The following is a 60,948-nucleotide window of genomic DNA, read 5'->3' on the forward strand; positions in this document are numbered from 1 at the left end:
ATTTATCGGCGGTCACTCCAAAGGTGACTGACCGGGCACAATGAAAATCTTAAGTTAGAATGTTCGGGGTTTGGGGCATCCTCGAACTGTACGACGTCCCAAAAACAAATCGAGACATATCAAGCCCCAAATATTGTTTCTTATGGAAACAAAGGTTACAAGTAAACGAATAGAATCAATAAGAAGACAATGTGGGTTTACATGTGGTATTGATGTGGCGGCAGTAGGCACGAGTGGAGGGTTATCATTAAGATGGAAGGAGGGAGGGAATGTATCATTGAACAGTTTTTCGAAATCTCATATCGATGTAGAAATCGAAAATGAAGAGGAGATGGGTTCATGGAGACTCACGGGATTTTACGGAGAACCAGTGGAGAATGAAAGGAAAAAGACTTGGGGTCTATTAAAGCTCCTAAAACGTGAAAGTAGCAAACCATGGCTGACTATCGGAGATTTCAACGAAATTTTCTTTTTTTTTGAGAAAAAAGGGGGGAAAATCCGTGATGAAAGGTAGATGAATGCATTTAGGGAAACACTTGAGTATTGCGATTTATATGATTTGGGGTTTTCTGGACAATGGTACACATGGGAAAGAGGCCAGCTGGCTAACAACAACATTAGGGAAAGATTGGACAGAGGTGTTGCAAATATGGAATGGTGGGACCTTTTTCCAAGATTTAAGGTTAGCCACTTACAACACAGTTTTTCAGACCACTGTCCAGTCATGGTTGATACATTTTGGGATGAAGGGATACTAGGGAAGGAAAAACATTTGCATTTTCGTTTTGATGCAAATTGGATTCTAAATTAGGAAATTGAGGAGAGGATAACACGGGAGTGGAATTCAAATAATCTGGATGTGCTTGAGAAGTTGAAAAAAGTGGGTACGAATCTGAGTACTTGGGCGAAGAAGGAGAAACGACGGAAAGAACAACGAATGAAAGATTTAAATGGTAGACTACTGAAACTGGGGGCTAGCGATATCAGTGATGCTGTATTAGAGGAGATTACTGAGATTAAGCTAGATTTGAATCTCGAGGCAGATAAAAAGGAAAATTTTTTGGGAACAAAGGGCAAGAGTTAACTGGCTTCAAATGGGAGACAGAAATACGGCATTTTTTCACAAGAATGCAACACATCACAGAAGGAAAAATAGGATTCAGGGGTTGGAAAATGAAGCAGAAACTTGACCACTGATGAGTCTGAAATCATGGTTCTAGCTACTAAGTTTTTCACAGATTTGTTCACATCTAAACCAGTGGAAAACAATGACAGATTGTTTAATTCATTTTTACCATGCATCACAGAGGAACACAACAGTATTTTAATGGAGGAATTTAAAGAAGAAGAGTGGTGAGGGCGATAAAATCTATGGCACCCCTTAAGGCATCAAGACAAGACGGATTTCCAGCAATTTTTTATCATAAGTACTGGCATGTTGTTGGAGAGGGAGTTTCAAAATATTGTTTGGATGTTCTTAATGGACGAAGAAATGTAGAGGAGATAAACAAAACAAACATAGTACTTATACCAAAAGAGAAATCGCCAAAGTCTATAAACAAGTTTCGACCCATTAGCTTGTGCAATGTTATTTACAAAATTGTCTCAAAAGTCATTGTTTCACGTTTTCGACAGGTACTGGACTTATGTATTGAGGATACTCAAGGAACGTTTGTACCAAGAAGACAAATAACAGAAAACATTCTAATTGCTTATGAGGTATTGCACTCGTTCAAAAAAAGAAGAGGAACATCAAAAAAAAGTTTTGCTTTGAAGCTAGATATGAGCAAAGCATACGACAGAGTTGAATGGAGTTTTTTAGAAAAAAATGATGCACAGTATGGGATTTTGTGAGAATTGGATCTTACTGGTTATGAGGTGTATCACCAGTGTAGTATATACAGTGGTGGTTAACGGGAAAAACGGGGAAGAATTCAGGCCACAACGAGGATTAAGACAATGTGATCCATTAAGTCCATATTTATTTCTTATTTGTGCCGAAGGATTTTCAAGACTGATTGCACTTGCAAAAAGGGAAGGGAGTCTTGTTGGGACAAAGGTGGGGAGAGGTAACGTGTCAGTGTCACATCTGTTCTTTGCAGATGATAGTATTCTATTTGGAGAAGCTTCAGCAGAAGGAGCTAACCGTATGAAAAGTGTAATACAGGAGTATGAAAAGGTTTCTGGACAATTGGTTAATTTTGAAAAATCCCTTATCTATTACAGCGGCAATGTGGATTCGCTTATAAAGGATCAAGTGGGAAGGATATTAGGCATCAGGAATTCCAATAATCCAGAAAAATATCTGGGGCTTCCAACCATGGTGGGTCGCCGAAAAAAGCATGCTTTTGTTGAGTTAAAAGAAAAAGGCATGAAGTTATTGGGCAACTGGAAGATGAAATTTTTGTCGGTTGGAGGGAATGAGGTACTTTTAAAATCTATTTTTCAAGCAATTTCGGTTTACGCAATGCAATGTTTTAAGTTACCAGTTACATTTTGTCATGAATTGGAGATTCTGATGTGTAAATTCTGGTGGAGGAATTCTAAAACAAATAAAGGGATTCACTGGTGTAAATGGAAGGAGTTATGCAGTGCCAAAGCAAAGAGAGGATTAGGATTTAAAGATCTATCAAAATTTAATTTGGCCCTGTTAGCGAAGCAGGGGTGGAAAAATTGGAGATTCTGATGTGTAAATTCTGGTAGAGGAATTCTAAAACAAATAAAGGGATTCACTGGTGTAAATGGAAGGAGTTATGTAGTGCCAAAGCAAAGGGAGGATTAGGATTTAAAGATCTGTCAAAATTTAATTTGGCCCTGTTAGCGAAGCAGGGGTAGAAAATTATTATGCAACCTGATTGTTTGTTGGCACGCGTAATGAAAGCCAAGTATTTTCCAAAAGGTGATTTTATGAGTGCGGGGATAGGAACCTACCCTTCGTATACCTGGCGCAGCATTTTGGGAGCTAGATATCTTCTTGAGGAAGAAATGGGCTGAAGAATCGGTAATGAGGAATCAGTGAACATTTGGAATGATAAATGTCTTCCTGGACCTGGCAATGGCAGAATTGAATGTCAAAATATTGACATAAGGTACACCAGAGTGTCTGATTTAATTAATAAGGAAGAGAATACTTGGAATCAAGGAGTTATTCGCACGTTGTTTGGAGAGAAACACTGGCAGAACATAGCTTCAATTCCATTAGTGAGCAGCAGATTACAGGATACTCTAGTATGGCGTAGTGACAACTCCGGGGTATATACATCAAAAAGTGGCTACAGATGGCTTATTACAGAGGGGGGTACAAAATTAAATAATGAAAATACTACCACTTTCTTTACAAAGCTCTGGGAGCTCAAGATCCCTAGTAAAATATGCATCCTAATTTGGAGAATTGTTAATGGCTATATTCCTACTTTACAGAATCTAAAAGCCCGTAGCTTGGTCCGTAATACTGTTTGCCCGGTGTGTCAAGTTGAAGAGGAATCGGTGGAACATCTCTTTAGAGATTGTATCTTCACGCAACAAGTTTTGAGGGGATTGGGAGTGACAGTCACAACATGCAATCAAGAAACCAGTTGGAAAAATTGGTTAGTAAAAGATTTTGAAAATCAGAGCATAAGAGATTGTAAACTTAGAGCTATCACCTATTGGGCAATTTGGCATAATCGCAATAAAAGTTATCATGAGGGTGTACGGGAGACAGCAACTGAAGTAGTGGGTTTTATTAAGGCCTACGATATTGAGATATCTGCTACAAGGGAAAAGCTAGCGAGTTCATGTGATGGTAGAATATCAACCTGGGAACCACCTGACAATGACACCATAAAAATAAATTTTGATGCCTCATTTAATCAATCAGCAAACTTCTCTACCACAGGAATCATTGCACGAAACAAAGATGGACTGATAATGGCAGCAAGTACCTACCCATGGAAAAATATTGCAGATCCAATTATGGCTGAGGCAAGGGCGTGTCTGCAAGTTGTTATTTTGGCGGAAGAAATGGGATTCCAGGATGTATGCTTTGAAGGGGACGCGCTAACCATAATACGCAAACTGAGAGCCACGGATGAAGATAAATTGTGCATCCGCAGTTTGATTAAAGAGATTAAGGAAAAAGGACGTAGATTTAGAAGACTGAGTTTTAAGCATATACCGAGGGAAACTAATAAAGTGGCTCATGCGATGGTGAAATATGGAGAACGATACGAGCATCTCGATTTTGGATTGAGGAAGCACCGCATGCAGTAGAGTTTCTGGTAAATCAAGAAAGGAGAAATAACAGGCACAGTGGTATGAGAGAAAGGTCGAGTCCGGGTTTGAGGTGATGGTGCGCCTGATGAACTCGTGTTCTGAAGAGAGATTGTGAAATCAAGAAAGTAAGATTTTGGAAGATAAGAGGTCTCTTGAATGGCTGATAAGGGAGTTTTGTTGTTTGATGAAGAAGAGAGGAGATGAAGAGTTCATATGTTCGTTCATTTTTTATTTTAGGTGATTTTGATTTTCTAGGAACAGCTTTAAAGTTTTGTTTTCTCAAGGCACCGTTTAGGTAGCCAATCTTTTTTGTTTCTTTTTGCTACTTTTAAGACTGTATTTATTTTCATCTTCTCTCTTCATAATATAAATATCAGCACAGTTCAAAAAAAATATATGCATACACATATTTTCAAAATTTACTTATATATTCACTTATATATCATCCTTATATATATTTTGTAAATACATATACATGTATAATTTAAATTAAAATATTTGTTTCATATTGTACATTAATTTTTTAACATCCCTTTTGAAAATATATATCTTGGTTTCATCAAAACATTAAAATCATTTTCTTTTGATTCAAAGGCTTTTAAAATAATGCAATATTCGATATTCGAGATTTTCGAGGAAATTGAGCCCTAACATATTGGGTTCCGATTTTCTTTATTAATCCTAAATAACCGAGAATATTCTTTATTCAAAATGCATAAGTATAAAAATAATTTTCGGGAACTTAACTTGTTGTGTCCTAATGTATTGGGCATGACATATTGCTTTCTCGAAATGAAGATTTTCTTATAAAATAAAAGAGGTATTCAAAGTTTGGGGATTTTGAGAAATTGAACCCTAACTTATTGGGTCTCGATTTCTTCGTCTGACTTAAACAATTGATTATCCTTTTCAAATTTCATCATTTGAGTTTTTTAAAAAATCTTTTTAACCCTCGACACTAAGACATTAAATAATCAATTTGGTACCGATTTTGCGGAGTTACAAGGGTGCTAACCCTTCCTCGTGCGTAACTGACTCCCGAACTCATTTTCTTAAATTTCGTAGACTGAAATCATTTTTAAGGTGAGTCAATCGCACCACAATAAAGGATCGGTGGCGACTCTAGTTTTTTTTTTGTTTTTAAAGTCGACAACCAAATTTTTATTTTCAAAAAATGGTTTCGACAAGTAACATTAGACACTTTTGAAATTAGAACAATATGGGTATGATTTATTTCAACTAAAGACGCACCTTCATTGAGAACATCAAGACAGTAAGACCCAACATCTTGTCCAACTATATGCCAGTAAGTTTGGAAAATAATGAAGGAAAATCATTAAGCCCCGAAGCTTTAGTAGGCGCTATTGCTTTTAAAGCTGTGAAGATCTCCTCCCTTTCGTAATAGGCCGTAAGACATTTATTCATATCATCTGAAATGCATAATCGCATCCCTGCTAAAATATTATCAGAGTTACACATTCCTTGTGAGGTGAATAACTCTATTTGTCCGCTTCCTTTATGATACAACCCGATGAAAAAAACTTGTATTTTGGTCAACCTGCTTCAACCCATTCACACACACCCTTTTTTCTTAATACATCTACTCCTTATCCATCTCTAGGCTCAACTCTAGTTTACTCCCCAAAAAGTCCAAGATATTGTCATCACTTCTGTCCTCATTAAGCTCAACTATTCTATTGCACAATTTCCTTATATTCCCACCATTTTCCTTCCTTAATCGAGTAGCCACGCCTTCAAACCCAACCCCAACGATTCAAGGCATTGAGGAACAATCCCCATACTACTTCCCCAAAGCTGATGACCCTCTACCTCACATGATTCCTCCAACGTCCAACAGGCCCCTCAAAACTTGAGTTAGCAACTCCTTTGTCCAACCTCTCCTTGATATTGTTATGTTCAAAATTACCTCGCTCCCAAGTAAACCAAGGCCCCTCAAAACCCAAATCCTCCAATTGACAATCCATTAGCACCCTCTAAAACTCCTTCATTCGCCCCTCCTATTGACTAACCCTCATTTGTTTTCAAACGAATAGACTATCTCATTAAATCTCCGCACACCATCCAAGGCAAACTCTGATCTCTACCCAACCCACGTAATAGATTCCATAAATCAACTTAACTCCTCGAATCAGGTGAGACGTAAAACCCTGTCATCTTCCATTTAACATCACTCTCATACTCTTGAATCTCTACATCAACATGGTTTTTTGAGAAACTCCTTAAGCTAACTATAGCATCAGGAAGCCAACCCAAACTGAGCCTACCCCTAGATCCCTCTGCTGGTACATCAATGCTATGCAAAACCCCCTTTCTACACTCTTTCTCTATAATGATCGAATCCAACTTGGTCTCCATAAAGAATGCGACTTAGGGATGATGAAGTTTTAGCATCTGTTAAAGCCTCCTATTAGCTCATGGACTCCTCAATCCATGAACATTCCAACACATAATCCTCATTGTTGTCCGTCGACCTATCCCTGGCTGTCACCGATAATTCATCCTGGTAAGCCAATGATGACTCACCCACATTCTCCCCAGAATTCGAAGTTTCAGAAACCTTACCAGAGAAAACAATTGTCCTTTGCCTTTTATTACCATCCAAACCATCATTCAGATTCTTCTCTAGATCATGAATCATTGGATCCTACCCAAATCCCGTAGACGAACTCGCAACACTCCTAATTCCTTCCTTTAGTCTACCTTCTAAATTTATTCCCAACACCGTATTAATATTACTCATACCCTTAGATACGAGGAAGCCCCTGGCGATCCTTACCCCTCTTGACTCCAATGAATTTCCAACCGAACCCACCACACTCCCCTCTCGTAACCACACACTCTTAACTATAGCAGCTCATCTTGTCGGTGGAGCCCATAACGAAATATCCTACCCTATTTCAGCTTCATTCACTTCCATCCTTAACTGGATCGCGTAAAAACTATTACTATGCCCCAGGCATCCGCACAGAAAACAAAATAATGTAAGTTTTTCATATTGAAACCTCACATAAGTATGGTTTTGAGGAAACAATTGAATTTTCTTTCTTCTTTTCAATGGGGATCTAATATCAATTCGTTTCTCTCCTAGATTCGAAATCTCAATGCCCCTTAATGGATGCCAAAGATTCACTAAAGTATTGTGCATCACCTGACATTAGACCACACTGGATGTAAGGAAACAACCCACAAGACAAAGATCATACATTCTATTTTGGCCTTCCGAGACTCTCGCAACCTGCAACACCTCCTCATCATCATCATTGATATGCAACCCCGCAATCCCATTTTCCATTGACAGATTCACACACACAACCAACAGCCTCCACAGAGATCATATAAAAGACAAGAAAAAGACAACTCAAAATCCTAAAGAGTCCAAAAACGAAAAAACACTAACAAAATGATAAGAAAAAACCCTATAGACGTGCTACTTTAGAGCAGACAGAGACGTGCTATTAGGTAGAGTTTAATTATTTTATTTATAATTATTTGAAAATTTATGTCCAAGATGTCCAGGTTGCCCATGTTCAAATGAACCTAGACAACCATTTGTTCAAGTTTATCTTAGATGTGGTTTTTTAAATAATTATAAAATACATTTATTTCAAAAAAAATTTAAATATTCCCACATCAACATGGGAAACACATGGCATGCCACATGTCACTATCTGATTGCTCTATCAGCCGCGTCAACACTTACTAGTAGAAATGGATAAACTTTTTAATAAAATGACCAATTCGCTCTTTAATCTAACGTATAAAGACTAATTAGTCCAGTTTTTTAATAGAGGAGACAAATGCAATTCAATTCCTAGTATAGGGGCCTCCATGATACTTTTACTTTTTTGTTCAAATAAAAAATTAATTTTACCTTGAGTATTACTTTCCACGTCATTGTTTAAGGGTGAATTTTGTACAAAAGAATCAATTTGCACCTTTTTTTTCCTTAAAGTATTGGGGTTAATTTGTTTATTTTTTTATAGAGGGACAAAATATAATCTAACTTCTAGTACAAGAGTTTCAATGATACTTTTACCCTTATGTTCAATTCTTGTTTTCTTTAAAGTTGCAATAATTCAATTCTTCAAGATTCAGGTGTTCCTCTTCAAATTTCAATATATTAGGCTTTAATAATCTTAGAGAGTTTAAAGTCGTTAGATTGCTTTTTGAAATCAATTGAACTTGAAATAAAGTCAGTACATAGAAATGGAAAGCTTAACTTTATTCAAAGTTTGTTGCCATGTGAGATAGAACGAAAATTATAAGCCCATAAAAGAAAAAAAAACGGAGAAGAAATAATAAAACCAAATGTTGTGAATGCAGTTTAGACATAATGGTCCTACATTTGTAGAACTTAGTTCAAGATATAATATTATTCAATCAACCAACCGGTCAACACACTTCTATCGGCTAAAACCCTGAAACTCCCTCTACAAGTAAAGCTCATATGGCCTCAATAGAGAGCAACGATACAATTGGCATACACCTAATATTACTCTAATACCAGAGATTTCTTCAAATATGAAAATCTCAATACAAAGAAAACTTAGAGCAAGATTATTTGATTTCCCAGCATTCAAAGTCACACACCCGCATCAAGAAAATAAGTCTCCTTTATATAAAGTCAACCAGCAAGTTAAAAGATCTTGATAAGTCTGTTGAATCAAAGCTTCACATTCAAAGGGCAACCAATAATGATAAATCACCCATCTTTATCTAATAGATTGCTCATGATCACTTATCCATTAGATTAAAGAGATGATGGAAGACACAAAATTTCCCATATCAAGGTAACTGAATGAAAGTTTTACTCTCTTGATTTGTCAAAGATGCCACTCGATCTTTTTAGCTAAAAAATACCGTGTTCGACCAGCCCAAAGAAAACATGTCTTCATTCGAAAATAACATGGAACCAGCAAAACAAAAGTCAAAAAGGGTATAACAACAACTTCATCAACATCAAATCAATTTAAATGTTTTTAATTTCAGTTCTAAATTTGATTCCTATTAATCTTAAATTCTGATGACATCTTGTATATTTTCAGAGTTTCAAGCCGCACATCCTCACTCCAATCCGAGATCCGCACAAAAACACTAGTTTAATGTTTTTTTTTTATTATTTTTCATATTTAAGGTTTGTGATTATCTCTCCTAAAGGTGTTATTTTCAAAGTTTGAACCTGGTCCTCGCCCTTGAGAGTGCAATACGTTTTACCATTTCATCCAACCACTTGTTGATAATGATTTAAGTTTTTAAAATTACAAAAATGAATATATCATATCGTATTTTAAACTAATCTCATATCCTTTAATCAAATCCACCTCATAAAATTAATAATATTTTTTTCAATTATCATAAAAATAATCTTTTTTTTTGCTGATCTACAAGGATCTTAAAATCCAAAATACATTCCACACTACAATAGAACAACTTGTAACGAAGATTCTGTTTACAAATGTAATTATAAAAGGGTTTACTATTTTGATATATATATATATATTTACATAAGCTGATATCATATAATTCTGGAGATACAAAAACAAATAGGTGAAAGACGGTTTTGTAAGCAAGTGATGGATATGGATTCATATGAAATTGAGTTCAAATGACAAGCATTGGCACATCTAATTGGGAATGGGACAAGGATATATGAGCTGGGTTTGTTTAATCATTCATGAAAGGCAACAATAAACTAAGAGACAAATTTCACATGGGTTTATCAAATCAAAATCTAGTTTTGTATCTCCAAACTCAACATCAAAATTCCCAACCATCCCAAACTTCATAATTTTGATATGATGTTGTGAAATATAATTAATTTCCAACTTTAGTTCAAAATGGAATTATATTATATGGGTGTCTACACTTTTACTATCCAAAAGCTTATAATTTATTTTATTATTTTGTAAACCTAACTATAAATATTTATTAAATATAGACTTGAAATTCTATATTTTATTTAAAAAGAAAAAAGAAAGAAAAAGAAAAACAATGAACCTCTCATCGAGAAGTGTCGGAGGACAAGTAGTAGGTGTAGTTTCATCAGATAGGGTCCCCCAAAAGAGGCCAAATAGCATTGATAGTGCGAAAAAGAGGAGTTTCTCTTTTAGCATCCGAAAGAGAAAGGAGACTTTCTTTTCTCAAACTCTTTTTTAATCACTATTTTACTACTATTTATCACCAAAAATCGTTTGGAAGTATTTAGAAATGGAATCAATTGGAGTCCAGCCTTCAATTTCATCCATATCTGTATTTTAAGTATTTAATTTATATTACTATATATGATTGATAATTTTTAAATTTTATTTATTTCATAATTTTATGTTAGAAGATGCTTTATCAAACACTCTAATATGTAAATGCTAATTTTTTTAAATTATGAACTACAAATAGAACATCAAATATGTTTTATCATTCTTTTATGTTTAAATTTGAGATTTAATTTGGACATTCAATTTTATAATATCATTAATTAATCCAAATAATTGATATATTAACATAAATTTTTCTTAAAAATATCTTTCCAAATTCATCATGCTAACATATATTTTTGTAATTTACGTCATTATTTTAAATAAAATGATCATAATTATTTGGGGTAAAAGGATCTTCCTAATCTCTCTCAATTTCAATATGCATATTGGTTCCTTTTTTAAAAAATTGAAGCAATTTAATCTTTATTAATTTTGAAAGTGAGCAACTAAGGACAATTAATTACGGTGTTAATGACTTCCGTCAATTGTACATAATTTTGATTGATATACTAACAAATTTAGCCCTCAATGTTTACATATTTTGTTAATTTAATCCTGATTCTAAAAGATTAAACAAATTTAGTCTCAACATTTACATATTTACACAAATTTTGTGGGCTAAATTTGTTAAATCAAGACCAAATTGACAGGATGTGTAAACTTTGAGAGGTACATTTGTTATTATACCAATCGGAATTATATACAATTGATGGGAAACATTAACACAATGATTACTTTAACTTATCCTTAAATGCTCACTTTCGAAATTTACAAGGACTAAAATGCTCCATTTTTTTAAAAAGAAATTAGTTTGCTTAATATCAATATTGAGAAACACTGAAATTTTCTTTTACCTTATTTGAGGTAACCGAAGAAAAATAATATTTTAGTTTCGATTTGAATTATTATTCTTTGTTTGGTTACTGGTTCAGCAACGTAAAAAAAAAACATATTTGATACATTTACATTAAAATAATTACTCATGAAATAAAAATTTGCTACAATGGGTTGGGGTATTATAGTAGGGGATAAAGTTGTGGCCTGGAATTGTAGGCTGACTTCCTAGGTAGAGGTAAGTGGAACCTAAATGCCAAAGCACGCAAAGATTTGCTACAATGGGTTGGGGGTATTTGGACAAACTTGCTGGTGGGGGACAAATTGAAAGCAAAGCATGCCTTTCTAATATTTGTCCACTCAGTAGCTTTCATTATTGAAATTTCAATAAGCAATTCTCCAGGATTCTACCTTTTCATGCCACATAATTATCGGGGAAAAAAAATCAAAAATAAGCACTACACTTTTTGCTGCCTGTGACCTAAAGAGTAATGGAGGAGGCAAGAGCTTGATGATAGGAGTGAATCTAACATGTAATTATCACATTCGGTAAACTTAATGTTCAAATCATGATATCTACAGTCCTTTAATTTTATTTCCAACTTGCCGTGAAGAGATAATGAAACCATATATATATATATCTGCATTAAGCTTTGAACCTTTGGAGGCCAACTTTATAGCCTAGAGTCCTGGTGTCTTTTTGCACTTGTTCTTGGAAATCTTCGTAAGTAAAAGGTTTATATTTTGAGCTGTGGATCACACTCTCTTCAGCTGGGAATACAAAGTAGCAGATTGATAGCCGCTCCTCCTGCTTCTTCACTCTCACTCTATGTTTCACACTCATGTATTCGTCGTCACTTATAGCCTATACTCAACACAATTTTAATACCAAATAAGTAAGATTTTCAACATTGATAAATAAATAAATAAATAAAACTAAAGCATTACTGTTGAGGTTAAGATCCTCAACAAGCTATAATATTATTTTCGATTGGGACTTTGTCTTTTTAATTACTTAGTCAAGAATTCTTGGCAAGTTCACAAAGTAGAGCTTGCCTCATCACCTATGGCATATAGGTCACTAATGAAGAGCATGCTACTACTTGAGTGTTCCGCGTGTTCAAGCACTAAGCGCTTTCACTTTATAAATCTATACAACTTTTAATAGAGTAAAAAGTCAAAATCTCAATCAGGGAGGATACCTCAACAATTACCATATAATATATAAATGAAATTTGAATGAAGTGGGTTGTATAGACCTGCATCATGTCACCGATATGAACTATAAGAGTGTTGGGAATTGGGTTAACCAAGTGCCATTTATTGTCCTTGAAAATTTCAAGTCCCCCAACATGATCTTGGTTCACTATGGAAAGCACTGAGCTATCGGTGTGTGGAGTCATGCCCCAAGCCTCGCCAGCCAAGGAGCGGCGCGGTGGATACCTGTAAACCCGAATGAATGCAGTGGATTCATCTAACTTAGACTCGGATTGTTTGGGATCCAGATCGAGATTCTTCGCCATTGATTCAAACAAGGTTGTGGCAATCCTTGAAAGGTGCCTTCCATATTCTTCCAACAAAAGCCTAGTGGAAAAGACAGTTAAGGGAAAAAATATCTAGTTAGCAAGTAAGCAAAAATGGGGTGGGGCAAATTAATCGACCATGAGAGTCATTTCGAGAACTGGGAAAGCAGATTCGTTTCATTTTGGGAAAAAGATGAAGACCCATGTTTTTGTTTATATATGTGATGGCAAAGAATAATTTGCAATTGATGGAAAGGCTAAGCACATTGTGGGTGGTGGTGGGGGACTGTGTTGTTTCACTTATGGAACTTATAAATCAAAAGCTGTTCCAAAGTCATTCTTGTTCCTTGCTGCTTTTGCATTTCATGGCCTTACCTCACTATCCATGCTTTATTTTAAGGGGAATTATAAGCTCCATACACAAAACAGCAAGGTGCTTTGTGTTCCTGAGAGGATCCTAAGGCAAACCCAACATGAATTCAAAATTTTACTCCCAAATTTACAACTTTGATTCTCACCCATCACTATTTCTTTTGCAAAATAACTATGCTTTAACTCTAAAATAGTTTACCAAAAAAAAAACCATGATTTCAAACTAAAAAGTAAGGCAGATAATCAGCCTTTCAAATCAAACCATGTTTTTAATATGATAATTTAATCTAAAACTAAAAACTCCAATATATTTTATACTTTACAAAATCATTTTTAAAATAAATATTTTATTTTTTTTCAGAAACACCTTTTTATAACAATGAAAAATATTGTCAATTTTTTTTCAAAGCATTTTCTAAAACCACTTTTTAACCTCAATGATAAACAAACTTTTAATGTTTCTATGTACAAACCGATTAAGCCTTAACTCAGTTGACTTCGTTACAATTACAATAATTAGGAGGACATAATTTCAAATACCTATTAGATAGGATTAGGGAAAGAAAGGAACAAGAGTTTTGACCCTTCTTCATCTTCTTTATATGATCAATGTTATTATAATACTACTACTAATAATAAGGAATTTATAATTTGACTAATTTTAATCTTGAGTCCCATTCTACTTAAAATTCTCGACATTGTCATTGAATCTGATTACAAGATTATATCAAGTCAAAATTTAAGTTCAATTATCTTATAAACAATGAAATGGAACACTTAATTATTAATTTTGTGGATGAAATTTTTAATTGCCAAAGATTAAAGGACATGATCAATCATGTATATATCCATCCATATTATTATTAAACTGGAGTTATAAGTTAATTAAGAACTAATTCAATTAGAAAATAGTTTTAAAATAATTTCTTAAGAAAATAAAAAATATTATTATAATTATGTTTTTGTCTTTTCGTAATTTCCTATAAAATTTTTACCTAAAACAACTAAAAACTAATTACCTAAAAAAATACTAACTAAATGTTTAGGATACAACATAAGATTTGCACATAAAATTTTTACTACTCCACTTATAATTTAATTAAAAGTAATTTTTTATAAATATACTTTTTATATGATAAATTATTTTATGGATATTTCCCACCACATTATCTATGGTCCCTTTTTAATTATTTAATAACATTTTAATAATTTTTTCCATGTCATTACCACATTAATTTGGTAATTTTTTTACTTTGAACCCTGAATATTGAACCTTAAACTCCAAACCTTGAACATTGAATCCTGAATATTGAACCTTAAACTCCAAACCTTAAACATTGAATCTTGAACCTTGACTTTAACCCCTAAACTCTAAACATTGAATCTTAAACTTTGATCCTCCAAACTTAAACTCCAAACTTGAATCCTAAACCTTAAATCCGAATCCTAAACCTTAAACTTGGGGTCATAGTGCAAGGTTCGGGTTAGTATTTGCTACTGAGGATTCACTATCTTAGCTCGACATTGATGAAATAAATTAATCATCATTGGAACTATACATTCATCATCCTATCAATAAACCATACAGGAAATATACTATTTACCGTACTATTATCAATCCATGATTGTTAATCCTACTGGCATAATTGGTCCCACAACCTGGAAGTTCTTGATTAATCTTCGTTACGACTTACAAGAATGAGAAATCAAAAACTGATAGTTTTCATTGAAAATTAAATTCTTCCAATTTTCAGTTGAATCATATATATGGTGATGGTGAGGAATGTGGTATATAACTATGTATGGAAAATTAAAAGTAAAGAAAATATGATGATTGGTCCATTGAAACTATTTGCATATTTTGTTTTTGGGGACGGGGTCTTAAAAAAGTTATTGATGCTGACCTTGCAATCTTCATTTTTTGCAAAAAAAAATCTGGAACAGTTCAATCAGTTGGTCACTTCGTTGTGATTACTGCCCACCCAAAAGCAATACAAAATCCAAAAAGAAAAACGCCAACCAAAGGCAATCAACAAAGAAACAATACCTGAAACAATGAAGCATAGGATGTTCAGAATGGAAGTGTGGGAGTTGAGTGAGTGGAACATTAAACCCTTCGAGCCAGTTCATGGTTGAAGTCGAGGCAGCAGGGTTTAGGGCAGTCCCAGATGGGGTTAAGGCAGGGGTGCCCCAGAAATAAGACATAGGGTTAGTGATTAAGGCTTGCTTGGACTCAAAGGATAAACCAAACAACATCTTGGCATGGTACTGAAGTTTGGTCAAAAGGGTTGAAGGGATCCCATGGTTAACCAAACGAAAAATACCCCAACTTTTACAAGCATCCCCAAGCTTATGCAGGCTAAGGCACTCAAGATCCACCATAGGGATTGGAACTGAATCTTCTTGGGTGGTGGTACTGGTGTCTTCCATGGAGTAGTTGTTCTTCTTCAATTGAGCCATCATCTGCTGCGGAGGATGAACACCCCCACCGTTCAGCTGGCGAAACACAGGAGGGTAAGATCCCACGTTGCTCATTTGAAGCATGTTTCTAATCATATACCTTATATTTTTTCTCCTGTATTTCTGGGTTCAGTACAGACGGTATATATAGAGCGAGGGGATTAGGTTTTGTCCTAAAGTGAAATTGAATTTATATTTAGGTAGGGACCCATTTGATATGTTGTGAAACGTGTCGAGATATCGTCACCCTAGCTCAGCTGATGACTTGTTTTTATTTGTCAGTCACTGCAACTTTAGTGAATGCCTAAAAGAACCTCCCTCAGTCAGCTGATTTGCCGGCTACTGCCTGCTCTGCTCCGGTATCGTCTTAGGATTTCTCACAACACTGCTTTAAAATTCAGGCTCTAATTGAGAATAATTACCTAATTTAGACCCCTAATAGTAATTTAATTCGTACATAAATTATGGTCCTACTTTTTTTTTTTGGAATAAAACAGTATTTAATTTATGAAGTTGGCAATTTTTTAACTTGATTCATGATTTTTTTTGTCTACTTTAGTTTTGGAATTTGGCAACGTTTACCAATTTGGTCTATGAATTAAAGTAATAATGACACTATCACTAAGATTGGGCCATGTTATTACCTATATATTTTTTTAAAAACTATATAAAATCTAAAAAAAGCTAAAAAAAATTTAAATCAAGTAATGATATAACTCAATCTCAAAGTATCACATTGTCGTATTCTTATGGAATTTAAATTTGGGGACCAAATTAAAAAAAATTTAATCAGGTTTTGAGATTAATATGGACCAAAAAATTTTGGGGGCTAAATTAGGAAAAGTTTTCAAATTCAAAAACTAAAAGTTAGTTTATCCCTTTTTTTTTTCTTTTTACCTAAACATTTCTGTCTAGTTTATATATTTCCTCCTTTTTTTTTCTTTAATTCATTGAGGAAATGGCAATAGTAGGCTTAGAGCTCGAAGGTGTTTCATGGTTGATGGGGTTGGTTAGGTCCAGTTTTGGGCCAGGCTTGACTTTGGATCGACTTGATCTAGTCTGTTTATTATTCAAAAAATTTAAAAAAATAAATTAAATTAAATTTAAATTTATATACTTTTATAATTAAATTTAAATAAAAATAATAATTAAACAATAAAACAGATTATTTAGATAGACAAAACCATGTTCGAGCTTGAAAAGTTCTTTAAAATCGAACCACGACCCATGAACACTTATATGTATTTATTTAGTACAATTATGACTCAAACTTGCTTCATTCTATTTATTTTTGAAGGAAGGATATTGAACTTCACATCATGTTTGGTTCGCTGTAATGGAATAAAACTGTAATCAATAATTCAAGTGTTTGGTTGAATGGAATGGAATAGAACTGTAACAATATTCTTGTATTTGGTTAAATAGATTGATGTTGTAATAGTTTAAGAAAAGAACTGAAATGACCATAATACTTTTAGCAGAATTTTTTTATGTAGATATTTATTGCTATTAAATTTTAATAAGATTGGTAGCGAATTCAAAATTATTATAGGCCCAAAATGGCAAGATAAAAAAAGCCCAAAAATCTGAAACAATAGCCCAAATTAAAATCCAAAGAACGAGCCCTATGATTTTTCCAATTTCATTTATTCGTTTTCAAATCCACACGGATCCTCATCTTTCTCTCTGCTTCGAGACTCTCCGGAACATCACCAAAGCCGACTTTCAGGTCACCCTCCTCCTTTTCTTTGCTAACTCATATACCTGCTCCAAGCTTTCTGTTTACTTTCTTTTATTTTCCTTTTGTTCTTTTTTTAGTTTTTTTTATTGGTTGGTCTGCAAATTAAATTCTGTAAGTTATTTTGCTTTTTATATGGTGCAATTATCTTATAATTAGGGTTGTAGCAATATCTAGGAAGCAAAAGAGAATTAAATGAACATGGGAATCAGAATCTTATTAAGTCCTGTCTTTGATTTGTGATGTTGGTTTTTGGATTTTTCTTTATAATACTCTTTTGTAACCTCTGAATATTGAGGAGAACTTGAGTGTTTATCTTATAATTAGGGTTGTGTTATGGCTAATTAACTATCCTTCCATAGCAGTATCTAGGGAATAAAAGGGACTTGCATTAGTATGAGTATTAATCGTAACAAAAGAAGGGAATCAGGGTCTTAGTAATTTCTGTTTTTTGTTTTCTGATGTTGGGTTTTTGAATTTATCTTTATATTACACTTCTTGTATTGTTTTGATTCTTTTGCTTTTCTGTTTCAGACCTTGGAACAACTAGGAACAAGTTTGGGCAGTCATGGCTAAGCACCATCCTGATTTGATCATGTGCCGGAAACAGCCGGGGATTGCAATAGGACGGTTATGTGAGAAGTGTGATGGCAAGTGTGTAATCTGTGACTCTTATGTCCGCCCTTGCACGCTTGTGCGAGTTTGCGATGAATGCAACTATGGGTCGTTTCAAGGTAGGTGTGTTATCTGTGGAGGGGTGGGGATATCTGATGCATATTACTGTAAGGAGTGTACTCAGCAAGAGAAAGATCGCGATGGTTGTCCAAAAATTGTTAATCTCGGGAGTGCTAAAACAGACTTATTCTATGAACGTAAAAAATATGGTTTTAAGAAAAGATGATTGATGTTTACCTATTGTGATTAGGTCTTGCTGTGCTTATGTTGCAGGGAATGCCGGATTTTAGAATATGTTGGTATCACAGAGAGACTTAAGCTCTTTAGAATTATGTTATTTTAAGAACTATAGTTGATTGTACTAGGGGCCTAATTTATTTACACAGAATCTGGTATGGAAATATCTGGTTGCATTGTTTACGGAGTTCTATTGCTGATTTACACTTATTGATACGTAGTTTATCCTATGTATTTGCATGTGTGGTTTGTGGGTGAGCTTTTGCTAGCAAAATTTTCTCAAAGTCGTCGTTTTAGGTTTTGCATATCTCGTGCTTGTGCCTGTCCTCGTTTTAGGTTTTGCAAAGTTTTTAAGTGCTTTATTACTTGCATTATCTACGTCTATATGCGCTACATTTTTCTTGTGTTAATTGTGCATGAAGCAAGTGAAAATTGTTATCGCACTACAAGACAATCCTGGTTCGAAATCGACTATGTTGCAGAGCAACCAAGTGGCCGAATGAATCTCAGCAATATCTCCTATTCTTGCATGTAAATTGATTGACAACTTACTGTTTTTCCGGGGGTTAATTATACCAAAGTCCTCAAACTATAGATCAAAATTAAATTGATCTTTAAACTTAAAAATGTCTTAATTGAATTATCAAACTAAATTATTCTTCTAATCAAATTATTTCGTCAGTCTAATTGCCAGCTTTAACGTTAAATATTGTAGCTTTGTTTTTAAACACACACGGATTGATAATATTTTATGCACGTCAGATTGAAGCTGAAGTCGAAGCTTAAGGCTAAGCTGACTCTTACCATTATCAGGCTTTGCTTTCATGAAGTTTGATTCCTCTAAAACGAGATCTATATTTACCTTAATAATTCCAAACATTTTCTGCAAATCATGTGGACTTGTAGCCAATTGGAGATGGTGAAAACGATATAATATATGCCCCAAGCATTCCCTTTTTTGTCAGAAAACTATACTAGAACCTGCCTCGACATTTTTGGAGTATCGCCAAGGCCTCATTGGATCACAACTCAATTTGGAGGACATGTAAGCTTATTACTAACTTTAATATTCTTTCAAATTTCTCTTTTTTAGAGTTTTGAAATATTCGAATAATTTCAAAAGTCACTCAATTTCACTAAATCCAAATACTGACAAATTCCTTTTAATAGTTTAAGTCTCTAGATACATGCCAAAATACAATAATTACAATCAACATAGAAACATGACAATTTCAAAATATTGAATAGTGATGCGATGCTCCCATGCTAGAACCATAACCTTCTCAACAAGTCCACAACCTATGCGTTTAAACAATTTACGCGTGAGCTCAATAGGTACACAAGGATAAACATACTTATCCTATTACTTATTAGTGTTGAGCCTCTAGGAGTAATGATTCAGAATTCAATTAAGCCACATTTTAGTGTTATTAACGGATTAAACCCTTATTACCGAATTAAAGGGGGATTCAACTAACAAATTGTTGATTCATTAGGTGATCACATGTTCAATTCAAATGTATAACTCCTATTGAGTGTTCACATAATGTTTAGTCAAATATAAAGTCCATCTTTTATTAGAATTCACTAGCTTAGTCATAAATAAATTCATTCCAAGTTTGAGCGTAAGCTATAAAATCGTGTAATGTAGCACAATGTCGCGACATTATGGTAGATGAAGTCTCGACCTTATTAATTGTTGTCGTGGAGTTTAAGTTCATAGAAGAATGTTGTGACATCAAGGAAGTTAACGTCGTGACTTAATTTATTAAATTTCTGAGAAAAAAAAAGGAGAGTAAAGTCACGATATTGCGAGACATGACGTCGTGACATCATTTACTAAAATTGCGACATCGACGTAAAAATGTCATGATGTTGCTAGGAATTTGCGGCGTGATCAAGGCATAGTTTGTAAAGTGTGACATTGCGAGGCATGACATCATTACATTGTTGACTGATTAGGAATTTATGTTATCCAAGTGCAATATCCATAGAGAAGGATTAATTTAACTCTTACTCAAGTAGAAACAAACCATTGAGTATATTATAACATAGTTCATAAAGTTTATAAGGTCATCCTTCCATCTTACAACCAGTTCACAAAATCATTCTTATAATCATTTAGGAGTTACATAAACAGAAATTTTGACCTCATATTTTTGTCTTGTGGCCCTTATGAATTAGTTCAAAAATTTTCCTTCACAGATAGGCCCTCGACCTTTCATCTTAATTACTTATAACACCATTCAATTATGCCACAATGTTCGAAACATGATATCAAAACATATTCATTATTAGTATGTCCATTTATTCAATTCCTTGTCAAATTATTAGTTTAGAGCCTTCGGTAAACTCTAGCAAAATGTAACTCAGATGCTTGAGACCCATCCAAAAACAATCAGAAAGCACATAATTACTAAGCCCAAAGGTATCATATCACGACCCTCCAAACAGAACCATATTGCACATAAGTGCATCCACCCAAACACAATCAAAGAACACATAAGTGCTAAGCTCGAAAGCATCATATCACATCCTTCCAACACAACCATATTATACATGAATGCATCCATCCAAACAAAACCAGAAAGCACATAAGTGCTAAGCTCAAAAGCTACAAAGAAGCTCTAACATGTCATCTCCTAGATCAAATGCATATCTAATCTCTATTGGTATGCCAGTTGTACCCTAAGCATTTCACCTAGTCTACTAAGGCACATTATGATCATAATTAACTTATATCAAGCAAAATCAATAACATTCATACAGAGGTATATTCGGAATTCACAGATTTCAAAGTATTGTTAGACATTGCTTCGTCTAATTTCACATATAGGGACAATAGGTTCTTTCACACAATCATTTACATCCATATTAATTTAAATCTTATAAACATGTTATGGCTCCCATGAACCTTAGGTAATATATTCATCTATTTATAAACATTTTCAATTGAATTGTAACTAATCATAGTTGTTTTGGCAACGAATGTGGCATCCCGTAACTCAAACTCGACAATCAAGTCAAATATGGGGTGTCACAATCATGGCTCCTTAGAAACGCATTCCTTAGATTACGTTTATGGCAGAATCTCAAACGTTTGGATATAATATTTCACTATAGAATAAAGCCACCATTCGAAACAACCTAGAAAAATGGAAGTTATCAAATCAAAGCATCTCGAAGAAAGCCACTTTATAACCCTTCTCTTGACTTAGAAGGAGGATATTGTTATACCCCCATCCAATTTAAGATATGTGGCAAGCCAAGAAGACGCCTAAATAATAAGCCTGCCACTAGTAGGTCGGGAAGTCACCTACGAGCTCACCCTTTTGGTATGACTACCTGGGAAACAAATGGCCTAATCTTCATTGGGAACATGAAGTCGTTGGTTACCAAATACCACGTGGGCTCAACTACTTTATCCCATCATAGCCAACATGAATGACAAAATATGTCCTTTCATAAACATCATCGTCCCATCGAAAATGTAACAGCCCGATTTTTTGTGGTGACAGAACAGTGGTTTCGGGACCATAAATTTCCGTTGTATCGACTCGTAAATATTATTTTTAGAATATTTATAGATTCGATATAGTCGTATTAAAATTTGGTTTAAAAATATTAACATTTAAATAGTTAATTAAAGAAAAAGGTACAAAACTTGTTAATTAATACATTTAGGCGATTAAATGGGTTAATTAATAATTAAGGGATAATTAAACCCTAGTTATATTTTGGACGAAAATTAGAAAGGAGAAAAGATAGAAAAATGGCATGTTTAATGACAAAATAGTAAATAAGTTAAAATTAATTAAAACAAATTGAAACATTAAATCATTTCTTTTCATTCTTCTTCAACTCTTGGCTGAAACCACCATTTTTTAACTAGGAAGTTTCAGTTGCTTCTTTGCTTTGCATGGTATGTAAATTTACTCATTTTCTTGTAATTTTTATGTTTTTGATATCGTTGCAACTAGGTCCAGCTAGCATGTACCTTCGTTTTTGATTCTGTTGAAAATTTTGGAAGTTTTCATTGATGAATATTGAATTTTTTTTATGAATACCATGTTTTTGGAACTTTGATTATGTTATTTGATGATTTTGTAAAGTGATTTTTGTTAAATTTTGATTTTAGAATTAAATTGTGAAAATATCAAAATATTAGGATTTGATATTGAATTTGATATTTATTAGGGGCTTTTGAGGGCCTAGTATATTTGGATAAATATTTATTTCAGAAAAAAATGGTTAATTTGATGAATTTAAGGTTAAAGGACTAAATTGAAAAAATTGTAAAAGTTTAGGATAATTGTGAAATTTTAGAAAATAAAAGAGTATTAATTGTAAAATGGATTGTAAATGAAATATATTCTGCTAAATAAATAATTTTACATTTTAAATCAAAATCTCATAGATACTCGGGGCCATAGATACTCGGGGAAAAAGAAAAATTGTAAAATAATTCCTGCAGTTCTGCAACTTCTACAATTTAGTCCAGGTAAGTTCGTAGGGTTTAGAATTTAATATCAAAATAAACTAATGATTAGTCTAACATGTTACGATTTATATAATTAGTCTAGATTGTTGATGATGAATGGTAATTTGAGGTTTAATATTAAACTTGATGCTCGGCTTGATTTGAACGCGAGATAGAGTACATTTTGGATTTGGTGCGTTATGGTGGTTCGGAGTGGAGATGGTATTGGAGGGATATATTTGTATATTATCCGAGTAAACTGAGGTTCAATATTTGTTGCGAACTCTCGTGTTATACTCTCTATTTGGTGTGCTGGTTGGATTAGCTCTTATGAGCATTGGTGTGATGGTCGGTTTAGCTCTTATGAGCATTGGTGTGATGGATGGATTGGCTCAAGTGAGCGTCTGGTGTGTTTGGTTGGATGATGATGTACTTCTATCCGTAAGCCGTTTGCCATAACAACTCTATATAATCATGAGTTGCCATAACCACATTCATGTCAACGAAGGGCTAAGATCCAATCCCATAACAGCTCTATATAATCATGAGTTGACATCACATCCAGGATAATAAGAAAAGTCAACTCTCAACCTTCCAAACACCATTTGCCACGTGTCATACAAACATAAAATCTTTTGTTGTCTATAAATGGGGCTCCCGCTAACCATATAGTTCAGTTTCATCCAAGAAAAATGCAAATGGGTATTGGGGTTAAGCTCTGCATCTTCATTTTGTTTAACTTGATCATCATTTCCTCATCTCGTAACACCATTTCTCTTTCAGGTATGTTTCTCTTCTTCATTTCTATACACACACATATAGATATATAGCATCACAAAACATACCAAAACTACATACACATATATCTTTTGCATGCATGAAAACCATTTTTATCCTATTTTTCATTCAATAAAAATAAAATAAACATGGAAAAAGACTTATATTTAAATATTCATTTCACATCTTTCTCAGGTTCAATGCTTCATAATCCTTTTTCCTTAAAGATTCAAAAGATGTGAGAAGAAGATTCATACTGATAATGTGTTCATCTATATTCATCATTAGTGAATAAAAACCTATGTGAACATGTATTTTACAAAAATGGGCTGTTTGGGATATTCGACTTTACAAAAAAACAAAAAAGAAAGAAAAAAGAGGTCAAAATCGTTGTAGTGCGTGCAACAATCCAGTTGTTTTCTGCATACTTTGCTTCTATCTATACAAATAAATATATTTATAATTTTTGGATAGGGACAACCTGGTTGTTAGCCAATATATATGCAGGTTTTCATTTATTTTAATGATTTAGAGTTTAAAATATTGGGCCAATTTGTGATATTAACACTTCATGTTTGATAATTAAAGACAAACTAATTGCCGACACATTTTTTTAAAGCTGAATTTGGGTTTTCAATACGATTTTATACTTTTCATGATCATTTTGGCTTGGTTGACCCGTAGTTGTATTAATTTATAAAAGTTTTTCTTTGGATGTATTTGTTAAAGACTGGTTTAAGGATGGTTTTTTTAATATGCTTTGAAAATAATGAACAAATATGTCAGGTTTTATATTTAATGTAACTCTATTATTAGGCCAACTGATTGTATTTTGATGTTATTGATAGATTATTGAAGATTGTGGAGTTTAGACATATAAGCTCTCATGTGGGTATAGGGAAGATTAAAAATCTAAAAAAATAAGAGTGTTTGTACTATAGATGCCCTAATTATATACATGAGAAAGTATTATATGAAATAGGGGTGCACGTTATCTTGTATCTATTTCTAATTATTTAACAACATTTCAGTAATTTGTTTTCATACTAATACATAAATTTGGTAATTTTTTAACTTAAACCATGAACTCAAATCTTAAAGCTTGAACTCTAAATCTTAAACTTGACATTTTGGTTTAGGGTTAAAGTTCAAGGTTTTAAGTTTGGGGTTCATGGTTTGGGGTTTGGGATTTGGTGTTCGGGGTTCAAGGTTCAGGGTTTAGCTTACAAAAATTATCAAAATTATATATCAATGACATAGAAAAAATTACTGAAATATCATTAAATAATTAGAAAGTGATACCATCCTTTTTCATGTCTTGTAATGGTATAATAAAATATTTTTAAAAAAAGAAACATATCAAATTTTTAAGGCTGTTTATAGAATAAAAAAATAAGTATACTACCAAATACTCCTCTTTAATTAAACACTAATAATTGTTGCATGGTTTTGTTAATAATGTAGGGGACGAGATTGTATTGGCAATAGAAGGAAGGTCTCTAATGGCAAGCGTGGAGGATTACGAAGAACCAACAGCGAATCGTGGCCATGATCCTCCTTCAAGGGCTAGAGGCAGTGGCAGCAACGGTGGTGGTCGTGGAGGCTGAAAGGCTAAATAAATAAATATATATATTCTTGTGCTATATATGTAAAATAAAGATGGCAATTGTATTTCTCTAAAACTTTAATGTTTATCAAGTGTTTTCATGATTTTTAATTTATTTATCAACTAATCTAAAAAAATCTACCATTTTCTAGCAGAGGAAAAGTGTGAATGAACAATAAACCCGTTAGTTTTTTCGACTATAATTTTCACAAAGTTGATCTTATATTCAAATCCAAATAGCTCAGTCAAAGTTGCATAGATAGAAAAGAAGGTTGTAGGATTTAGAACCATTCTTCGAGAAAGGCATACGACCGAATTTGGTAGGATTTTCTAGGAAAAATTTTAGAGTTGATGGGGTTATAGAGAAGGTGGCATTGGTGGATCTTGGTACATGGCTTCCGTGGCGGGATTTTTCTATATATGGTGACCCATTATTGGTCTTCCATCTCATGTTTGAGAAAGCAGTTCAGAAAGGTGATCCTAGAGGTAGAGGTATTGAGTGTGAGGAAAGTGGGGTCTTTCTTTCCCATTTTCAGTTCTTTTTATGGAAGCAGGGGAGGAGATGGAGAAAATGTGATAAAGTTTTGAATATTGGTCTGAAAATAAATTTTCAGAAATAGGGATTGGAGTTGAGATTTGCTCCTGATTTGTGTGGATACGTAGGGTGGGTTTATTACTAATTCGAGAAGCATTTTTATGTGGGTTTATTGCCCTCTTGAAGTCTATAATCTTTTTTTGGTCTCCTTCTGATCTTGGATATTTTTAATTTAACATTGAAATTACCCAATAGAGGTGGTGCCCTTATTCTTACCTCCTTTCCATTCAAACTTTCCTAAAATTTCACTATTAAATATGGTTTCCAAATTTAAACTCATCATCTAATCTAACTCCGCCACAATATTTGTGTGGGTTTCCTTGCTTCATAACCAACCTTGGATAAGAGGAGCTGAGAGGGTTGGAATTTTTTTTTATTTAGTTCTCTTTATAATTTATAAAATTTTAAATTAGTAATGATAAAATTATACTTTGGCCCTTTAAAAATGATAAAAATTTAATTTAATCTTTTAAAAACTATAAAGATATAGGTCATTGAAATGATAAAATTACATTTATTATCATAAAAATATACAATTTAATTCCGCTCCAAAAAAATTTCTATTTTAGCCCCTACTTGAAAATTTAGGGAGTTGTTCAATAGTATTCATCATCTGATTTTGATGTTTGGGAAGGTGTGGAGAGGCAGACCGTTTAAAGGAACCCTTGGTTCCAAAATTTTTTAACAAATTATGATTTTTTTTTTAATTTTTAGAAATTTTCAAGTTTTAAATTTTTAAAAAATTTTAATTAAACTCACTTAAAATATTTAAAAATTCTCACTAATCTAAAAAAAATTAAAAAATTTTAATTAGACCCCCAATTTTTTTTTTTAAAAAAATTCTAATTGAACTCTTTAATTTTTTTTTATAATTTCACTAGGTCCCAAAAATTAATCTTAGCATGGTGTGTTTTGTTCATGTCATTCGTAAGACTAATTCTTTTGTGTATGCTCTAACAAATGCTGGTATGGGTAGAGATATAATGTTTATGGCCTAGTAGCAATGCATTTATCTTTTTGGAATAAAAAAATTAATAGTCATATAATTTTAAATATATATATACATGCTATAATTAATATGAATTTAACAATAAAAAAATAATTGTATTAACAACTGAATCTAAAATTTAGAATCTAAAAAGTAAAAAAACTATTTTTAAAAATAAGAGTATAAGGACTAAATTCTAAATTTTCAAAATGTACCAGAATCAAAACTTTGGTAAAAAATTAATTTAATAGTTAAAAACAATGAAAAAACATTAGGGTAAAAAAAATTAAATCAGTAAAAATTATATTGAAGACCAGACAATTAAAACAAATAGAATACATATCATGTAGTAACTAATAATGATTTATAATTAAATAATCAGTTAATTAAAGCGGTTATTGTCCAGTTTAACTTTGGTTACAATTTCTGGATCACTAATCTGATTATTGTCCAGTTTTTTATTCATTAAAAACTGTAGTAATATAATTCTGTTACTAATTCGCATGAATGCATTTATGCTTGCTAAATTCAGTAATAAATTTTTGCCTTTTTGTAAGATAAGTTTAGCCAATGGACACGTGGCACAAACCCGTCACATTAGTAAATCCTATTTTTGTGGAACAAAAATCTTACTCAAAAGTCTGAGACTCATAAATTCCGCAGAAAATCTGAAATATATCCACAATCTTTGGACCTTGAAAAACCCATCTTTAATGCCCCAACAAATCTTTTAACATTTTTAAAGAAAATAAAATTATGAAACAGTGGTAATCAATCAGCCATGTTTTGGTGTAGGAATTTCATCAAAATCTCGACAGCTACCAAAGCTAAGAGCCCCATCACCACTAACCTTATACTAACTTCTTTATCCCATTTCAGCACCGCCAACCAACCCCCAGTTGCGGCTCAACCTTCAGGTCTTGGACCCACCAAAGCAGATGAGAAACCAAGGGTGGTGGTGTTAGGCTCAGGTTGGGCTGGTTCCAGGCTAATGAAAGGCTTGGACCCTAAGCTGTATGACATCGTTTGCGTTTCCCCTAGGAATCATATGGTGTTTACTCCCCTCTTGGCTTCCACTTGTGTTGGGACTCTCGAGTTCAGGTCCGTCGCTGAACCCATTTCCAGGATTCAACCCTCCATTTCTTCAGCACCTGGCTCCTATTTTTTTCTTGCTAATTGTACTGCTGTCAATACTGAGAGCCACGAGGTATGTGAAACAAAATGTTGACTTTTATTGGGTTAAAATAGTTTCTATTCCCTTTTACCGGAAGATTGTATTCGAGTCGAGCTGAGCCTTAACAATGAGTAGTTCAAGCTCAAAACTCAAGTTAAGCTTGATTAGATATTATTATAGATGCTTAAGCTTGACTCGAAGTAAAACGTACTATTCAAGTTTGACTTGATTAAGTTCGTCTACATAATTGATAAACTCAACCTCAAGTTTAAACTTTTTCATATATAATTTTTTTGATAGTGAAATAACAAATTTTAAGCTTCAGTTCTAAGTGTATACATGTAAACAATAAAGCAATAGTTTAACATTAAAGATAAATCATAAACATATAAAAAAATCGATTAAGCTTGCAAGTTGCTCAAATCTAATATCAGCTTACTTAAACTCAACATGTTTAATAGCTTAAATGCTTTACAATTGCCGAATCAAATTCAAATGTTTTTTAAGTAAGACTCGATCAACTTATGAATATAAACATCTCATTTATACCCTAATTGGGAGATTGAAATGGGTTGACTTTGGATTGAAGAATTGAGTTTGATGACTTGAAATTTAAGGTACCGTTATGAGTTGAACCAAATATAATTCAATTAATTTTTACACAATTATTTGAGAATAGTGTTATGACAACATATTTTATATATGAGAGGATCTTATTTCAAGATATTGATGGCAGCATTGGAATACCAAGTTGAACGATAAAATATGTTCTTTTTTATTGTTCTTCGTTGGAAAAGAAAAATAGTACAAATTATACGAAACGTTGTAAAATGTTGGGTATTTCAATGGCTTAATCATGGAACATTTGGCTCGGGCATTGAAGGTGCATTGTGAGACAGTGACTGAAGGAGATCAAACATCGGAGGCATGGAAGTTTAAGATTTCATATGATAAATTGGTTATTGCATCAGGAGCACAAGCATCTACTTTTGGAATCCATGGCGTAAAAGAGCATGCGGTTTTTTTACGCGAAGTTCACCATGCTCAGGCAATTCGCAGGAAGCTACTTCTGAACTTGATGCTATCCGATGTGCCTGGTAACTAGTTGTTTTAACTTTCTATGGTGAAAACAAATATAACTCAAAGCTGTGATTATAGATGTTTTGGCTTACTAGTTGGGTGTTGAGGCAGGGATTTCGGAAGAAGAGAAACGTCGATTGCTGCATTGTGTGGTTGTGGGAGGTGGTCCTACAGGGGTTGAGTTTAGTGGTGAACTTAGCGATTTTATTAGGAGCGATGTTCACCAAAGATACACACATGTAAAAGACTATATCCATGTAACACTGATAGAGGTTAGTCACCATCCAAGTTATTCAAGTCTTGTCTGAAGTTGGTGATTTTTCCATTGTAATATAGAATTACTCTTTTTTTTTGCCAGGCAAATGATATTCTCTCTTCCTTCGATGATCGCCTTCGTCACTACGCAATTAAGCAGTTAACAAAGGTTAAAAGAGAGTTGATTGATGCAAAGATGATCCTTTTCCCCTTACCTGTTCAAGGGAATTTTCTCATTTTAATCTTTCCTCGGTTTAATTCAGTAGTTTTTCTCAGTCAGGAGTACGTCTAGTTCGTGGGACTGTAAAGGATGTTAGACCTGAAAATGTAACCCTTAGTGATGGTTCGGAGGTTCCTTACGGATTGCTAGTATGGTCAACTGGTGTTGGTCCTTCTCCTTTTGTAAACTCTCTAAGACTTCCAAAATCTCCTGGTGGAAGGTAAGACTAAATCTATTGTATGGTTCCTGAGTCGGATACCAGGTGAAAAAGTGAACATAGATTTGGTTTTCATGGTTTGCATCAATGCTTTGTGAAGCTTTAGTTTACTATGGGTTGATCTTAATTGTATAACTAACAGGATCGGTATTGATGAGTGGCTTCGAGTTCCTACTGCCCAAGATGTGTTTTCAATTGGCGACTGCAGTGGGTTTCTGGAGAGTACGGGTAAACCAGTTCTTCCTGCTTTAGCACAGGTACTTTTCTAAGCTATGATTCAATTATTTTTCTGCTTTACGTAAAATATCAACCGGTTCTAATAAAAACTAGACTTGGGTGTTCAACATGAACCACCTGCCTCTCTGTTGCTACATGGATTCATAACAATGGCTAGCTATAATATAAGTCGACCTACCTTTAATTGTTCATGTCCTGAAAAGGAGCAGATTCAGATTTCATTCTTCTCAACAGTGTTTAATTTAAGCTACTCTGTCCAGTTTCCATCCAAAATTCGGGTACAACAGAATACAAGATAATACCAAGTTATGTATTTCGCCTATCGGAGTCAAAAGCACTATGGTGAACCTTCTTGCTAGGTTTTCAGACCAGACGATGTATGTATTTGTGGCTTCCAAAACTGGGGTGCTAATGTTTCTTTCATGAACAGGTTGCTGAAAGACAGGGAAAATATCTGGCAGACCTACTGAACAAAATTGGTAAAGAAGGTGGAGGACATGCTAACCGTGCTAAGGCATTAGACTTTGGGGATCCATTCGAGTACAAGCATCTAGGAAGCATGGCAACCGTTGGCAGATTCAAGGCTCTTGTTGACCTAAGACAGAGCAAGGTGATTTATTTATTGATTTTTCACATTTGAGAACTATTAGTTCGGATGATTTGTGAGGCACCTTTGATTGTTTTTATAGGAGGCAAAAGGGGTATCCCTAGCAGGATTTTTCAGCTGGTTTATATGGCGCTCAGCATATCTAACACGGGTCGTTAGCTGGAGGAACAGATTCTATGTGGTTATTAACTGGCTTACAACTTCTGTATTTGGTCGTGACATTAGCAGATTATAGATTCAACCAGCGTCAACTTCTATTGGGTTTTAGATCCAAATACTTTCATCCTATTCCATAAGTAATACTATTTAACTTCTATGTTTAACAAAATACTAAAATAAAACTTGACCAATTTGGAAAACTATCAAGTACTAAGAATAACAATGTTTGTTAGAATAAAGTGGCTTATATAAGTGCAACGAAAAGTTCAGATACACGAGGTAAAACCTGAACCCGTGTTTTTACATGCTTTCACGACAGAAATCTAAGTAATAACGAAAGAGAAACCTGAACCTTGTCCTGTTATGATCAAGTGCTTTCAATCCAACAGAGCTAAGACAACACTACTCCAAGGTTGCCAGTCACTCTTGAATTAGCCAATGTTTTGGCGATAATATCTTTCAACTCAATCTCTCCAGGAAACCTTCCCTCCTTAAGCTTAGAGAAAACCTATAAATTCAGAAAGTAAACAAGGTAAGCAACTAGAAACACCAATTCCTGCATTTTTAAATGTAACCAAAAAGAAAATAAGTGGAGCTTCAACACCACTTTGGTCTTTATATTATAGGGCATTCAAACAAAACATTTAGATCAGGACAGAACTCATACTAATATCAGAATCGAATCAAAGGTTTACTAAGCAGCTAAAACAACTCCATCAATCAATAAACAATATGAAATTGAGTTTTGGTTTCTCAACTGCTCAGGACACACACATATATAGCAGAAGGGTCACTAACCAATTCATCATTGCAGTAAACCTCGAAAGCACCGGAGCTTTGCAGAAAAGACTGCATTACATTCCCAAGAAGCCAAGCAGTTGCAATGGACCCGAACCTGTTTGCACGCAAGGAATAATACCACGGAGGTGGTGTCGTAATCCCAATCATAGGAAAAATCTGTTCACCTGCCATCATAATCCCTATAACTCCAAATTGGAAAACTGGAACCACTTTCGAAAGCAAACGTTTCGGCAATGATGGTGGATAGTTATCAAGGATTACATCAATTCCAGGAAACTGGGCTTCTAACATCTTCTTCATTGTCACAGCAGTTCCCCTGCAAATTTTCATCAATTACATGTTCAATTGTCACTTGAGGAAAAATATCAACTATAATATCCAAAGAAAAGGAAGCATCAAAAGAAAAAAAATCAAATAGAACCTGTAAGAGCATGAAGCGCAGAAATTGATATTAACCGTGCTGCCATAGCCGATTCCTCCAATAGCGCTGGGTTTCTTCGAAGGAAAAAAAGAAGAGGATATAAATTGAATAAGAAATTCAATTAAAATAATGGATGAATGATTAAAGTTACCTGTAAAGAAATATCTAGGGTTTCAGGATTGAGTGGAGGTTTGGGTAGGTGGGGATGATGGTGGTGATGGTGATGGGACGGCGGCTTTGGGGGCGGAGGAGTGAAGAGGCTGAAGAGATCGGTGGCGAAGAGGAAGAGAGGTAATCCTACGAGGAGGAGCTGGGCCCGATCCATGGAGCTGATGCGAAAGCCAAACAAAGATGGGAACTTGAGGAAATCCTCGAGAGTGGATGAAAATAAAAGATCTAAAAAGAGAAAACAATGCTTGGGGAAGTAAATAAACAACGAATTTAATAGCATTTTCTCGGGAGAAAAATCTGTAACTACACGTGTATCCCAAGTAATTTTTGTTTTAAAAATTACAAAATAATTATTTATCGTTATTTTTTGTCACTGACAGTTGAAGTTAAATTAAAATTGAAATTATTTTAATTTTAATTTTCAAGATTTATATATTGTGTTAATTTAGTCTTAATTCTAAAAAAATTTAACCATCAATGTTACACGGGTAATTTGATCTTTTTTACAGTTTTGTTTTTCTTTAAGACCATTTTATTCAAATAGCTAAAAGAAACAAATTTATCAATTAAATTTGATCAAAAATATTTTTTTTAAATTGACTCTTAATGTCACCAACAAATAAATAATACAAAAAAATAAGCAAATTACGTTGTGTAAATGTTGAGGGTTGAATGTTTTAAAATCAAGACTAAATTGGTATGATGTATTAATGTTGAGGGTTAAAATTGTTATTATGTCAATTTCAAAAGTTGTCATATCATCTTCTCGTTAACCATTTAACATTTGGTGACAAAAAACAAAATAAAACCGAAGAGTTAGGTAATTATTTTATAATTTTTCACCATTGAGTGATAAAAATGATACTTACTAATAATTGGATGGTAACACCTGTAGTTTACTCAAATAGGGAGAGAGAATATAGTAGCATTTTTATTAAGAATTAAATATATTTTTTTATTTGATACAAAAAAAAGGTTACAAATTCGAGAACAAACTACTTATTAATTGAGTTTGAATTTTCACCGCTGCTCTCTTATGTTGTTAACATTAATTTCTATTTAGTCATTTATATTATATTTATATTGTTATTTAAAAGTTTAACTCTTTAAATAAGTTGATATCACCCATTAATCGGGTTCAATTCAATTATAAAATGATTAAAAATACATGTTTTTTATAAAGTAAGTTGTTTTATTACGAGGATATTTTACCTTTTTGTATTTTTTTATATAAAATTAGTTTTTAATGTCTCATGTGTTGCACGTGATTTTAGGTTTTTATTTTTTTAATTAATTTTTAAAATAATGTGTTTTTTAAAGGATAAAATAAAGCATTTTTAATTATTTTAATTAGTGTAAACTATTTTTTTCTTCAAATTGTTGAACAATTAAAATATATTAACTTATTTAACAATTCAAATATAATAATAAGAGTAAACTATACAATTAGCCACTCAATCATTAGCGTATTTTTGTATTGGTCACTCAACTATGAAAATTTTCAATTTAATCACTAACATTATCATATGATTTTGTTTTGATAATATTAGTTAAAAATTAAATAATCAATAAGTTAATATTTGCTTTCATTTTGTTTTGCGTGCAAAAATAGTTAAAGACATTATACGAAATATATTAATGAAAATGATGCAAATTTATTAAACCAATTTGTTTGAAGAATTACGAGTACATTTGACAATACCACTATGCTAAGGGCATTAGATCCCAACAGAATTTGGTTTAATTAAAAACAGACCAAAAAAAAAAAGAAATCCAGGGATTTTTTTGATAAAACTTAAAACAAACTAGCACTTTAGGAAGCAAAATGCTTGGCAAAAGGAGGAATGCTAACATCAATCAAATCGACTCTAGCGTTTATAACGGTTTATATGTTATCTTGTTTCAAGGCTCCACAATATTTCTGCAATAAAATTTATTATAGACTACTAGAGCCTTTTGGTGGAGGCATAAGACAAGAGAAAGGAATTCACGTCTCTGCAATTAGAGACTCCTTTGCACACAGAAAAATGAAGGGGCTGGGAATTAAATGGTGAGTTTTATGAATGGACCTTTGCTAGCTAAGCAAGCATGACACATGACAAAACAAGACTTCATCCTAACTAGGTCATTTCAAGCAAAGTACTATAGTAACAAGTATTTCCTAAGGGTTGAAATAAGACTAGCAGATTCTTGGATATGAAAAGGCATTCTAAAAGGAAGAGATGTGTGTCTCATGAGAAAAGAAATTCAAATATGGGGAGGTGGCATTAATTCTGTGACAGTCTACACCCAATCCTATCAATAGATTTGAATGTGTGATGTCACATTACGTTGTCGGAGTAATGCAAACTAATTTGATTTTATTTTACTAAGTAATTGTTAGTTTTGATATCCCAAACTTTTAATATAACAACATTTAAGTTAAATTTTATAGGTATTATATGTCCTAAATCATTTGGCAAAAATATGATTAAAAATTTTGTCAAATATTTTCAAACATTTTCAAAGACTTGCAAAATACTAAAAGATATGTTTTAAATTTGTTTTAATTTATTTAAATGTTTTTGGATTAATACCAAAGTGTTCTAAAGTGTTTAAAATATTTTTTAGGAAATTTGGTATGCAAGTCTCGAGACATACATCTATATGTCTCGAGACATAAAAACTTCAAAGCAAAAATTTGCTTTAGGAGCTGCCTATCTTGAGACATTTTATAGTATGTCTAGAGACAATTGGCAGATTGTCTTGAGACACTATTCTTGGTTATCGTAAATCTTTGAAAAGCCAAAGCTCTCCCAACTTTGAAAATGTATAAACCTAACCCTTGTCATCAAGGCTGATGGTGTTGGCCTCTAGCCTGTGGCTCCTTGTCATTCACCATCTTTTCTATCTATCTTCTTCCTTTTCCACTTTCTCCTCTCATTTTATACTTATCCAGTTTTTCTTTTCTTTCTTTCCCTCCTCTTTTTCCTTCCTCCCTTACTGTTGTCCTCCTCCTTTTTTCTATTTTCTTTTCTCGTTTCTCGATTCTAACTATAAATGGATGGAAGTGCTTTCTTTGTAGGAGAGAGTCTTGGAAATTTTAGTCAATTTCAATTAATTATGTTGTGGTGCATGCTTGACATTCAACAACGTAAGCGAACGACTAAGATTCGTTGAGAATCTTTACGGAAGGGTCTCTTGTTAAAGATGGAAGATTATGTTGAAGGTATTTCAATGTTACCTTACTAATATGTTCGCTAAGATGCAAATAGTGTGGGATTGATACTTTCCAAAGTTTTGAAATATTTATTGATGTAAGTGATGGAAGAGATAACTAATTGTCATGTATGACCTTAATTACAATAGTTGTAAATGATGTTTTTTTTCCTTTTAGTGTAACTCCCAACGTTTTGATTAATTAACTTGAACCTCAGCATTTGGCTCATTCGTCTTGAGTGTTAATCTTTGAACCTCATCCTAAGTTCGAGTCATAAGGATCACTTGCATGTGATGTGTGCAAGTGTGGCAGTTGAGGATCCTGCCAAAGGCATGTGAGTTGTATATATAAAAAATAATTGTTATCAAAACAATGGTTATACGTGGAGCAAACCCCCAACTCTAATATGATTAAGAGAGGAACAAATGACTTTAAAAATTGAGTTGATAAATAATTTTTTTAATTATATATTTTTTCAAGTTTTTTTAGAATAATACAAAAATTAATTATTTACTTAAATAATATGGAATTTTTTTATCAAAATAATGAGAGAGAAAATTTGAATACAAAAAAATCAACATTACAACTGTCGATTTGGGGTTGAAATCGATGCACTTAGTTCATTGGGACCCTAAATTGACAACCACCATACTGATTTGGTGTTTCTCATGCCTTGTCATGTTAGTACAAGGGGCAAAGATTCTCTGCTGCATAGGAAGCCCAAATCGGCAGTCGTTATGTCGATTTGGGTTCCCTATGCAGTAGAGAATCTCTACCCCCTACATCGACATGACCAAAGTTCTGGGATTCCTGGACCTACCATTCACAGGGTTCTTTAAAAACCCTAAATTTTTAGGGACCATTTGTATCAATTTGAAAAAGAAAATAGAGAGTTGTTAAAAAAGAATTGAGAGTTAAGTGAAGTGAAGGAAAGAAAAAAATAAGAAGTTAATAGAGTTTTTAAATTTGTTAGAAGTTAATTTTAGTTAGAGGAGGGTTAAGTGAAGTGAAGGAAAGAAAAGACTAGGAGTTATTAGAGTTCATGGATTCGATTATCTATCGACCTTAAATCAATCTGAGTTTAGCCCCGCTTATGGGGGATGCGATCTACATCCTGTTAATTTATTTCGTCAATCAATCCATGTAACGACCCAAAATCCGTGGGCACCGGAAAAGTGTGTTTTATCGGGCCTCCGTCTTAGTAAACTGAGTCATAAATAATTATTAGAAATATTTACGAGACTACTTGTGTGTCTAATTAGGTATTAATTAGGTGAATTTAGTCTAATTAAGAATAATTAGCAAAAAGGATTAAATTGAATAAGGAGTGAAAGCCTAATTATAGATTAAAAGAAAATAATAGGGACTAAATAGGCAATTATGCCAATTGCCAAATTTGAGGCGGCATAAGCATAAAAATCTGAGATTTTTATGTGTTAAAATATGTATATTTTATATATATTCTTAATAAATAAGTATATAATAAATTAATTATATATAAATATCATTATTTCAATTTATACTTTTCACATATACTATATTATTCGAGATTGATTTTGTCAGTAAATTTATTTCATTTGTCCCTATTAACTTGACTCGGACTCGGCGGATACACGGATTCCAACCAAACACACCAGTGAACAGTAATCAGTAACGGTAGCAGTAACGGTAACAGTAACAGTATTCAACACACAAAGTGCTGAACCTATAACAGTAACGGTAACAGTATTCGACATACAAAGTGCCGAGTCGGTAACAGTAACAGTAACAGTATTTGACACACAAAGTGCCGAATCAGTAACAGTAACAGTAGTCGGCACATAAGTGCCTGATCAGTAAGCCGGCAAATACCCCGTACACTTCCATATCCTATGGCATGCCAACTATATCCGACTAGCCCGACTAGTTAATAGGGTATTTAATTTACTTTTCAGTACAATTTCCATTTTAGTTCAGTATCGATTATAAATTCCTTATTTCAATCAGTTTCACAGTATTGCAGTAATCACTACTACAGTAATTTCACAATTCAATACATTATACGTAACAAATTTTCAGTATTTTCACAATTCATTCAGTACTCATTTGCGTTCATGTGGCTTCAATTGTCGAGATGCATAAGCTATTACTTTTCCTTCTTGCATCAATACACAACCCAGACCATTCAGAGAAGCATCACTATACACAACAAAATCTTTTCCCGATTCCGGTAATGTTAGAACTGGTGCCTCTGTCAACATCTGTTTCAATGTCTCAAAACTACTCTGGCACTGGTTATTCCAAATAAAAGGAACATTTTTCTGTAGTAACTTGGTCATCGGCAAAGCTATCTTCGAAAACCCATTTACAAATCTTCTGTAATACCCAGTCAGACCAAGAAAACTGCGTACCTCAGATACATTCTTTGGTGCCTTCCATTGAACAATTGCTTCAATCTTCTTCGGATCAACTCGAATTCCATCTGCAGATACAACATGCCCCAAAAATACTACCTCTGACAACCAGAATTCACATTTACTCAGTTTCCCGTACAACTGTTTTTCCCACAGAATCTGTAACACGGTTCGGAGATGCTGCGGTAATCTTTGCGTTGAAAATTTGGAGGCATTACTTGTATGGTGAGAAATGTTATATTTACACTGATCATAAAAGTCTCAAATATCTTCTATCACAAAAGGAGTTGAATCTGAGACAGAGACGATGGATAGAGCTTTTGAAATATTATGATTGTGTTATAGATTATCATCCAGGGAAAGCAAATGTGGCAGCAGATGCATTAAACAGAAAAGCAGCGGTTGAATTACGAGCAATGTTCGCTCAACTTAGTATTAATGATGATGGAAGTTTGTTAACTGAGTTAAGAATTAAGCCGGTAATGTTTGATCAGATTAGAGCAGCACAGATGGAAGATGAAAGGTTAATGAAGAAAAGAGAAATGGTACGGCATGGTACGGCAAAAAACTTTAGTATTGACGAGCATGATTGTTTGAGATTTCAGAATTGGATTTGTATTCCATCTACTTCTGAGATTAAAGAGTTGATTCTCCGAAAAGCACATGATAGTACTTTTGCTTTGCACCCAGGTGGAACGAAGATGTATCGTGATTTACGAGAACTGTATTGGTGGCCAGGAATGAAGAAGGATATAGTTGAATATGTCAGTAAATACTTGACTTGTCAGCGGGTAAAAGTAGAACATCAAGTACCAATAGGTCTGTTACAGCCTATTACTATTCTTGAGTGGAAATTGGATTGCATTACCATGGATTTTGTTACGGGGTTGCCATTGTCAGTGAGTAAAAAGAATGCCATTTGGGTGGTAGTTGATAGGCTTACTAAGTCTGCTCATTTTATAGCAGTCAGAACTGACTGGTCATTACAGAAGCTAGCTGAGGTTTATATTCGGGAAATTGTTAGATTACATGGAATTCCAGTATCGATAATTTCAGATCGAGATCCTCGGTTTACATCGAGATTTTAGAGGCAGCTACATGAATCATTGGGTACTCGACTTAATTTTAGTACAGCTTTCCATCCTCAAACTGACGAACAATCTGAACGGGTAATTCAGGTATTAGAAGATATGCTTCGAGCTTGTGTCATTGATTTTGAATCAGGTTGGGAACGATATCTGCCACTAGCAGAATTTGTTTATAATAATAGTTTTCAATCTAGTATTCAAATGGCTCCGTATGAAGCACTTTATGGTCGAAGGTGTCGATCACCAGTGTGTTGGACAGAATTAAAAGAAAGAAAAGTGATTGGGCTGGAATTGATTCAAGAAAAAGAAGAAACAGTTAAAAAGATTAAAGATAGACTAAAAGCCGCTTTCGACAGACAGAAATCTTACGCAGACTTGAAACGACGAGACATTGAATATTCTGTTGGTGATAAAGTATTCCTCAAAGTATCGCCGTGGAAGAAAATTTTGAGATTTGGTCGAAAGGGAAAATTGAGTCCACGTTTTATTGGGCCGTATGAGATTGTGGAAAGAATTGGGCCTGTTGCTTATCGATTAGCCTTACCTCCAGAATTACAGAAAATTCATGATGTTTTTCATGTTTCCATGTTACGAAGGTATCGAACGGATCCATCTCATATTATTTCTACTGAAAATATTGAGATTAGACCGGATTTGTCATATGAAGAAGAACCAGTTCAAATACTAGCTCGAGAAGTGAAAGAATTAAGAAACAAACGGGTCCCTCTGGTAAAAGTACAGTGGAGAAGCCATAGTGTGGAAGAAGCAACATGGGAACCGGAGGAAATTATGAGATCACAATATCCTCACTTATTTTCAGGTAAAATTTCGAGGACGAAATTTTTTTAGGGGGGAAGAAATGTAACGACCCAAAATCCGTGGGCACCGGAAAAGTGTGTTTTATCAGGCCTCCGTCTTAGTAAACTGAGTCATAAATAATTATTAGAAATATTTACGAGACTACTTGTGTGTCTAATTAGGTATTAATTAGGTGAATTTAGTCTAATTAAGAATAATTAGCAAAAAGGATTAAATTGAATAAGGAGTGAAAGCCTAATTATAGATTAAAAGAAAATAATAGGGACTAAATAGGCAATTATGCCAATTGCCAAATTTGAGGCGGCATAAGCATAAAAATCTGAGATTTTTATGTGTTAAAATATGTATATTTTATATATATTCTTAATAAATAAGTATATAATAAATTAATTATACTATATTATATTATTATTATATAATAGAAATAAATCAAATGGTGCCAAATGTATGGTAATAAAGTTGTACAATTGTAATAAAATATGTATATACACTTGTATTATAATTAAAAAAATATTAATTAATTAAATTGTTATTAATAAATTATATTAATATAATATAAAGTAAACGAAATAAAAAGAAAAAGAAAGAAACAAAACAGAAAAGAAACAGAATAGCATTCGAAACAGAACAGAGAAAGAAGAAAAAGAAAGAAAAAGGGGAAATAGGGTTTCTAAAGCTTGGAATTTAATTTGGTAAGTCAATTTAGCCCTTTTCTTTTAATTTTAATGTTTTAGAAGTTTTAAGATAAAGTTTTGTTAAAAATAAGTTGAGGTTTTAGAAGTTTATAGTTTATTAAGCATGGTTCATGTTGAATAAATTGTTAAATTAGGGATGTATTTGATCGAAATTTTGATTGGAATTGAATAAATGATTGAATTATAAACTAAACTATAAGTTTTGAATTTTAGGGATTAAATTGAAATAAATTCGAAATTATGAAAATATGATAAAAATTAGATAGTTAAATATGAGTTTGGCAAGAAATTGAGTAGCAAAAAGGTATAAATTGAGAAAGAAAAATATATAGGTTTACTTAGGATTAAATTGAAATTAAAGAAAAAGTTAGATAAAAATTTCAGCAATAAAATTGTGTTATGTTAATGATTATGAAAATTATCTTAATTTTTTTCGTAGCTAATATCGCACCCGAGGCATCCACGAGGAAAGGAAAAGAAAAAGTGGACGAGGAATAGATACGGGAATTACGGTTTGTATCACTATAATTCAAATTTCATTATTATTAAGTGTTTAATTTGTTAATTATGTGTGGTAAGTATTTTAAGGTAAGTGTTTAATAAACGATAAATTTATAATGTGATATTGGAATTGAAACCGATATTGAATTAAATTATGGAATCCTGGATATTGTATGAGTACTGAATGAATTGTGAAAATACTGAAAATTTGTTACGTATAATGTATTGAATTGTGAAATTACTGTAGTAGTGATTACTGCAATACCGTGAAACTGATTGAAATAAGGAATTTATAATCGATACTGAACTAAAATGGAAATTGTACTGAAAAGTAAATTAAATACCCTATTAACTAGTCGGGCTAGTCGGATATAGTTGGCATCCCATAGGATATGGAAGTGTACGGGGTATTTGCCGGCTTACTGATCAGGCACTTATGTGCCGACTACTGTTACTGTTATTGATTCGGCACTTTGTGTGTCGAATACTATTACTGTTACTGTTACCGACTCGGCACTTTGTGTGTCGAATACTGTTACCGTTACTGTTATAGGTTCAGCACTTTGTGTGTTGAATACTGTTACTGTTACCGTTACCGTTACTGCTACCGTTACTGATTACTGTTCACTGGTGTGTTTGGTTGGAATCCGTGTATCCGCCGAGTCCGAGTCAAGTTAATAGGGACAAATGAAATAAATTTACTGACAAAATCAATCTCGAATAATATAGTATATGTGAAAAGTAAAAATTGAAATAAATAGATAATAATGATATTTATATATAATTAATTGATAACATTAAAAGATTGAATTGTTTATTAGTAGTGATAATTGTAATGAAAAGTATGTGTGTAATTTGATGTATATAATTATAAATTAAATTATAATGATACCACTGAGTATATGCATACTCAACGTACGGTTGTTTCCGTGCGCAGGTTGTAAAAATCAAGTACTGAACCAGCATCCAAAGCCAGACCCGACTTCAGCAAACTTTTGGTGATGTATATTTTCTTTTGGTAATGTGGCATGTACATAGGATGTGTATAAAGGTTATTATGTTTTTAATATAAATGGTTAAAAATGTTAGTATTATAAGTTTATGAATTATAATGAAAGAAGTTTATCTATTTCTATTTAATTAGCATATTGATAAATTATATTGGTATTATATTGATTGAGTTCAATTAGACTGTATTTAGAATAGAAAATGAGAATGTAAAATGAATTGGTTGAATTGGTTGTGATTGGAAAATATATGATTTTTAATTGCAGGGGGTTTTATGTAAAAACAAGCAGAAATGCTGCCGAAATTTTTCTAAAAATGAATGAAGTCAATTACTAAAATATTATATGAATTTATGATTTTATCTTAATGTGTTAATATTTATTTAAGAATTATTGTAAATTATCTGATATGTCCGGTAATGCCTCGTAACTCTATTCTGGCGACAGTTTGGGGTTAGGGGGTGTTACAATCCAATAAAAAAATTAAATATATTTTTAGAATCTCATAATTAGTAAATTAATTTATCTTATTCAGCAATTCATCAGACACGTGATCCAATCTAAGTAATGTCATACCTAGAACCTGTTTTGTACAGGCCCAAAATTTTAATAATACATTTTCCTTACCCTAAACCAACATATATTTCATAATACCAAAATCCATAACATACTACACACAATTTTTACTTAAATATTTACAAATCAATAATACACATTCTTTTATAAAACAATTATTTATTTAACAAAATAACTCTAAACCCTAAACCTTAAACCAAATTTTCTATAAATTTAAAAATTAAATATGAAAATTTATATACCAATAAATTTATTGCAATATTTACTAAATGTGAGTATATAACAATATTTATTTTATTTAAACATATAAGAACATAATTCCTACATTATTCACTAATTACTATATATCTATAATAATCACATTATAAATAACATACAATTTATTCATACTTTTAAATAAAAATGGAAATATTATTTAATAAAAATAGTTTAATTTAAATTAAATTGAGATTGATTATATAGGTACTTACCTTATCGCTTCAAGTATTTCAAACTTGAAAATAAAATTTCAAAACATAATTAAAGAAAATAATTATATTTAAAATAAATTACAACTATATATATTTTTAACAAAATTCAACGGCTTGTAAAAAAAGTCATGTATTTTTTGGGACGGCTTTAAGGTTTTTAAAGGTGATATAGGTTTAGAGTTTTGGTTGACTTTATGGATTTTTTAAAAGGGTTAATATACGTGGGTATTAATATAATCAAGAGTTTTAGGACTAATGAGATTTCGAATCATTAAATCGATAATCGTTACGTGGATTCGGAAAAAACCTGCATGAGTTAGATCAATTTCAACCCCAAATTAATAACCTATCGTATCGATTTTGAGTTAAATCCACAAGTTGAATCTAAAGAGAGGTTGCCGGCAGATTGTGTTTGATATCTTCTACATAAAATATTTTTGTTTGAATAATAAAATGTCAAATCAGATATTGAAAGGTACAAATAAAGATGTTAAATCTAAAAATTAGCATTCAAATAATTATAACAAAACTAAGCAAGACACGGGATAATGGGATAATAACTAAAATATCTTTTGATTTCATTAACTAGAATATTAATTTTTTCAGCGCAATTAAAATATGATTTAAAGACATTTTACTTATAAATAATTTTCTTTTTATTTAAAAAAACCTCTCTTTAAAAAATATAATTAAATGATTGAATCTATATCAATAATGAAGAACTATAACCCGAGTTTGAACCATAATTCCACGGTGGGAATGGAAAGTTTGCGTTCGCCAACGTCGAACGTTGACTAATCTCCCCCCAAAATAAAATTCCTTTGGAAAAACGCTTTACTTCCATAACAGAAAAGATAGCGTCAGCCTCTTAGCTAATCAAATTTTGTTTTCGTAACATTTAAATTCCTTTTTTCTTCTTCTTTTGTAAATGCAAATTTCCCCAGCTAATATCAACCTCTTGACTTCTTCAATGTCAATCTCGGCGTGAAATGGCGTCACCTCCAACGTCCACGATATCCGCAGCTGTGGAGTCCATCCACCGTTCCCTCTCGGAACTGACTTCCTCTTCCTCCGATTCCTTCGACAATCCCAGCCGCTTCACAGCATTCGCTTCCAGACTCCAGTTCATCCTCAACCATCACCACTTCCTCAACTCCAACTCTCTCCCGCCGGCTCTTCAAACTGCAATCAAAGGAATCGCCTCGGATCTTTCCAAAGCCGTCCAAACGGTGTCGGCTTACCGTAAACGAAGCAAGATCTTCGTCCTCATCAACTGCAAATCTCTCTCTTCTTCTCTCCAGCAACACTCATCCGCCATCGCTTCCTGGCTCGCCTTGATCGAATCTTCCCTCTCCGATAACTTCCCCGATCTCCGCAAAAAAATCTCCGATCTCTCCCTTGACTTGAGACAGTCTCATTTCACCGTATAAATATCTCACCAAGAAAACTTCATTCTTTCTTCAATTATACATTTTTTCCCATTAAATTTGACTAATTTGTTTCTTTTTCATGTCAGGTTACTGAAAATGAAGATAGAGTTCACCGTACGCTACAAAAAGAAGGAGAAGGAACGCAAACAAGTAAAGCAGTTCAAGCTGCGATTATAATGGATTTAGCGAGATGTTTAGGTATTGATTCTGATAATTGCAGCGAGTTACTAAACCAAGTTAAATTGTTAAAGGAGGATTTAGCAAACTCTACTTCCGTTTTCGCAAGGCGGATTTTAGTTTCCTTAGAAACGATCTTAGATAACTGGTCAGTGGATCCTGGATTGTCAACGTTAAGCGTTGACCGTGAGTTTGAAGAAGAAGCTCACATTTTACCGTTTAAGAACTTTTTGTGCCCGTTAACTAAGGAAGTTATGAAGGAACCTGTTGTGCTAGAGTCATCACAGACTTATGAGAGAACCGCAATTGAGTATTGGTTTGAGAGGTGTTTGGATGATGGAAGAGATCCGACTTGTCCGGTAACAGGTCAGGTTTTGAAGTCTTTGGAGTTGAAACTGAATATCGGTTTGGCGGGTGCTATTGAGGAATGGGTTAATAGGAACATTGAGATTCTGGTGAAGGGTGCAGTGGAGCAGCTAAGCAAGGAGAATGTGGAGGTCGAAGGTGTTGAGAGGGTGTTGGATGTGGTTTATAAGATATCAGAGGAGTATCCTTCGAATAGGTTTCGAGCTAGGAATGGTGGGGTTGTTGTGATGATTGTTAAGTTGCTAAAGAATCGTTCAAATGATATTGGGACTGTTTTGAGAGGTAAAGCTCTTATGACTTTGCTTTCCATGGCAAAGGATGATGAAAGCAAGGTTAGTGCTTCATAACATGCTCTTGCATACTTTTTTGTTACCTTTGTTGAGAGTAGAAACTAGAATGTGATAGCCAAAAAGTTGGAATTTGGCTGTGTCAAGCTTTCCTTATTTACATTTAAGATAAGGCTTTATATGCTTGGTTGACTTATGTGTTTTGCAAATGATATGGGTTTGTTACTCTTATAAATGAAGATGATGCATGTAGCATTTCAGATAGTTGAGGAAATACTGAAGTATCTTATTGACTTGAATTTCCAAATGTTTTCCTTTATCTCTTTTTTGGGATTTGCAAGCTAAAGTTTAGTTTCTGTTTCTTTCAAAACAAAAAGAAAAAGAAAATTTTCTTGCCTTTTTATTATAAAGGTTTTATGCTTATTCATCGCAATGTAGGGTATGTTACTTCAAAAAGAATAAGTTCTTTAATGCTTATGGAGTTCAGTCTCCGACTGACTGATATTGTGTCAAAATATTTGTAGAAAATAATGCTTGATGAAGGCATGACTAGGCTGGCCATACATAGTCTTACTGGAAGCTCAGAGAAAGAGAGGGAGTATGCTGTGAAGTTATTACTAGAGTTTTCTAGTGATGAAGCTTATTGTACGAGAATTGCATCAGAGAAAGGGGCCTTAGTACTTCTCTCAAGCATGGCAGGAAATTTGGAGCATCCTGCTGTAGCCAACTTGGCTGAGGAGCTGTTGACACAAATGGAGAGAACCGATAATAGTGTTCAGCATTTAGCAGCGGCAGGAAGATTTGAACCCTTACTTAGTCGGCTGTGTGAAGGTATTTCTTATGCTAAATCATTTCATGTTTTTCATCCAATAGATATAGAAATGGGGATGTAAAATTGGGAAGTAACTGCAGTTTTGGAGAAAACAGAGAAACTTTCTTTCTATCATTTACTTCTAGAGAACTTATGATGGTATACAATTTTGAAAGTGTTCTTTTACTTTGAACAGGACCTGATGATATTAAAATACAGATGGCATCAATTATTGGGAGAATGACCTTGACAAATAACAATAAAGAACAAATTGCCAGGCAATGTGCTCAAACATTAGTTGAATTGTTATCTAAACCAGAAGGAAGAACATCGAGCTTGCAAGCCTTAAATAACCTGTCAGGGTTGGATGACAATGCAACCATTCTGGTTGATTGTGCTGTTCTTCCTGCATTAGTGGCTATTCTCTTACAAGATGAAGGTTCTTCGCCAGATTGGAAGGAACTTGCAGCATCAATAATTGCAAACATAGTATCAAATCCTGGGCACTGGGAACTGGCTTCAATTGACAGGAAAGGGAATTCAATGCAGTCAGAATCAGTGGTCTTTAGTCTTGTTAGACTTCTTTTTGTTGCATCTTCCCAATGTCAAGCTTCTATTCTCCGCATCCTATATGGAATGGCTAGCTCACCGCAAGCTGCAGGTGATCTTTTTGACAACATGAAACCATTATCTCTTTGCTTATGAAGAAATTTCTGAAGGAATTTGGACTTATTGTGCATAGACTTGCTTAAAGTATCCTTCTATTTATATATATAAATTTTTGTTTATTTATTCAAATATGTTGGAACTTGCAGAGTCAGTAGCTATGCATATACAAAATTCTGGGGATGGCATCAAAACAATCATTCTGTTTCTTGAATACCCAGAGGTTGAACACCGAACTTATGCTTTTAAGCTTACAAGAGTACTTGCGGAAAGGTTTGGTCATGATTTAGCTCAAGAGCTAAAACTTTCTGACAAGCTTTCCTTATTTAAGGAGAAATTACTCGATGACAAATCAACAGAAAGTGAGAAATCCGATGCTGCATGCATACTTGCTAATCTTCCACTCTCCGAAGATGAGGTAAAAACAATCATGGAGGCAGGCTTTGTTAAATGGACAATAATGACTCTTAAAAAGCAGAAGGGTATCTCGAATGGAAGAACATCCCGGCCTATATCAAGCATGGCAGAAGGACTATTAGGTCTATTACTCCACTTTACAAGGAGCCTTGATCAAGAGACCATTAGTGTGGTCAAGGAGCATCAAATCATGACCATTTTCTGTGAGCAGCTGAGTTTTCTTGCAAAACCTAGAGTGAGGCAGCTTGCTGCTGTTGGATTGAAGAACTTGTCTGAAGCTGGAAGGTCGCTTGCAGCTGCAGACTCGGAACCACCACCTCCCCAAGGTTTCTGTGCTCCCTTAGTATTCGTGTGTGGAAGGGCACCTCCAAAACCTTCGACTTGTCCTATACACAATGCTCCATGTGAAAACAATAATCAACTGTGCTTACTAAAATCCAATTGCATCAGACCCTTGGTTGACCACCTTCGCGATGAAGATACCTTTGTTCAAATAGCTGCCATTGAGGCACTTTCAACTCTTATGTTAGATATGGGTAATGGTTACAAAAGATCCGTGGATGAGCTAGAAAAGCAGGATGTAATCATGGCTGTCATCGAACTTTTCACTGAAATTCGTCCTGGAGTGCTTCAAGAGAAGGCACTTTGGATGATAGAGAAGGCTTTGAGAGTGGATGGCCCTGCCCATAAGTACTCCCTCAATCAGTCACTGGTTAGGGCTTTGGTGGAAGCTTTTAAGCATGGAAATGCTAATGCAAAGAGACATGCTCAGGATGCTCTTACCAACCTAAAACAGATATCAGGTGTAAGCGGAAAAGCCTCTAGTCACTCTCGGGCGCGGAGGTAAGTAGCAACACAAAATACTCATTATCCCTCGTTTTTCTATGTAGACACAGTATAATGCTTCAAATTTGTACAGCATTCACATCACAGCCACCAAATTTTGTATTCATTCCTGTATATTATTCATCTTTAATGAATAATCCATCATCCTCGTTTCTGGCTCGGCAGTATGATTTCCTAGTTCACTCTTGTTTGCTGCTTTATTTTCTTGCGATGTGATTTGTCGACAACATGCTGCCTCAATCTTTGAAAAGCAAAGTAACATGTTGGGAAAAGCAAGTATGGTTTGCTTTAGATAAATTGAATTTATGGGGGACATATAACAGTGGTATCGAGATTATTAAAACCAAGTAATTTTGTACAGCCTGGTTCTTGGCTTCCTCCACATTCCTAAATGTCTTGAGCTCCGAAATCTCGTCATCGTCCTTATTTTCTATACATCATCGAGTAGAGCAAAATGAAGCGCCTCTTATCTATTTTCAAACGTGAAGAGCAAAGTTGATGCATATTCCAAAAACAAGGAAAAAAAAACTGAACGAAAACTGCAAAGAACATGTCATACATAATACATGACGTAATGGAGTCCTTGTTTTTGGATTCAAATTGCATTTTAAAATTTTTTATTTATTTCTACAGTTAAAATTTGATCTTTATACATCAGCATGAGGTAAAAGTGGTATGTCATATGTTAATCTCTGGTTATTCTATTAATTATGTCAGTTTTAACCGAATAAATGGATGATTTTTTTTTAAAAAAAAGACTAAATTACTCTTTGATCTAACATATAAGGACTATTTTCTTGTTTTTAACAATAGCAACACAAAATACTCATTATCCCATTTTTAAGAAGACCAAATTTGTAAAATTCACAATTTTTTAATAGAAATGAATGAAATTTTTAAGAAAAGAATCGATTTACTAATTCATCTAATGTACATGGATTAATTTGCCCATTTTAAATAGAGAGGTAAAATATAATTAGACTCCTAATACAGGGGCCTCCAAGATACTTTTTCCATTTTCTTATTCATATATGATTATTATATTTTTCACTTTTTTGTCCATTAGAAAAAATATATAGAGGTACAGTTTATATTTATAGTAATAAATTAAAATATAGAAAATTTTAATCAAAATGACTTAATGTGAGATTAATTAGTCTTCAAAACAATAGTAGAAGAAGCCATTCAATAATTTAAGCCGTGACAAATTGTTTTGCAAAAAAGAGGAAAAAGAAAAGTTCAGACACAAAAGAGAGTGTAGGGAGAGAAGAAATTTGAGGACAATGGGTGATTTTGAAAAAGAAAATAGATTAGGCATTTAAGGCTAAAATAATGGTAGACCAAGGAAATAGGTCTTAAAACAAGTAAGGTGTTCAAAGCTTTTCCATTTCTTTTTTTTTCCCCTTCTTTAAAACTTTAAGGTAACGACGATACCATAAGGTAAGTCGTTCCCTTTGATGATTTTGAAAGAAATTTTGCTTAAGAGTTCTGGTTTGCATTAAATCTCAACATCGTGGCTTCAAATTTCTTCTCCTTTTTCGGGTACCTTTCCTTTCCTTTTTTTTTTTGGTTTTCCATGTGGGAATCTGTCTCTGTTTCATTTCCAAATCATTTTTCTTTATTCCTGTTTGTTTTTTGCTTTGTTTTTAGGAGCACTAATCAAGAATTTGAGGGTTAAATTTCTTTTATCTAAATTCAATCATTTGTTTTTGAAACAGAACAATTTGTTATTTTGACAAAAAAATGTTTAAAAAATTAAACTGAATTTTTAATTTATATGAGGGACTAAATATTAAATTCCCCCGGCACCACTCCAACCTCCACAATTTGTTGAGCATTAATGTTTTATTTAAAATTGTTTGGACCCCAATATCTTAAATTGTTTCTATTCAGTTTCCGATATTTTAGTTCTTCACGTACGTGAATCTACGGGTTGGTAGTTCGTCTGACCCTAAAATAGGAACTTGTTATTTAGGTCATTTATAAAAGTAGGTAAAATTATATTTTGGTTCTTTTTAAAATTATAAAAATTTAATTTAATTCTTTAAAAATTATAAATATATAAACTATTAAAGATTAAAATTTCATTTCGACCCTCCTAAAAGAATTTTCTAACTTCGCCCTTGGTTCTTCATTTAACTTTTGATCTCTTTTAGTCAATAAACTTGTATTGTTTATCAAATCACTCTAAAATTAATGAAAAAATTAAAAGTCTATTAACTTTGCGATCCATGTTAGCAATTAATTAATTTTTAAAAATTTAAAACCATTAAAAAACATGTTTTTATAATTTTTTATACTTTTCAAATAATTTTAAAATTTAAAATAGTTTTAATAATTATTTATGAATTTTTAAAATAAAAAAAGTAATTAATTACTGATGTGACAATCCACACATATGTCACGTTAATGAAGTTAACAGACGTTAGCTTATCTATTTATTTTAAAGTGATTTGATAAACAATACAAATTTAAAAATTAAAATAATTTTTTTTTATAAAATTAAAGGGTTTGATTTTAAAAACTAGCAAAGCAATGGGAAGGATTAAGTGGGTTTGGCTTTGAGTTGGTCAGCACATGACATGTGAAAATGAGAGGTGGATGGCAGATAGCTAAACCCTACCTTTATTCTTGAGTCCCTCAATGTTTATTTTATTTTATTTTGCATGCATTTCTTAATATCTTTAAACCTAATTATAATATTAAATGAAAATAAAGTCAATCTGAAAACATATTCCAGAGGACTAATTTCACTAGAAACACACAGTACAGGGACCTAGTAGAAAAATAGAGGTTAATATTAAGAATGGTATAAAATTAGAGTACGTGAGGCTGACTGACGCTTCCTTTTTCTATAGTTTTATAAATTCATCCACCAGCCTCGCCCAACGGTCCCTGACTGCCTGCATTTTCACTATATATATATATATATTCACCAACCGCATCTTTACCCCAAATCTAATAATTCAATTATAAACTAAATTATTATGAACAGAGAAGATATTTATATGCATAGTGGAATTTTACTTTATTGTCTGCCTTTTTCTTATCATTGAATTTTCTATTAAATCCATGCTCTTTTTAACATTTTAATGGTTACATGTATCTCCATTCCAAATGGAATGGTGTGAATCCCTAGATGGCAATTCCCAAACCCTTGCTCTATCAAAACTCTTTTGATTTTTTCTTATATTTCAAATTAATTGATTCACAATCCTATGTAAACAATATCCCTTTAAACTATTACCCATCATTCAAAAAGAAATGAACACATTGTAGAAGAGGTGCAATAATTGGAAGGTGAAAGTTTTTAAACCCACTTGTTTGCAACTATTAATGAGGTTTATAGGGAGATGGGTTTTTGATCCGTACACAAATATTCATTATACCACACTAGCTGGAAACTTGATCTGTCGGGACCATACATACATACAGTTGTTGAATAAGAGAATTTAATAGTGGTGCGTCGAAAAAAGAGACCAGCAACGTTGAACAGTACGTGTTTGAATGTTTGGAATCTATAAATTGTTTGTTTTTAAGAGAGAAAACACCCTTTTCCTTTTATTTATTTATTTTAAAATTGGCGGACTGTTATGTTGCTGCCCTATTAAAACTGGAGTGTGGGTTGGTGCAGAGAGAGACGGGGTACTGAAAGAATGAGCCCTTCAATGAAGGAAACATCATTAGAAACAATGGAGAAAAAGGGAGAGGATGTTAATGGGATAATGAAGAAGGAGCAAGATAAGTTGTTCGATCCAAGTGAAGCCCCTCCTTTCCGTATTAATGATATCCGAGCTGCTATTCCAAAGCACTGCTGGGTCAAGAACCCTTGGAGGTCTATGAGTTATGTTTTCAGGGACGCCATTGTCATCTCTGCACTCTTAGCAGCTGCACTTTATTTCCGTAGCTGGTTCTTTTGGCCTTTCTACTGGGTTGCCCAAGGGACCATGTTTTGGGCTCTCTTTGTCCTTGGACATGATTGGTACCACGACTCATTTTATCAATCTCTTTTTCACTTCCATTTTCCATTTCGGTTAATTAACTCCTGGGATTTTTGTTTTTGTTTTTGCAGTGGACATGGAAGCTTCTCTGATAATCCCATACTTAATAACGTGATGGGACATATCTTACATTCTACCATCCTTGTTCCTTACCATGGATGGTAAGTTCATGACTTGATTAGCTCAACATTTGTTCTTCATATACTATGGAACTTCATTTGAACAATTTCTTATATAGGAGAATAAGCCATAGAACTCACCATCAAAACCATGGAAATGTGGAGAAGGATGAGTCTTGGGTTCCGGTATGTATGTCGAATTGAATTCAGTTAGTTCATGCAGTCGAAACTCAAATATACATTCACTTTATATATATATACACTTTAAATTTCAGATGTCCGAAGATCTTTATAATAGTTTGAGCAGCAGGACCAAGTTTCTGAGATTCAAAATCCCATTCCCCCTATTTGCATACCCTGTCTATTTGGTGAGAGACATTGATTGAAATGCAAAAGACGATTTTAACAATTAGTCATGATTTAACAAGATTGAAGTAAATAAACATTGGGTAAATTTTGGATATGCAGTGGCACAGAAGTCCAGGAAAGACAGGATCTCACTTCAACCCATACAGCAACTTGTTTGCTCCCCAAGAACGGAAACATATAATGACATCAACAACCTGTTGGATAGCAATGGTGGTTTTCCTTGTGTATTTATCCTTTGTAATCGGTCCATCCATGACATTCAAGCTCTACGGTGTTCCCTACTTGGTATGCCACTTCCACCAAATTCACAATATATATATCTATCTCTGAGTAATGAATATATGATTGTTATCATTTCCATTAGATTTTCGTGGCATGGCTGGATGTGGTGACTTACCTTCACCACCACGGATACGAGCAGAAGCTTCCTTGGTATCGTGGCAAGGTAGTAATTACAACCCCCCTCCATTGCATTTGACACTATCAATGATTTTGTTTGTGTGACGACTATCAGGAATGGAGTTACCTGAGAGGAGGGCTTACAACAATAGACCGTGATTATGGTATATTCAATGGTATCCACCATGACATTGGCACCCATGTCATTCATCATCTCTTTCCTCAGATCCCCCATTATCACTTAGTCGAAGCTGTAAGTATTCTCAATTTTTGGGTTAATTTTAGATTACTCCTCAAAATGTTTCCATCACCTAGCAGTAAGCTTGAAAACGGGGTGTGGTGCAGACAAAAGCAGCGAAACCGGTGATAGGAAAATACTACCGGGAGCCGAAGAAATCAGGGCCGATTCCGTTTCACTTAATAGAGAATCTAGTGTCGAGCATGAAACAAGATCATTACGTGAGCAACAGCGGAGAGATAGTATTTTATCAGACGGATCCCAACCTGTTTTCGCCTCCCAAATCCGCATGAGCCATTTTATTTAGAGATCATAGAGCTGAAACAAACAAGGGCCTTCATTCTTTTCGCTTTTAGAAGGGACTTTGTATTTGTTTTGTTTTTTTTTCTTATTGTGTCTTCAAAATAATTAAGGTTGAAGTTCCTGTAGTCTCATCAAAAACATGATTATTGTTACCAAACATACACACGGTACTGTAGGAGAATGAAATACAAATTTTATTATTATATAATAAAAATATAAAAACTTTTGGATTCTTTCATTCTTTTATTTATATTTTCCATTGAACAAATATACTTTCATAGATTGATTATCAGCACATGATCTCACATGTTATGAACATCCTTTACATACATAGCAATCGACACTTACATGTGGATCTTACAGCCTTTCACAAAAGTAGCCAGGGCATGGGGCTAGAGTACTTATCCCTGTCTTCTGAGATTTCGAGAAAATCAACACTGCACCTATTTTTAATTTAGGTTAAATTTTATAAAACATCAATCCACCCCCCATATATATATAACTCATAAAAATTCAAAATTCATAATAATAAATATTTTAAAAATTCAATAAATTTCAAAAAAGAAAATTATAAAAAATTTTAGAAAGTTTATCCATTATAGTAGTAAATTAAAATTTTAACAGTTCAGCTAATTTTTTCCGTCCAAAAGCAAACAATTTAACTAAAATTTGAAGGTTGATGGTGAAAATGACCTAAAAAGAATAAGAGCTAAAATAAAATAAAAATGAGTAAATTAAAAGCTAAATTTAATACTATGCTTTAGAAAAATATTATATTTGATTCAGGTATATTTTTTTAAAGTGTACATGCCACATTTACACATCAAATTGAAAAATAGAGACATCTGAAATAATATAGAGAATAAGTCTGTCAAGAAGACATAGTATAAGGACTGTTTATGGAATTTAGCTTTTATTTTATTTATTGTCAGTCAAAACAAGAAAATGAGAAGTTGGATTACCATAAACTTGATTTTGTCCTAATGTTTTAGTTATACGAATATTTAGAAGCAGCAAACTTGGAACATTATGGTTTTACTAAATTAAGAGAACCATTGAGATTAAGAAATCCAACACCAACTTAAAATAATCTCACTTCTGCTCAACAATCACATCCGAAGATCCATTTCCATTTCCATTTCCATTTCCATTTCCAATTAAATATGGAATGTTGGGATTGATTTGCAGGAAAAGATATAAAAGGGAGAAAAAGCTATCTGATCTTCCACTTTACCAATATAGAAAAAGCATCAAGAACATATAAGCAAGTTGCCACTTAAAATATGTATATATTCATTGAATGATGCAGTTGTTCCTGGTACATTAAATATGTACAGCCTCACCATGTGAAAAATATATGCTCAAGAAAGTAGAAAAATCAATGCACCATGCTTCCATTTGCATATTGAAATAAATGCAACTCTGAAATTAGACTAATTGCAACTTGGCCTAACTACCCTCTTCTGCAAATCATTCATCACTTCTAATCGAAACCTTTTGTTTTCATCACTTTATATTAACCCCAATTAAAAAAAATCTAGTAAGGTTTAACTTAGGATACAATGGTGGGGCTAGCTTTGCGTCTAGGCCATCATCTGCTCTTGCTCCATATACGATTGCTCCACCCAAGCAGGGAACATTGCTGAATCCCTGGTGTTAACTTGATATTGTTGTTGCTGCTCGTCCTCGAAACTTAGCTGCTCTGAAGAGGTGTCCTTCACTAAAGACTGGACCCAAGACACATCTGGCTCATTCGAAGTTGGTGACATTGATTGTGATGGATTTCCAAAATTGGTGTCACTACTTTGAAACGCCAAAGAAGGTTTCTTTAGTTTATTTAGCTCATCCCCCTGTACACCCCACTCTAATTTTCCATCAAGCAAACTCCAATTTGAAAATTTACTAGGCATTGCACTTGCGGAAGAAGCTGGTGAAGAAAACCCTAAATGATGATTTACCGTAGTATGCTCCATAAAGCCCTGGCTCCAGTTTGCAAAGGCAATTGGCCTTGGACTCAAAACTGTAGTTGCAGTTGGCCTAGATGGGTCAACCCTAAAGGATTGAGATGCACTCACAGGAGGGGATGCTAGGCTGGTTGGGTAGCTAGCATGGAGTTGCTCGTTGAAATTCTGAGGCATTTGAACTCCGGTGGGAGACTGCAGTTGATGAGGCGAAGCATCAAGTGAGATTCCTTGTAATTGTGACAAACTAGTAAGATCCAGAGGCTTCATCCCTCTAAACCTATTTAATTCACTAGTTTGGTCTGCAGAAGTAGAAAAGGCTGAAGTAGTGGACAAGGTGTTGTTCCAGTTGGTTGGGGAAGAAAGACCAGGTATCTCATCCATTAGTTGTTGTTTTTGGCGGCGCAGATGACTTTCCCGCCCAAGTTGTTCTATGTTTAATTCCAAATTTCGAGCACATCGTGCAGCTTTTAGCTTACTACCATGAAGCTGCAAGGTTAGAATGATGTTAGACTGGTTTGGCCATGTCGTTTCAGTCGTAGAAGAAGATGTTCCGGTAGGGGTCAAGGGCGGTGTTGATGTTGGAGGAACCATAACAGATGGAGAGCCAAGGGCATGTGTGCTCATTGAGCCCATGTCTAAAACAGAACCAGCTGCTGAATAAGATCGTGGGGAAGGCACTGCTGACCCTGTTGAAGCATACACAGGACGAAGCTCTTCAGCCTTGTGAGCAAAGAAACAAACCCTTCTATTGCAATTAGTCTCGTCTTTGCATAAACGAGTTCGATATTGGGCAGGATGAAGCCAACACTCGAAAATACCGTGTGCATACTCACAAATATCTCCCTGCTTGCAAGATCCCTTACGAAATTCAGGGCAAGGAACACAACTGTACTGATATTTTCTAGGATCACGTCTCCTTGCATTTTCTCCAGGATGAACGAAAGGGCACTCAGTCCAGTCATGAGAGTAAGCCCTGGAGCAAGGTGTTACCTTAAAATTATACATCCTAAACTCATCTGTCCCGTACATCCCATTCTTAATGTCTGGAAGAGTAACATCAATGAGATACTCTTTCTTCTCAACTCCATCTTTCAAAACCCGACGCATTGAATTACAAGCTTCTATTTCAACAGGCAAACCATATATTTCACTAACATTGCCACTTCCTTCCAACAAAGACTCCAATATCTTCTTCCTCGAGCTAAAACTTGAATTATAAGCTGGAGCAATCAAATCACTAGGTCGATTTCCATTCGCATCGAGAGCATTGGTATCAACTGACGCATTGAGCAAGGTTCTTACAACCTCAGTTGAATTGTAGGATCCACCAACAACAGCACAGTGGAGAGAAGTGGCACCATCGGAACCACTAGCCCTATTAACATTAACACTACCACTTCCAATAATATAATTGACCACATCTTTGCTCCCAAACAAGGAAGCAATCAAAAGGGGTGTTCTTTCTTCAAACCCCATCTTTCTTGAACCCATTCTCCTTCCATACCAGAAGCTTCGCTCATCGATATCACGACCTTCTCTCTCGATAGCATTTCTGAAGCCAATTAGATCATTCGAAGCCGACAACTCTAATAAATAAGAAAAATTTTGAGGAACCCTATCTACTTTATGAGAGCTATCATTCATCATAAAGCGAGTTTGAAATGGTTCCTTATTTGAGCTACTGAACGTGGAAATTTTGCTTATGTCCAAAAGGAATAAAATTAAAAACACAAGAAAAAGAAATATTCACTTGTTGAAGAAATTCAGATGCTGAAATTGATATAAAAAAGGACAAATAGAGAGAAACTACTCTAAACCCCCTCCCCACAACTTCATGAAATTAACAGAAAAACACCATAAGTTATTCATAAAGCATTCAATTTAACTAATAAAATACCAATCCCTAGAAACTATAACCATTAAATATGTAACAAATAAACACATCCAAATATTAAAAGCCAAGACATAAAGTTTTAACCATATAAAAAACAAAAAAACGGTTGGAAAAATGAAAAAAAAAAACTATAATAAAGCTCCAACCATAACGTAGTAGTAATATAGAAAAGTTAACTATCCCAAGGTGGCAACAACAAAATTACTTCAGAATCTTTCTTTTATTTTTTTCACACATTTTCTCGCCAACCAAACAAAAAAACAAACAAGCCACCAACATAAAAAAGAACATACCTTTGAACATGTCTCGAGAACAAGTGAATGGTAAAAAAGGAACACGGTTCTTAACAAAATAAAGAGATTTCAATGGGAGACAACTGAAAACACTATGCTATGCTAGTAAGAGAGTGAAGTAAATGTGAAAAATGCTCTTCACTATATTCTAGAGTCCTCAAGAGGGATTAAACCTTTCATTTCATTTCTTCACCAACTTACTTGTTTTCATCATGCATGTTGTGCTTATGTTGCGAGATGGCCAACCATGCAGTGGCAAGTACATATGGCGGACAGTCCAAGCATAAGTCATTTGGCGGACAGTCTGAAAGTGCGAGAATGTTGGCGGACTCTCCATATGCGACAAGTAAGAACAAGCTCGTTGATGCTCAAGCTACACATTGTCAGACGAACTATGAAACTGCTGACTATTTGGCAGATTGAAGAAATGCAGATTGTATCCGCCAATTGCATGGAAATGTTCTGGTGCATGTTGCACAAGTTATGTTACGCGTGTTTGATAAAATCAATCTTAGTTGGTAGGATTTTTTGATGTGTTTAGGTGCTGATTGACACAAATCAGCTTGTGTACAAGTTTTTTCAACTTTCAAGATTGTATTAGTGGGATTAGTTGAGTTTTGACATGAATCAACTAATATATATTGTATTAGTGGGATTAGTTGAGTTCTGACATGAAAATGATGATGACATGTATCAAGTCAAACTAGATTGCTAATTTTCTCTGTTTTACTTTCTTTATTTGTTCATAAAACCAACAATTGGTATCGAGAGTCATTGATCTTTAAGGGCCTTTTTTGTGTATTTGCAAAAATGTCTTTAGCAAGTTATTTCGCTCTTCCACCACTTGAGTTCAATGGTGAAAACTACCATATTTGGTAGTAAAGATGAAGACCTACCTTCAAGCTTTTGACTTGTGGGAGGTAGTGAATGTCGATGTTGAGTCACCACCGTTGAGGGCTAATTTTACCATAGCAAAAATCAAGCATCATAGTAATGATTGTGCTAAGAAGTATAAGGTATATTGTGCATACAAAGTGGTATTTCAGATGTGCTTTTCACCAGGATTATGGCATTTAAGCCTTTCAAAGAAGCTTGGAATAAGCTAAAGAAAGAGTTTCAAGGTTTGGATAAGACTAGGCAACAACTTCTTATTAATCTCAAGAGGGATTTTAAGAATTTAAAGATGAAAGAAGCCGAGACAGTGAAGTAATACTCATCTAGGATAATGGTAGTGGTCAACAGTATCCAGCTGCTTAGAGATCAGTTCACAGACAGCAAGGTAGTTGAAAATGTTATATAACAACACTTCCTGAAAGGTATGAGTAAAAAATTTCCTCTCTTGAAGACTCGAGAGACCTGTCAACAATTTCATTATTGGAGTTGATCAATACGCTATATGCTCAAAAACAAAGGAGATCATCAAGACAAGAGGAGCGTGTTGAGGGAGCCTTTCAAGCAAGAGGTAAAGACGGCTCAAGCTCCAACAATTGCAAAGGAAAGAAGGCCTTGACGGATGAGAGAGAAAAGCCAAAGAGAGATGCGGGAAGGAATAAACATCTGCCATGTTCTCACTGTAAAAGGATGGGTCATTCAAAAAGGTTTTATTGGTTTAGACTTGATGTTCAGTGTAGAGCCTGTAAGCAACTTGGCCATATAGAGAATATGTGCAAGAATAAGGGGAAACCACAATAATATCAACAATCATAGCAGCAAAATGCTCAGGCACAAGCAGCTGATGGAAACCAAGCTCAAGAGAAGCTCATGTTTACTTCCTCGTGCTGTGCTATAAATAACAACATTGAAAAGCATTAGCTCATTGACAGTGGTTGTACAAATCAGATGACCCAAAACAGAAACATCTTTAAAAATATCGACACAAATTTAAACTCTATGATTAAAGTTGGAAATGGTTAGTATATTAAGGTATAAGGAAAATGAGATGTTTTAATCAACACTCCATTAGGTACAAAACTTGTTTCAGATGTTCTTTTTGTACTAGAAATCAATCAGAATTCGCTAAGTGTAGGTCAGTTGCTTGAAAGAGGCTATTCTGTTGTGTTTAAGAATAGAGAATGCTTGATTGTTGATCCATATGGATGTGAGCTTATATTAGTTGCTATGTTTGGCAGAAGCTTTGTTGTGGACTGGAACTTACCAACATCTAAAGCGTATATAACTTCAGTAGATAAATCTAAGTTATGCATAAGAAAATGAGTCATGTTAATTACAGGGTGTTATCTCAGTTTTCTAAGGATAAGTTGGTTGAGAAGTTATAAAAAATGGTTGAGCATGAAGATGTCTGTAAAGTATGTCAGTTGGAAAATCAGAGTAGGCTATCGTTTCCTATGAACAAAGCTTGGAGAGCCTCTAAAAAGTTTTACTTAGTTCACACCAATGTGTGTGGACCCATAAGAACTCAATCATTAAGTGGCAGTAGGTATTTTATCTTGTTTATTGATGATTATTCAAGATTTTGCTGGGTTTACTTCCTGAAAAAGAATTTTGAAGTTCCATAAGTGTTTTGGAAGTTTAAGTTGGCTATAGAGACTCAGTCTAAGTTCAAGATCAAAATTGTGAGGTCTGATAATGGAATTGAATAGACCTCAGGACTATTTGAAAAGTTTTGTAAAGGTTAAGGGATTGAACACCAACTCGCTACCACTTATACACCTCAGCAAAATAGTGTAAGTGAAAGGAAAAATAGAACCATGATAGATATGGTCATGTGCCTCATGTTTAAGAAAAACTTACCTAAGAGTTTCTGGGCTGAAGCAATAAATACAAGTATGTATCTCTTGAACAGGTTGCCAACTAAGGTTGTAAAGGAGAAGCCTTCTTTTGAAGTATGGTTTCGCTTTAAACCTTGAGTTGCTCATTTAAAAATTTTTTGCTGCATCTATTATGTTCATATTTCAACAGTTAAAAGTGACAAGTTGGAGAAAATGCACAACCTGGTATTTTTGTGGGCTATAGCAGCAATAAGAAGAGCTATAAAGTTTTTGATCCATCATCCAACAAAGTGTTTGCAAGCATGGTTGTCCTGTTTGATGAAGATGCAGCATGAAATTGGGAAAAGTCAGAACCAGAACAAGTCAGTGAAAGACATATTTTTATGACTAATAAAGCTGAAGTATATGAGCAAGAAGAAGCTAATGATGATTTTTCAGCAAGGGGGACTCGACCTATCAGTGAAATTTATGAAAGGGTTGATATGATAGTTCTTGAACCCGCCAGTTCTTAAGAAGATGCATCAACGGAAGACTAGAAGAAAGCAATGGAAGCTGATTTGAAAATAATCTACAAGAACCAGACTTGGGAGCTTGTTGATAAGCCATCACACAAAAGAGTTATTGGTGTTAAGTGGGTGTACAAAACCAAGTTCAATGTTAATGGTTCACTCATCAAGTTGAAGGCAATGTTGGTTATGAAGGGGTTCAGTCAGCAATATGGGGTTGATTACATGA

The 60,948-nt window shown here is 33.8% G+C and overlaps 8 protein-coding genes and 1 long non-coding RNA gene across 15 annotated transcripts in view; 5 read left to right on the top strand and 4 right to left on the bottom strand.

Moving 5' to 3' along the window:
- The window catches only part of LOC107891608 (uncharacterized), a 5,962-nt gene extending 1,395 nt beyond the window's left edge, over positions 1-4,567 (bottom strand). Inside the window, exons 1-4 of one of the 4 annotated variants that reach the window (XR_005918075.1) lie at positions 4,157-4,565; positions 3,928-4,056; positions 3,156-3,808; positions 1-3,049 (exon numbers count right to left, since the gene is read on the bottom strand). The exon at positions 1-3,049 is cut by the window's left edge and continues 1,395 nt beyond it. This is a non-coding gene — a long non-coding RNA (uncharacterized lncRNA). Of the gene's footprint in view, positions 3,050-3,131; positions 3,809-3,927 lie in introns of all 4 variants that reach the window. The other 3 variants (XR_001682263.2, XR_001682265.2, XR_001682262.2) reach the window with 3 other exon arrangements.
- Positions 4,568-11,808: 7,241 nt separating this feature from the next.
- On the bottom strand, positions 11,809-15,847 carry LOC107891609 (gibberellin 2-beta-dioxygenase 6). 2 transcript variants are annotated; one of them, XM_016816449.2, is made up of 3 exons: positions 15,306-15,847; positions 12,578-12,947; positions 11,809-12,228 (listed from the first exon to the last, which is right to left on the bottom strand). In XM_016816449.2, exons 1-3 carry the CDS (start codon positions 15,812-15,814, stop codon positions 12,010-12,012), a joined length of 1,098 nt encoding a protein of 365 aa, XP_016671938.1. In that variant the 5' UTR covers positions 15,815-15,847; the 3' UTR covers positions 11,809-12,009. The 2 variants fall into 2 exon arrangements, with proteins under 2 accessions (XP_016671938.1, XP_016671939.1); XM_016816450.2 differs by having other exon boundaries at positions 12,623-12,947; positions 15,306-15,845.
- Positions 15,848-17,318: 1,471 nt separating this feature from the next.
- LOC107891610 (PHD finger-like domain-containing protein 5A) lies at positions 17,319-18,551 on the top strand. Its single transcript, XM_016816452.2, has 2 exons — positions 17,319-17,447; positions 17,991-18,551. Exon 2 carries the CDS (start codon positions 18,025-18,027, stop codon positions 18,355-18,357), a length of 333 nt encoding a protein of 110 aa, XP_016671941.1. The 5' UTR covers positions 17,319-17,447; positions 17,991-18,024; the 3' UTR covers positions 18,358-18,551.
- A 4,963-nt stretch (positions 18,552-23,514) lies between these two features.
- On the top strand, positions 23,515-25,387 carry LOC107892912 (protein PSY3). The gene is made up of 2 exons (XM_016817930.2): positions 23,515-23,631; positions 25,090-25,387. The coding sequence occupies exons 1-2, from the start codon at positions 23,541-23,543 to the stop codon at positions 25,230-25,232; spliced, it is 234 nt and encodes a 77-aa protein (XP_016673419.1). The 5' UTR covers positions 23,515-23,540; the 3' UTR covers positions 25,233-25,387.
- A 2,063-nt stretch (positions 25,388-27,450) lies between these two features.
- LOC107891611 (internal alternative NAD(P)H-ubiquinone oxidoreductase A1, mitochondrial) lies at positions 27,451-30,871 on the top strand. The gene is made up of 8 exons (XM_016816453.2): positions 27,451-28,021; positions 28,872-29,085; positions 29,180-29,340; positions 29,427-29,492; positions 29,600-29,763; positions 29,903-30,017; positions 30,428-30,607; positions 30,687-30,871. The coding sequence occupies exons 1-8, from the start codon at positions 27,596-27,598 to the stop codon at positions 30,837-30,839; spliced, it is 1,479 nt and encodes a 492-aa protein (XP_016671942.1). The 5' UTR covers positions 27,451-27,595; the 3' UTR covers positions 30,840-30,871.
- A 100-nt stretch (positions 30,872-30,971) lies between these two features.
- LOC107891612 (selT-like protein) lies at positions 30,972-32,458 on the bottom strand. Its single transcript, XM_016816454.2, has 4 exons — positions 32,137-32,458; positions 31,986-32,059; positions 31,562-31,880; positions 30,972-31,271 (listed from the first exon to the last, which is right to left on the bottom strand). Exons 1-4 carry the CDS (start codon positions 32,434-32,436, stop codon positions 31,155-31,157), a joined length of 810 nt encoding a protein of 269 aa, XP_016671943.2. The 5' UTR covers positions 32,437-32,458; the 3' UTR covers positions 30,972-31,154.
- An 11,188-nt stretch (positions 32,459-43,646) lies between these two features.
- LOC107891613 (U-box domain-containing protein 44) lies at positions 43,647-48,068 on the top strand. The gene is made up of 5 exons (XM_016816455.2): positions 43,647-44,328; positions 44,421-45,209; positions 45,689-45,995; positions 46,172-46,636; positions 46,791-48,068. Exons 1-5 carry the CDS (start codon positions 43,894-43,896, stop codon positions 47,903-47,905), a joined length of 3,111 nt encoding a protein of 1,036 aa, XP_016671944.2. The 5' UTR covers positions 43,647-43,893; the 3' UTR covers positions 47,906-48,068.
- A 1,227-nt stretch (positions 48,069-49,295) lies between these two features.
- LOC107891614 (acyl-lipid omega-3 desaturase (cytochrome b5), endoplasmic reticulum-like) lies at positions 49,296-53,565 on the top strand. 3 transcript variants are annotated; one of them, XM_016816456.2, is made up of 9 exons: positions 49,296-49,446; positions 51,539-51,886; positions 51,977-52,066; positions 52,144-52,210; positions 52,300-52,392; positions 52,493-52,678; positions 52,758-52,838; positions 52,908-53,045; positions 53,138-53,565. In XM_016816456.2, the coding sequence occupies exons 2-9, from the start codon at positions 51,561-51,563 to the stop codon at positions 53,321-53,323; spliced, it is 1,167 nt and encodes a 388-aa protein (XP_016671945.1). In that variant the 5' UTR covers positions 49,296-49,446; positions 51,539-51,560; the 3' UTR covers positions 53,324-53,565. The 3 variants fall into 3 exon arrangements, with proteins under 3 accessions (XP_016671945.1, XP_040956075.1, NP_001313718.1); XM_041100141.1 differs by lacking the exon at positions 49,296-49,446 and adding an exon at positions 51,266-51,399; NM_001326789.1 differs by lacking the exon at positions 49,296-49,446 and having other exon boundaries at positions 51,561-51,886; positions 53,138-53,323.
- An 886-nt stretch (positions 53,566-54,451) lies between these two features.
- Positions 54,452-57,943, bottom strand: LOC107891615 (zinc finger CCCH domain-containing protein 66). The gene has a single exon (XM_016816457.2). The coding sequence runs from the start codon at positions 56,942-56,944 to the stop codon at positions 54,917-54,919; it is 2,028 nt and encodes a 675-aa protein (XP_016671946.1). The 5' UTR covers positions 56,945-57,943; the 3' UTR covers positions 54,452-54,916.
- Between the last annotated feature and the right edge of the window lie 3,005 nt (positions 57,944-60,948).

The sequence above is a fragment of the Gossypium hirsutum genome, chromosome D09 (assembly GCF_007990345.1).
Source record: "Gossypium hirsutum isolate 1008001.06 chromosome D09, Gossypium_hirsutum_v2.1, whole genome shotgun sequence".
Lineage (NCBI taxonomy): Eukaryota > Viridiplantae > Streptophyta > Magnoliopsida > Malvales > Malvaceae > Gossypium > Gossypium hirsutum.

Bases quoted from the DNA above. Each gene is read 5' to 3' on its own strand.
- LOC107891610 (XM_016816452.2), top strand. From the start codon at position 18,025: ATGGCTAAGCACCATCCTGATTTGATCATGTGCCGGAAACAGCCGGGG.
- LOC107891615 (XM_016816457.2), bottom strand. From the start codon at position 56,944: ATGATGAATGATAGCTCTCATAAAGTAGATAGGGTTCCTCAAAATTTT.
- LOC107891613 (XM_016816455.2), top strand. From the start codon at position 43,894: ATGGCGTCACCTCCAACGTCCACGATATCCGCAGCTGTGGAGTCCATC. The intron at 44,329-44,420 runs GTATAAATATCT...TTTTCATGTCAG, and splicing joins TGAGACAGTCTCATTTCACC to GTTACTGAAAATGAAGATAG. The intron at 45,996-46,171 runs GTATTTCTTATG...TACTTTGAACAG, and splicing joins ACTTAGTCGGCTGTGTGAAG to GACCTGATGATATTAAAATA.
- LOC107891609 (XM_016816449.2), bottom strand. From the start codon at position 15,814: ATGATTAGAAACATGCTTCAAATGAGCAACGTGGGATCTTACCCTCCT. The intron at 12,948-15,305 runs GTATTGTTTCTT...CTTTTCCACTAG, and splicing joins CCTATGCTTCATTGTTTCAG to GCTTTTGTTGGAAGAATATG. The intron at 12,229-12,577 runs GTAATTGTTGAG...TGTTGAGTATAG, and splicing joins TTTCATTTATATATTATATG to GCTATAAGTGACGACGAATA.
- LOC107891614 (XM_016816456.2), top strand. From the start codon at position 51,561: ATGAGCCCTTCAATGAAGGAAACATCATTAGAAACAATGGAGAAAAAG. The intron at 52,067-52,143 runs GTAAGTTCATGA...TTTCTTATATAG, and splicing joins CTTGTTCCTTACCATGGATG to GAGAATAAGCCATAGAACTC. The intron at 52,211-52,299 runs GTATGTATGTCG...TTTAAATTTCAG, and splicing joins AGGATGAGTCTTGGGTTCCG to ATGTCCGAAGATCTTTATAA.
- LOC107891612 (XM_016816454.2), bottom strand. From the start codon at position 32,436: ATGCTATTAAATTCGTTGTTTATTTACTTCCCCAAGCATTGTTTTCTC. The intron at 32,060-32,136 runs GTAACTTTAATC...TTTCCTTCGAAG, and splicing joins CCCTAGATATTTCTTTACAG to AAACCCAGCGCTATTGGAGG. The intron at 31,272-31,561 runs GTTAGTGACCCT...CTGAATTTATAG, and splicing joins TTTACTGCAATGATGAATTG to GTTTTCTCTAAGCTTAAGGA.
- LOC107892912 (XM_016817930.2), top strand. From the start codon at position 23,541: ATGCAAATGGGTATTGGGGTTAAGCTCTGCATCTTCATTTTGTTTAAC. The intron at 23,632-25,089 runs GTATGTTTCTCT...TTAATAATGTAG, and splicing joins TAACACCATTTCTCTTTCAG to GGGACGAGATTGTATTGGCA.
- LOC107891611 (XM_016816453.2), top strand. From the start codon at position 27,596: ATGTTTTGGTGTAGGAATTTCATCAAAATCTCGACAGCTACCAAAGCT. The intron at 28,022-28,871 runs GTATGTGAAACA...CGGGCATTGAAG, and splicing joins TCAATACTGAGAGCCACGAG to GTGCATTGTGAGACAGTGAC. The intron at 29,764-29,902 runs GTAAGACTAAAT...TATAACTAACAG, and splicing joins CCAAAATCTCCTGGTGGAAG to GATCGGTATTGATGAGTGGC.